Below are 72,089 nucleotides of genomic sequence, written 5' to 3' on the forward strand. Positions count from 1 at the left end.
AGCTACTAAGTTGATGTAATAGCCAGTTAGATGTAGTACAATTCAAGTGTTAGTTATCGATTATTGACTTTTTACCCGGCTTTTGTGCCTTGGACATGGGCTAGGACCTTAAGGTTTTGCATGAAAGGAGGACTAGCAGTCTCGTTGCAGGGGAGAATGTGAAAAGTGTTCATATGTAGTAAAAACCTGAGAAAACCGTCCGTTTTCGTCATTTGTTGTCGAAACGACTGAATGCCAGATCGTCACATTGGCCGCACTTGCCTCTGAAACGGTTACATTTATCGTCTGCAAAGCTATGTTGCGTGCTGCGGTATGCGGAGACACTAAATCGCCATAGTAGAACACTGAAGAAGCTTCTAAGTTGATGTAATAGCCAGTAAGAAGCAGTACAATTCAAATTTTAGTTATCGATTATTGACTTTTACCCTTCTTTGGTGCCTTGCACATGAGTTATGATCTTACGATTTTTCATAAAAGGAGGAATAGCAGCCGCGTTGCACGGGAGAATGTGAAAAGTTTACATATGAAGTAAAAACCTGAGAAATCCATCCGTTTTCTTCATTTTTAAACGAATCGACTTAAAGCCAGATCGTCATATTGGCCGCTCTTCTCTTTGAAATGGTTACATTTATCGGCTGCAAAGCTATGTCGCGTACTGCTCTATGCGTAGACACTAAAAGCACCATAGTAGAACACAGAAGAAGCTAATATGTTGATGTAATAGCCAGTAAGAATCAGTACAATTCAAGTTTTAGTTATCGATTATTGACTTTATACCCTTCTTTGGTGATTTGGACATGAGCTAGGACCTTACGATTTTGCATGAAAACAGGACTAGCAGCCACGTTGCACGGTAGAATGTGAAAAGTGATCATATGTAGTAAACACCTGAGAAATCCGTCCGTTTCCGTCATTTGTTGTCGAAACGACTGAAAGCCAGATCGTCACATTGGCCGCTCTTCTCCCTGAAACGGTTACATTTATCGTCTGCAAAGCTATATCGCGTGCTGCGGTATTCGGAGACACTAAAAGCACCATAGTAGAACACAGATGAATCTTCGAAGCTGATGTAATAGAAAGTATGAAGTAGAACAATTCAAGTGTTAGTTATCGATTATTGACTCTTACCCGGCTTTCGTGCCTTGGACTGGAGCTAGGGCCTTAAGATTTTGCATGAAACGAGGACTAACTGACGCGTTGCACGTGAGAATCTGAAAAGTGCTCATATGTAGTAAAAACATGAGAAATTCTTCCGTTTTATCCTTTTTTCCCGAATCGACTTAAAGCCAGATCCTCACGTAGGATGCTCTTCTCTCTGAAACGGTTACATTTAACGTCTGCAAAGCTATGTCGCGTGCTGCTGTATGCGGAGACACTAAAAGGACCATAGTAGAACACAGATGAAGCTTCCAAATTGATGTAATAGAAAGCAAGAAATGGTACAATTCAAGTTTGATAACGTAACGACTTAAGCTTGATCCTCACATTGGCCGCTCTTCTCGCTGAAACGATTACATTTATCGTCAGTAAATCTATGTTGCGTGCTGCGGAATGCGGTGACACTAAAAGCACCATAGTAGAACACAGAAGAAATATCTAACTTGATGTAATAGCCAAAAGAAGCAGTACAATTCAAGCTTTTGTACTCGATTATTGACTTTTTAGGCGGCTTGTGTACCTTGGGCATGACCTAGGACCTTAAGATTTTGCATTAAAGAAGGACTAGCAGCCGCGTTGCACGGGAGAATGTGAAAAGTGTTCATATGTAATAAAAACCTGAGAAATTCATCCGTTTTCGTCATTTTTTATCGAATTGACTTAAAGCCAGATCGTCACATTGGGGGCTCTTCTCTCTGAAACGGTTACATTTATCGTCTGCAAAGCTATGTCGCGTTCTGCGGTATGCGGAGACACTGAAAGCACCATAGTAGAACACAGAAGAAGCTTCTAAGTTGATGTAATAGCCAGTACGAAGCAGTTCAATTTAGATTTTAGTTATCGATTATTGACTTTTTACTCTTCTTTGGTGCCTTGGACATGAGCTTAGACCTTAAGATTTTGTATGAAAGGAGGACTAGGAACCGCGTTGTACGGGGGAATGTGAAAAGTGTTCATATGTAGTAAAAACCTGAGAAATCCGTCCGTTTCCGTCATTTCATAACGAATCGACTAAAACCTGGTCGTCACTTTAGCCGCTCTTCTCGATGAAACGGTTACATTTATCGTCTGCATATCTATGTCGCGTGCTGCAGTATGCGGAGAGACTAAAAGCACCATAGTAGAACACAGAAGAAGCTTCTAAGTTAATGTAATAGCCAGTAAGAAGCAGTAAAATTCAAGTTTCAGTTATCGATTATTGACTTTTTAGGCGGCTTGTGTGCCTTGGGCATGAGCTAGGACCTTAAGATTTTGCATGAAAGGAGGACTGGCAGCCGCGTTGCATGGGTGACTGTGAAAAGTGTTCATATGAAGCTTAAACCTGAGAAATCCGTCCGTATTCGTCATTTGTTTTCGAATCGACTGTAAGCCAGATCGTCACATTGGCCGCTCGTCTCTCTGAAACGGTTACATTTATCGTCTGTAGAGCTATGTCACGTGCTGCGGTATTCGGAGACACTAAAAGCAGCATAGCAAAACACATAATAGGCTACTAAGTTGATGTAATAGCCAGTAATAAGCAGCACAATTCAAGTTTTAGTTTTCGATTATTGACTTTTCACCCTTCTTTGCTGCCTTGGAAATGAGCTAGGATCTTAAGATTTAGCATGAAAGGAGGACTCGTAGCCGCGTTGCACGGGAGAATGTGAAAAGTGTTCATAAGTAGTAAAAACCTGAGAAATCCGTCCGTTTTCGTCATTTGTTATCGAATCGACTAAAAGCCAGATCGTCACATTTGCCGCTCTTCTATCTGAAACGGTTATATTTATCGTCTGCAAAGCTATGTCGCGTGCTGCGGTATGCATAGACACTAAAAGCACCATAGTAGAACACAGATGAAGGTCCTAAGTTGATGTAATAGCCAGTAACAAGTAGTACAATTCAAGTTTCACTTACCGATTATTGACTTTTTACCCTTCTTTGGTGCTTTGGACATGGGCTAGGACCTTAAGATTTTGCATGAAAGGAGGACTGGCAGCCGCGTTGCAAGGGATAGTGTGAAAAGTGTTCATATGTAGCATAAACCTGAGAAATCCGTCCGTTTTCGTCATTTGTTTTCGAATGGACTTAAAGCCAGATCGTCACATTGTCCGCTCTTCTCTCTGAAACGGTTACATTTATTGTCTGCAAAGCTATGTCACGCTCTGCGTTATGCGGAGACACTAAAAGCACCATGGTTGAACACAGATGAAGCTTCTAAGTTGATGTAATAGCCAGTAAGAGGTAGTAAATTCATGTTTTAGTTATCGATTATTGACTTTTTACCCTACTTTGGTGCATTGGACATGAGCTAGGACCTTAAGATTTAGCCTGAATGGAGGACTGGGAGCCACTTTGCATGGGTGAATGTGAAACGTGTTCGTATGTAGCATAAACCTGAGAAATCCGTCCGTTTTCGTCTTTTGTTATCTCATCGGCTTAAAGCTAGATCGTCACATTGGCCGCTCTTCTCTCTGAAACGTTTACTTTTATAGTCTGCAAAGCAATGTCGCGTGCTCCGGTATGCGGAGAGACTAAAAGCAGAATAGCAGAACACATAAGAGGCTTCTAAGTTGATCTAATAGCCAGTAAGGAGCAGTACAATTCATGTTTTAGTTATCGATTATTGCCTTTTTACCCTTCTTTGGTGCCTTGGACATGAGCTAGGACCTTAAGATTCTGCATGAAAGGAGAACTAGCAGCCGCGTTACATTGGAGAATGTGAAAAGCGTTCATATGTAGTAAAAACCTGAGAAATTCGTCCGTTTTCGACATTTGTTATCGAATCGACTTAAAGATAAATCGTCACATTGGCCGGTCTTCTCTCTGAAACGGTTACATTTATCGTCTGCAAATCTATGTCGCGTGCTTGCAGTATGCGGAGACACTAAAAGCAGCATAGCAGAACACATAAGAGGCTTCTAAGTAGATGTAATAGGCAGTAAGAAGCAGTACAATTCAAGTTTTAGTTATCGATTATTAACTTTTTAGATGGATTTGGTGCCTTAGACATTAGCTAGGACCGTAAGATTTAGCTTGAAAGGAGGACTGGCAGCCGCGTTGCAAGGGAGAATGTGAAGTGTGTTAATATGTAGCATAAACTTGAGAAATCCGTCCGTTTTCGTCATTTGTTTTCGAATCGACTTGAAGCCAGATCACCACATTGGCCGCTCTTCTCTCTGAAACGGTTACATTTATCGTCTGCAAAGCTATGTCGCGTGCTGCGGTATGCGGAAACACTAAAAGCACCATAGTAGAACACAGATGTAGCTTCCAAGTTGATGTAATAGCCAGTAAGAAGTAGTACAATTCAAGTTTTAGCTATGGATTATTGACTTTTCAGCCGGCTTTGGTGCCTTGGACATCAGCTATCACGTTAAGATTCTGCATTAAAGGAGGACTAGCAGTCGCTTTGCACGGGAGATTGTGAAAAGTGTTCATATGAAGTCAAAACCTGAGAAATCCGTCCATTTTCGTCATTTGTTATCGTTTCGACTTAAAGCCAGATCGTCACATTGGCCGCTCCTCTCTCTGAAACGGTTACATTTCTCTTCTGCAAAGCTATGTCGAGCGCTGCGGTATGCGGCGTCACTAAAAACACCATAGTAGAACACAGATGAAGCTTCTACGTTCATGTAATAGCCATTAAGAAGCAGTACAATTCGAGCATTAGTTTTCGATTATTGACTTTTTACCCTTCTTCGGTGCCTTGGACATGAACTAGGACCTTACGATTTTGCATGAAAGGAGTTCTAGCAGCCGCGTTGCACGAGAGAGGGTGTAAAGTGTTCATATGTTGTAAAAACCTGAGAAATCCGTCCGTTTCCGTCATTTCATAACGAATCGACTTAAAGCCAGATCGTCACATTGGCCGCTCTTCTCTCTGAAACGGTTACATTTATCGTCTGCAAAACTGTGTCGCATGCTGCGGTGTGCAGAGACACTAAAAGCACCACAGTATAACACAGATGAAGCTTCTACGTTGGTGTGATACACAGTAACAAGTAGTACAATTCATGTTTTAGTTATCGATTATTGAATATTCACCCCTCTTTCGTGCCTTGGACATGAGCTAGTACCTTAAGATTTTGCATGAACACAGGACTAGCAGCCGCGTTGCACGGGAGAATGTGAAAAGGTTTCATATGTAGTAAAAACCTGAGAAATCCGTTTATTTTCGTCATTTGTTATCGAATCGACTTAAAGCCAGATCGTCACTTGGCCGCTCTTCTCTCTGAAACGGTTACATTTATCGTCTGCAAAGCTATGTCGCGTGCTGTGGTATGCGGAGATACTAAAAGCACCATAGTAGAAAACAGAAGAAGCTTATAAGTTGATGTAATAGCCAGTAAGAAGCAGTACAATTCAAGTTTTAGTTATCGATTATTGACTTTTTACGCTTCTTTGGTGCCTTGGACATGAGCTAAGACCTTAAGATTTTGAATGAAAGGAGGACTAGCAGCCGCGTTGCACGGGAGAATGTGAAAAGGTTTCATATGTAGTAAAAACCTGAGAAATCCGTCTGTTTCCTGCATTTCATAACGAATCGACTAAAACCTGATCGTCACATTAGCCGCTCTTCTCGCTGAAACGGTTACATTTATCGTCTGCAAATCTATGTCGCGTGCTGCGGTATGCAGAGACACTAAAAGCACCATAGTAGAACACAGAAGAAGCTCCTAAGTTGATGTAATAGCCAGTAAGATGAGGTACAATTTAAGTTTTAGTTATCGATTATTGACGTTTTACCCTTCTTTGTGGCCTTGGACATGAGCTAGGACCTTAAGGTTTTGCATGAATGGAGGTCTAGCAGCCGCGTTGCACGAAAGAGTGTGAAAAGTGTTCATATGTTGTAAAAACCTGAGAAATTAGTCCGTTTTCGGCATTTGTTATCTCATCGGCTTAAAGCTAGATCGTCACATTGGCCGGTCTTCTCTCTGAAACTGTTACATTTATCGTCTGCAAAGCTATGTCGCGTGCTCCGGTATGCGGAGAGACTAAAAGTAGCATAGCAGAACACATATTAGGCTTCTAAGTTTATCTAATAGCCAGTAAGAAGCAGTACAATTCAAGATTTAGTTATCGATTTTTGATTCTTTGGTGACTTGGACATTAGCTAGGACCTTACGATTTTGCATGAAAGGAGGACTAGCAGCCACGTGTCACGGGTGAATGTGAAAAGTGTTCATATGTAGTAAAAACCTGAGAAATCCGACCGTTTTCATCATATGTTACTGAATCGACTTACAGCAAGAACGCCACATTTTCCGCTCTTCTCTCTGAAACGGATGCATTTATCGTCTGCAAAGCTATGTCGCGTGCTGCGGTATGCGGAGACGCTAAACGAACCATAGTAGAACACAGATGAAGCTTCTAAGTTGATGTATTACCCAGTAAGAAGTGGTACAAACCAAGTTTTAATTATCGATTATTGACTTTTTAGCCGGCTTTGGTGCTTTGGACATAAGCTAGGACCTTAAGATTTTGCATGAAAGGATCACTACCAGCCGCGTTCCACGGGAGAATATGATATGTGTTCATATGTAGCAAAAACCTTGGAAATTCGTCGGTTTTCGTCATTTGTTATCGAATAGACTTAAAGCCAGATCGTCACATTTGCCGCTCTTCTCGCTAAACGGTTACATTTATCGTCTGCAAAGCTATGTCGCGTGCTGCGGTATAAGGAGTCACTAAAAGCACTATAGTAGAACAGAGAAGAAGCTTCTAAGTTGATGTAACGGCCATAAGAAGCAGTAAAATTCAAGTTGTAGTTATGGATTATTTTATTTTTACCCTTCTTTGGTGCCTTGGACATGTGCTAGTACCTTAAGATTTAGCATGAACACAGGAGGACTAGCAGCCGCGTTGCACGGGAGAATGTGAAAAGGTTTCATATGTAGTAAAAACCTGAGAAATCCGTTTATTTTCGTCATTTGTTATCGAATCGACTTAAAGTAAGATCGTCAAATTGGCCGCTCTTCTCCCTGAAACGGTTACATTTATCGTCTGCAAAGCTATGTCGCGTGCTCCGGTAAGCGGAGAGACTAAAAGCAACATGGCAGAACACATAAGATGCTTCTAAGTTGATCTAATAGCCAGTAAGACGCAGTACAATTCAAGACTTAGTTATCGATTTTTGATTCTTTGGTGACTTGGACATTAGCTAGGACCTAACGATTTTGCATGAAAGGAGGTCTAGCAGCCGCGTTGCAAAGGAGAGAGTGAAAAGTGTTCATATGTAGTATAAACCTGAGAAATCCGTTCGTTTTCATCATTTGTTGTCGAATCGACTTAAAGTAAGATCGTCAAATTGGCCGCTCTTCTCTCTGAATTGGTTACATTTATCGTCTGCAAAGCTATGTCGCGTGCTCCGGTATGCGGAGAGACTAAAAGCAGCATGGCAGAACACATAAGATGCTTCTAAGTTGATCTAATACCCAGTAAGAAGCAGTACAATTCAAGTTTTAGTTATCAATTATTGACTTTTTACCCTTCTTAGATGCCTTTGACATGAGCTAGGACCTTAAGATGTTGCATGAAATGAGGACTAGCAGAAGCGTTGCACGGGATAATGTGAAAAGTCTTCTTATGTAGTAAAAACCTGAGATATCAGTCCGTTTTCGTCATTTGTTATCGAATCGACTTGAAGCCAGATCGTCACATTGGCCGCTCTTCTCTCTGAAACGGTTACATTTATCGTCTGCAACGCTATGTCCAGTGCTGCGGTATGCGGAGACACTAACAGCACCATAGTAGAACACTGATGAAACTTCTAAGTTGATGTAATAGCGAGTAAAAAGTAGTACAATAACGTTTTAGATATCGATTATTGATTTTTTAGCTGGCTTTAAGGGCCTTGGACATGAGCTAGGGTCTTAAGATTTTGCATCAAAGGAGGACTAGCAGCTGCGTTGCACGGGAGAATGTGAAAAAAGTTCATATGTAGTAAAAACCTGAGAAATCCGTTCGTTTTCGTCATTTCTTATCAAATCGACTTAAAGCCAGATCGTCACATTGGTCGCTCTTCACTCTGAAACGGTTACATTTATCGTCTGGAAAGCTATGTCGCGTGCTACGGTATGCGGAGACACTAACAGCACCATAGTAAAACACAGATGAAACTTCTAAGTTGATGTAATAGCCAGTAAGAAGTAGTACAATATAGTTTTAGATATCGATTATTGACTTTTTAGCTGGCTTTGGGGTCTTGGACATGAGCTAGGACCTTAAGACTTTGCATCAAAGGAGGACTAGCAGCTGCGTTGCACGGGAGAATGTGAAAAGTGTTCATATGTAGTAAAAACCTGAGAAATCCGTCCGTTTTTGTCATTTCTTATCAAATCGACTTAAAGCCAGAACGTCACATTGGCCGCTCTTCTCTCTGAAACGGTAACATTTATCGCCTACAAAGCTATGTCGCGTGCTGCGGTATGCCGAGACACTAACAGCACCATAGCAGAACACAGAAGAAGCTTCTAAGTTGTAGTAATTGCCAGTAAGAAGTAGTGCAATAACGTTTTAGATATCGATTATTGACTTTTTAGCTGGCTTTGGGGCCTTGGACATGAGCTAGGGCCTTAAGATTTTGCATCAAAGGAGGACTAGCAGCTGCGTTGCACGGGAGAATGTGAAAAGTGTTCATATGTAGTAAAAACCTGAGAAATCCGTCCGTTTTCGTAATTTCTTATCAAATCGACTTAAAGCCAGGACGTCACATTGGACGCTCTTCTCTCTGAAAAGGTTACATTTATCGTCTGCAAAGCTATGTCGCGTGCTGCAGTATGCGGAGACACTAACAGCACCATAGTAGCACACAGATGAAACTTCCAAGTTGATGTAATTGCCAGTAAGAAGTAGTGCAATAACGTTTTAGATATCGATTATTGACTTTTTAGCTGGCTTTGGGGAATTGGACATGAGGTAGGACCTTAAGATTTTGCATCAAAGAAGGACTAGCAGCTGCGTTGCCCGGGAGAATGTGAAAAGTGTTCATATGTAGTAAAATCCTGAGAAATCCGTCCGTTTTCATCATTTCTTATCAAATCGACTTAAAGCCAGGTCTTCATATTGGTCGCTCTTCTCTCTGAAACGGTCACATTTATCGTCTGCAAAGCTATGTCGCGGGCTGCGGTATGCAGAGACACTAACAGCACCATAGTAGAACACTGATGAAAGTTCTAACTTGATGTAATAGCCAGTATGTAGTAGTACAATAACGTTTTGGATATCGACTATTGACTTTTTAGCTGGCTTTTGGGTCTTGGACATGAGCTAGGAACTTAAGACTTTGCATCAAAGGAGGACCAGCAGCTGCGTTGCACGGGAGAATGTGATAAGTGTTCATATGTAGTAAAAACCCGAGAAATCCGTTCGTTTTCGTCATTTCTTATCAAATCGACTTGAAGCCAGATCATCATATTGTTTGCTATTCTCTCTGAAACGGTTACATTTATCGTCTGCAAAGCTATGTCGCGTGCTGCGTATGCGGAGACACTAACAGCACTATAGTAGAACACAGATGAAACTTCCAAGTTGATGTAATAGCCAGTACGAAGTAGTACAATAACGTTTTAGATATCGATTATTGACTTTTTAGCTGGCTTTGGGGCCTTGGACATGCGATAGGACCTTAAGATTTTGCATCAAAGGAGAACTAGCAACTGGGTTGCACGGGAGAGAGTGAAAAGTGTTCATATGTATTAAGAACCTGAGAAATCCGTCCGTTTTCGTCATTTCTTATCAAATCGACTTAAAGCCAGATCGTCACATTGGTCGCTCTTCTCTCTGAAACGGTTACATTTATCGTCTGCAAAGCTATGTCTTGTGCTGCGGTTTGCGGAGACACTAACAGCACCATAGCAGAACACTGATGAAACTTCTAAGTTGATGTAATAGAGAGTAAGAAGTAGTAGAATAACGTTTTAGATATCGATTATTGACTTTTTAGCTGGCTTTGGGGTCTTGGACATGAGCTAGGACCTTACGACATTGCATCAAAGGAGGACTAGCAGCTGCGTTGCATGGGAGAATGTGAAAAGTGTTCATATGTAGTAAAAACCTGAGAAATCCGTCAGTTTTCGTCATTCCTTATCAAATCGACTTAAAGGCAGAACGTCACATTCGCCGCTCATCTCTTTGAAACGGTTACATTTATCGTCTGCAAAGCTATGTCGCGTGCTCCGGTATGCGGAAACACTAACAGCGCCATAGTAGAACACAGATGAAACTTCTATGTTCATGTGATAGCCAGTAAAAAGTAGTAAAATAACGTTTTATATATCGATTATTGACTTTTTATTTGGCTTTGTGGCCTTGGACATGACCTAGGACCTTCAGATATTGCATCAAAAAAGGACTAGCAGCTGCGTTGCACGGGAGAATGTGAAGATTGTTCATATGTAGTAAAAACCTCAGAAATCCGTCCGTTTTCGTCATTTCTTATCAAATCGACTTAAACCCAGATCGTCACATTGGTCGCTCCTCTCTGAAACGGTTACATTTATCGTCTGCAAAGCTATGTCGCGTGCTGTGGTATGCGGAGACACTAACAGCACCATAGTAGAAAACAGATGAAACTTCTAAGTTGATGTAATAGCCAGTAAGAAGTAGTACAATAAAGTTTTAGATATCGATTATTGACTTTTTAGCTGGCTTTGGGGCCTTGGACATGAGCTCCGACCTTACGACTTTGCATCAAAGGTGGACTAGCAGCTGCGTTGCACGGGAGAATGTGAAAAGTGTTCATATGCAGTAAAAACCTGAGAAATCCGTCCGTTTTCGTAATTTCTTATCAAATCGACTTAAAGCCAGGACGTCACATTGGACGCTCTCCTCTCTGAAAAGGTTACATTTATCGTCTGCAAAGCTATGTCGCGTGCTGCGGTATGCGGAGACACTAACAGCACCATAGTAGAACACAGATGAAACTTCCAAGTTGATGTAATTGTCAGTAAGTAGTGGTACAATAACGTTTTAGATATCGATTATTGACTTTTTAGCTGGCATTGGGGTCTTGGACATGAGCTAGGACCTAAAGACTTTGCATCAAAGGAGGACTAGCAGCTGCGTTGCACGGGAGAATGTGAAAAGTGTTCATGTGTAGTATAAACCTGAGAAATCCATCCGTTTTCGTCATTTCTGATCAAATCGACTTAAAGCCAGATCGTAACATTGGTCGCTCTTCTCTCTGAAACGGTTACATTTATCGTCTGCAAAGCTATGTCGCGTGCTGCGGTATGCGGAGACACTAACAGCACCATAGTAGAATACTGATGAAACTTCTAAGTTAATGTAACAGCCAGTAAGAAGTAGTGCAATAACGTTTTAGATATCGATTATTGACTTTTTAGCTGGCTTTGTGGTCTTTGACATGAGCTGGGACCTTAAGACTTTGCATCAAAGGAAGACTAGCAGCTGCGTTGCACGGGAGAATGTGAAAAGTGTTCATATGTAGTAAAAACCTGAGAAATCCGTCCCCTTTCGTCATTTCTTATCAAATCGACTTAAAGCCAGATCGTCACATTGGTCGCTCTTCTCTCTGAAACGGTTACATTTATCGTCTGCAAAGCTATGTCGCGTGCTGCGGTTTGCGGAGACACTAACAGCACCATAGTAGAAAACAGATGAAACTTCTAAGTTGATGTGACAGCCAGTAAGAAGTAGTACAATAACGTTATAGATATCGATTATTGACTTTTTAGCTGGCTTTGGGGTATTGGACATGAGCTAGGACCTTAAGACTTTGCATCAAAGGAGGACTAGCAGCTGCGTTGCACGGGCGAATGTGAAAAGAGTTCATATGTATTAAAAACCTGAGAAATCTGTCCGGTTTCGCCAATTTTTATCGTATCGACTTAAAGCCAGATCGTCACATTGCCCTCTCTTCTCTCTGACACGGTTACATTTATCCTCTACAAAACTATGTCGCGTGGTGCGGTATCCGGAGAGACTAAAAGCATCATAGTAAAACACAGATGAACCTTCTTAGTTTATGTTATAGCCAATAAGAAGTAGTAAAACTCAAGTTTTAGTTATCGATTATTGACTTTTTTTGCCGGCTTTGGTGCCTTAGACATTAGATTGGACATTAGACTTTGCATGAAAGGAGGACTAGCGGCGGCGTTGCGCGGGATAATGTGAAAAGTGTTCATATGTAGTAAAAACCTGAGAATCCGTCCGTTTTCGTCAGTTGTTATCGAATCGACCTAAAGCCAGATCGTCACATTGGCCTCTCTTCTCTCTGACACGGTTACATTTATCCTCTGCAAAATTATGTCCCGTGATGCGCTATCCGGAGAGACTAAAAGCATCATAGTAAAACACAAATGAACCTTCTAAGTTGATGTAATAACCAAGAAGAAGTAGTAAAACTCAAGTTTTAGCTATCGATTATTGACTTTTTAGGCGGCTTTGGTGAGTTGGACATGAGATGGGACCTTACGATTTTGCATGAAAATGTGGACCAGCAGCCGCGTTGCGCGGGAGAATGTGAAAAGTGTTCAAATATAGTAAAAACCTGAGAAATCCGTTCGTTTTCGTCATTTGTTACAGAATCGACTTAAATCCAGATCGTCAGATTGGCAGCTCTTCTCTCTGATACGGTTACATTTTTCGTCTGCAAAGCTATGTCATGTTCTGCGGTATCCGGAGACACTAAAAGCACCATAGTAGAACACAGATGAATCTTCTAAGTTGATGCTATAGACAATAAGACGTAGTAAAACTCAAGTTTTAGTTATCGATTATTGACTTTTTTTGCCGGCTTTGGTGCCTTGGACATTAGATTGGACCTTACGATTTTGCATGAAAGGAGGACTAGCAGCGGCGTTGCGCGGGATAATGTGAAAAGTGTTGATAGGTAGTAAAAACCTGAGAATCCGTCCGTTTTCGTCATTTGTTATCGAATCGACCTAAAGCCAGATCGTCACACTGGCCTCTCTTCTCTCTGACACGGTTAAATTTATCCTCTGCAAAATTATGTCGCGTGGTGCGGTGTCAGGAGAGACTAAAAGCATCATAGTAAAACACAAATGAACCTTCTAAGTTGATGTAATAACCAAGAAGAAGTAGTAAAACTAAAGTTTTAGCTATCGATTATTGACTTTTTAGGTGGCTTTGGTGAGTTGGACATGAGATGGGACCTTAAGATTTTGCATGAAAGGAGGACTAGCAGCCGCGCTACACGGGTGAATGTGAAAAGTGTTCATATGTAGTAAAACCTGAGAAATCCGTCCGTTTTCGTCATTTGTTATCGAATCGACTTAAAGCCAGATCATCACATTATCCGATCTTCTCTCTGAAACGATTACATTTATCGTCTGCAAAGCTATGTCGCGTGCTACGTTATCCGGAGACACTAAAAGCATCATAGTAAAACACAGATGAACCTTCTAAGTTGATGTAATAGCCAGTAAGAAGTAGTACTATTCAAGTTTTTGTTATCGATTATTGACGTTTTACCATTCTTTGGTGCATGGACATGAGCTAGGACCTTAAGATTTTGCATGAAGGGACGTCTATTGGCCGCGTTGCAGGGGAGAAAGTGACAAGTTTGCATATGTAGTAAAAATCTGAGAAATTCGTCCGTTTCCGTCATTTGTTTTCGAATCGACTTAAATCCAGATCGACACATTGGCCGCTCTTCTCTCTGAAACGATTACATTTATCGTCTGCAAAGCTATGTCCGGTGCTGCGGTATACGGAGACACTAAAAGCACCATAATACAATACAGATGAACCTTCTAAGTTAATGTAATAGCCAGTAAGAAGTAGTACAATTCAAGTTTAAGTTATAGATTATTGAATTTTTAGCCGGCTTTGCTGCCTTTGACATGAAATAGGACCTTAAGATTTTGCATGAAAGGCAGGACTAGCAACCGCGTTGCACAGGGGAATATGAAAAGTTTTCATATGTAGTAAAAACCTGATAAATCGGTTCGTTTTCGTGATTTGTTATCGAATAGGCTTAAATCCAGATCTCCACATCGACCGCTCTTCTCTCTGAATCGGTTACGTTTTGTCATCTGCAAAGCTATGTCGCGTGCTGCAGTATCCGGAGACACTAAAAGCAGCATAGTAGAGCACAGATGAAGCCTCTAAGTTGATGTAATACCCAGTAGGAAGTAGTACAATTCAAGTATTAGTTATCGATTACTGACTTTTTACGCTTCTTTGGAGACTTGGACTTGAGGTAGGACCTTAAGATTTTGCATGAAGGGAAGTCTATCAGCCCCGTAGCACGGGAGAAAGTGAAAAGTGTTCATACATAGTAAAAACCTGATAAATATGTTCGTTTTCGTCATTTGTTATCGAATCGACTTAAATCCAGATCGCCACATTGGCCGCTCTTCTCTCGGAAACGCTTACATTTATCGTCTGCAAAGCTATGTCGCGTGCTGCGGTATGCGGAGATACTGAAAGCACCATAGTAGAACACAGAAGAAGCTTCTAAGTTGATGTAATAGCCAGTAAGAAGTAGTACAATTCAAGTTTTAGTTATTGATTATTGACTTTTTAGCCGTCTTTGGTGCCTTGGACATGAGCTAGGACCTTAAGATTTTGCATGAAAGAAGGACTAGCAGCCAAGTTGTAAGGGACAATGTGAAAAGTGTTCATATGTAGCAAAAACCCGAGAAATCCGTCCGTTTTCGTCATTTGTTATCGAATCGACTTAAAGCCAGATCGTCACATTATCCGCTCTTCTCTCTGAAACGATTACATTTATCGTCTGCAAAGCTATGTCGCGTGCTACGTTATCCGGAGACACTAAAGCATCATTGTAAAACACAGATGAACCTTCTAAGTTGATGTAATAGCCAGTAAAAAGTAGTACTATTCAAGCTTTTGTTATCGATTATTAACGTTTTACCATTCTTTGGTGCTTGGACATAAGCTAGGACCTTAACATTTTGCATGAAGGGAAGTCTAGTAGCCGCGTTGCAGGGGAGAAAGTGAAAAGTGTTCATATGTAGTAAAAATCTGAGAAATTCGTCCGTTTTCGTTATTTGTTATCGAATCGACTTAAATCCAGATCGACACATTGCCGCTCTTCTCTCTGAAACTATTACATTTATCGTCTGCAAAGCTATGTCCGGTGCTGCGGTATGCGGAGAGACTAAAAGCACCATAGTAGAACACAGATAAAGCTTCTAAGTTGATATAATTGCCATTAAGAAGTAGTACAATTCAAGATTTAGTTATCGATTATTGACTTTTTAGCTGGCTTTCGTGCCTTTGACATGAGGTAGGACTATACGATTTTGCATGAAAGGAGAACTAGCAACCGCGTTGCACGGGCGAATGTGAAAAGTGTTCATATGTAGTAAAAACCTGAGAAATCCGTCCGTTTTCGTCATTTGTTATCGAATCGACTTAAAGCCAGATCGATACATTGGGCGCTCTTCTCTCTGAAACGGTTACATTTATCGTCTGCAAAGCAATGTCTCGTGTTTCGGTATCCGGAGATACTAATAGCACCATAGTAGAACACAGATGAAACTTATAAGTTGATGTAATAGCCAGTAAGAAGTAGCAGAATTCAGGTTTTAGTTATCGATTATTGACTCTTTAGCAGGCTTTGGTGCCTTGGACATTTGCTAGGACCTTAGGATTTTGCATGAAAGGAGGACTAGCAGCCGCGGTCCTCGGGCGAATGTGAAAAATGTTCATGTGTAGTAAGAAACTGAGAAATCCGTCCGTTTTCGTCATTTGTTATCGAATCGACTTAACACCAGATCGTCTTATTGGCCGCACTTCTCTCTGATACGGCTACATTTAGAGTCTGCAAAGCTATGTCGCGTGCTCTGGTATGCGGCGACACTAAAAGCACCATGGAAGAATACAGATGAAATTTCTACGTTTATGTAATAGCCAGTAAGAAGCAGTAGAATTAAAGTTTTAGCTATCGATTATTGACTTTTTACCCTTCTTTGGCGCTTGGACATGAGTTAGTGCCTTAAGATATTTCATGAAGGGAAGGCTAGTGGCCACGATGCACGGGAGAATGTGAAAAGTGTTCAGATGTAGTAATAATCTGCGAAATTCGTCTGTTTTCGTCATTTGTTATCGAATCGACTTAAATTAAGATCGACACATTTGCCGCTCTTCTCTCTGGAACGATTACATTTATCGTCTGCAAAGCTATGTCGAGTGCTACGTTATCCGGAGACACTAAAAGCATCAGAGTAAAAAACAGATGAACCTTGTAAGTTGATGTAATAGCCAGTAAGAAGTAGTACTATTCAAGTTTTTGTAATCGATTATTGACTTTTTACCATTCATTGGTGCTTCGACATGACCTAGGAAATGAAGATTTTGCATGAAGGGAAGTCTAGTGGCCGCGTTGCAGGGGAGAATGTGAAAAGTGTTCATATGTAGTAAAAATCTGAGAAATTCGTCCGTTTTCGTCATTTGTTATCGAAACGACTTAAAGCCAGATCGTCACAGTGGCCGCTCTTCCCTCTGAAACGGTTACATTTACAAACTGCAAACCTATGTCGCTGGGTGCGGTATGCGGAGACACTAAAAGCACCATAGTAGAACACAGTAGAAGCTTCTAAGTTGATGTAATATGTAGTAAGAAGTAGTACAATTCAAGTTTTAGTTTTCGATTATTGACTTTTTAGCCGGCTTTGGTGCCTTGGGCATGAGCTACGACCTTAAAATTTTGCATGAAAGAACGACTAGCAGCCGCATTGCACGGGACAATGTGAAAAGTGTTCTTATGTAGTAAAAACCTCAGAAATCCGTCCGTGTTCGTCATTTGTTATCGAATCGACTTAAAGCCAGATAGTCACATTGGCCGTTCTTCCTTCTGAAACGGTTGCATTTACCGTCTGCAAAGCTTTGTCGCTGGGTGCGGTATGCGGAGACACTAAAAGCACCATAGTAGAACACAGACGAAGCTTCTAAGTTGATGTAATAGCCAGTAAGAAGTAGTACAATTCAAGTTTTAGGTATCGATTGTTGACATTTTACCCTTCTTTGGTGCCTTGGACATGAGCTAGGACCTTAAGATTTTGCTTGAAGGAGGACTAGCAGCCGCGTTGCACGGGAGAATGTGAAAAGTGTTCATATGTAGTAAACACCTGAGAAATCCATCCGTGTTCCTCATTTGTTATCGAATCGACTTAAAGACACATCGTCACATTTAACGCTCTTCTCTCTGAAACGGTTACATTTATCGTCTGCAAAGCTATGTCACGTATTGCGGTATGCGGTGAGGCTAAAAGCAAACATAATAGAACACAGAAGAAGCTTCTAAGTTGAAGTAATAGCAAGTAAGAAGCAGTACAATTCAAGTATTGGTTATCAATTATTGATTTTTAGCCGGCTTTGGTTCCTTAGACATTAGGTGGAACCATAAGATTTTGCATGAAAGGAGGACAAGCAGCCGCGTTGCACGGGAAAATGTGAAAAGGGTTCATATGTAGTGAAAACCTGAGAAATCCGTATGTTTTCTTCAATTGTTATCGAATCGACTTAATGCCAGATCGTTACATTGGCCGCTCTTCCCTCAGATACCGTTATATTTATCGTCTCCAAAGATAAGTCGCGAGCTACGTAATGCGGAGACACTAAAAGCAATATACTAGAACACTGATGAAGCTTCTAAGTTGATGTCATAGAAAGTAAGAAATAGTACAATTCAAGATTTAGTTATCGATTATGGACTTTTTAGCCGGCTTTGGTGCCTTTCACATGAGGTAGCACTATACGATTTTGCATGAAAGGAGGACTAGCAGCCGCGTTGCACGAGCGAATGTGAAAAGTGTTCATATGTAGAATAAAACCTGAGAAATCCGTCCGTTTTCGTCATTTGTTATCGAATCGACTTAAATCCAGATCGTCACATTGGCCGCTTTTCTCTCGGAAACGCTTACATTTATCGTCTGCAAAGATATGTCGCGTGCTGCGGTATGCGGAGATACTGAAAGCACCATAGTAGAACACAGAAGAAGCTTCTAAGTTGATGTAATAGCCAGTAAGAAGTAGTACAATTCAAGTTTTAGTTATTGATTATTGACTTTTTAGCCAGCTTTGGTGCCTTGGACATTAGCTAGGACCTTAAGATTTTTCATGAAAAGAAGACTAGCAACCACGTTGCAAGGGACAATGTGAAAAGTGTTCATATGTAGTAAAAACCTGAGAAATCCGTCCGTTTTCGTCATTTGTTATCGAATCGACTTAAATCCAGATCGACACATTGGCCGCTCTTCTCTCTGAAACGGTTACATTTGTCTTCTGCAAAGCTATGTTGCGTCCTGGGGTATGCGGCGACACTACAAGCACCATAGTAGAACACAGATGAAGCTCTTAAGTTGATGTAATAGACAGTAAGAAGTCATACAATGCAAGTTTTAGTTATCGATTTTTGACTTTTAGCCGCCTTTGGGGCCTGGGTATGGGCTACGTCTATACGATTTTGCATGAAAGGAGGACTAGAAGCCGCGTTGCACGGGCGAATGTGAAAAGTGTTCATATGTAGTAAAAACCTGAGAAATCCGTCCGGTTTCGTTATTTGTTATCGAATCGACTTAAAGCCAGATCGATACGTTGGCCGCTCTTCTCTCTGAAACGGCTACATTTATCGTCTGCAAAGATATGTCGCGTGCTGTGGTATGCGGCGACACTAAAAGCACCATAGAAGAATACAGATGAATCTTCTAAGTTTATGGAATAGCCAGTAAGAAGTAGTAGAATTCAAGTTTTAGCTATCGATTATTGACTTTTTACCCTTCTTTGGCGCTTCGACATGAGTTAGGGCCTTAAGATATTTCATGAAGGGAAGGCTAGTGGCCACGATGCACGGAGAATGTGAAAAGTGTTCATATGTAGTAAAAATCTGAGAAATTCGTCCGTTTTCGTCATTCGTTATCGAATCGACTTAAATCCAGATCGACACATTTGCCGCTCTTCTCTCTGGAACGATTACATTTATCGTCTGCAAAGCTATGTCGCGTGCTGCGGTATGCGGAGACACTAAAACTATAATAGTAGTACACAGATGAAGCCTCAAAGTTGATGTAATAGCCAGTAAGAAGTAGTACAATTCAAATTTTCGTTATCGATTATACTTTTTAGCCGGCTTTGGTGCAATTGCGTGAGCTAGGACCTTAAGATTTTGTATGAAAGGAGGACTAGCAGCCGCGTTGCACGAGCGAATGTGAAAAGTGTTCATATGTAGTACAAACCTGAGAAATCCGTCCGGTTTCGTTATTTGTTATCGAATCGACTTAAAGCCAGATCGATACATTGGGCGCTCTTCTCTCTGAAACGGTTCCATTTATCGTCTGCAAAGCAATGTCTCGTGTTTCGGTATCCGGAGATACTAATAGCACCATAGTAGAACACAGATGAAACTTATAAGTTGATGTAATAGCCAGTAAGAAGTAGTACAATTCAATTTTAGTTATTGATTATTGACTTTTTAGCCGGCTTTGGTGCCTTGGACATGAGCTAGGACCTTAAGATTTTGCATGAAAGTAAGATTAGCAGTCACGTTGCATGGGAGAATGTGAAAAGTGTTCATATGTAATAAAAACCTGAAAAAGTCGGATCGACTTAATTCCAGATCGACACATTGGCCGCTCTTTTCTCTGAAACGGTTACGTTTTGTCGTCTGCAAAGCTATGTCGCGTGCTGCGGTATGCGGAGACACTAAAAGCAGCATAGTAGAGCACAGATGAAGCCACTAAGTTGATGTAATAGCCAGTAAGAAGTAGTACAATTCAAGTTTTAGTTATCGATTACTGCCTTTTTACCCTTCTTTGGAGCATTGCATTTGAGGTAGGACCTTAAGATTTTACATGAACGGAAGTCTATCAGCCCCGTAGCACGGGAGAAAGTGAAAAGTGTTCATATATGGTAAAAACCTGATAAATCCGTTCGTTTTCGTCATTTGTTATCGAATCGACTTAAATCCAGTTCGCCACATTGGCCGCTCTTCTCTCGGAAACGGTTACATTTATAGTCTGCAAAGCTATGTCGCATGCTGTGGTATCCGGAGACACTAAAAGCACCATAGTAGAACACAGGTAAAGCTTCAAATTTGATGTAATACCCAGTACGAAGAAGTACATTTCAAGTTTTAGTTACCGATTATTGAGTTTTTATCCAGCGTTGGTGTCCTGGACATGAGCTAAGACTTTACGATTTTGCATGAAAGGAGGACTAGCAACCGCGTTGTACGGGCGAGTGTGATAAGTGTTCTTATGTAGTAAAAACCTGAGAAATCCGTCCGTTTTCGTCATTTGTTATTAATTCGACTTAAATCCCGATCGACACATTGGCCGCTCTTCTCTCTGTAACGGTTACATTTATCGTCTGCAAAGCTACGTCGAGTGCTGCGGTATGCGGAGATACTGAAAGCACCATAGTAGAACACAGATGAATCTTTTAAGTTGATGTAATGCCAGTAAGAAGTAGTACAATTCAAGTTCATTTATCGATTATTGACTTTTTAGCCGGCTTTGGTGCACTGGACATGAGCTAGGACTTTAAGATTTTGCATGAAAGGAGGACTAGCAGCCGCGCTGCACGGGCGAATATGAAAAGTGTCATATGTAGAAAAAACCTGAGAAATCCGTCCGTTTTCGTCATTTGTTATCGAATCGACTTAAATCCAGATCGTCACATTGGCCGCTTTTCTCTCGGAAACGCTTACATTTATCGTCTGCAAAGCTATGTCGCGTGCTGCGGTATGCGGAGATACTGAAAGCACCATAGTAGAACACAGAAGAAGCTTCTAAGTTGATGTAATAGCCAGTAAGAAGTAGTACAATTCAAGTCTTAGTTATTGATTATTGACTTTTTAGCCGGGTTTGGTGCCTTGGACATGAGTTAGGACCTTAAGATTTTCCATGAAAGGAAGACTAGCAGCCACGTTGCAAGGGACAATGTGAAAAGTTTTCATATGTAGTAAAAACCTGAGAAATCCGTCCGTTTTCGTCATTTGTTATCGAATCGACTTAAATCCAGATCGTCATATTCACCGCTCTTCTCTCTGAAACGGTTACATTTATCGTCGGCAAAGCTCTGTCGACTGCTGCGGTATGCGGAGACACTAAAAGCACCATAGTAGAACACAGAAGAAGCTTCTAAGTTGATGTAATAGCCAGTAAGATGTAGTACTATTCAATTTTTTGTTATCGATTATTGACTTTTTACCATCCATTGGTGCTTCGACATGAGCTAGGAAATTAAGATTTTGCATGAAGGGAAAACTAGTGGCCGCGTTGCAGGGGAGAATGTGGAAAGTGTTCATATGTAGTAAAAATCTGAGAAATTCGTCGGTTTTCGTCATTTGTTATCAAATCGACTTAAAGCCACATCTTCACATTGGCCGCTCTTCTCTCTGAAACGATTACATTTATCGTCTGCAAAGCTATGTCGCGTGCTACGTTATCCGGAGACACTAAAAGTACCATAGTAGAACACAGATGAAGCTTATAAGTTGATGTAATAGCCAGTAAGAAGTAGTACAATTCAAGTTTTGTTACCGATTATTGACTTTTTACACATCTTTGGTGCTTGGACATGAGTTAGGACCTCAAGATTTTGCATGAAGGGAAGTCTAGTGGCCGCGTTGCAGGGGAGAATCTGAAAAGTGTTCATGTGTAGCAAAAACCTGAGAAATCCGTCCGTTTTCGTCATTTGTTATCCAATCGACTTAAAGCCAGGTCGTCACATTGGCCGCTCTTCCCTCTGAAAGGGTTACATTTATCGGCTGCTAAGCTATGTCGCTGGATGCGGTATGCGGAGTCACTAAAATCACCGTAGTAGAAAAGAGAAGTAGCTTCTAAGTTGATGTAATACCCAGTAAGAAGTAGTACAATTCATGTTTTAGGTATCGATTATTGACTTTTTAGCCGGCTTTGGTGCCTTGGACATGAGGTGGAACCTTAAGATTTTGCATGAAAGGAGGACTAGGAGCCGCATTCCACCTGACAATGTGAAAAGTGTTCATATGTAGTAAAAACCTCTGAAATCCGTCCGTGTTCGTCATTTGTTATCGAATCGACTTAAAGCCACATCGTCACATTGGCCGCTCTTTTTTATGAAACGGTTGCATTTACCGTCTGCAAAGCTATGTCGCTGGGTGCGGTATGCGGAGACACTAAAAGCACCATAGTAGAACAAGGATGAAGCTTCTAAGTTGATGTAATAGCCAGTAAGAAGTAGTACAATTCAAGTTTTAGTTCTCGATTATTGACTTTTTAACCGGCTTTGGTTCCTTGGACATGAGCTAGGTCCTTAAGATTTTGCTTGAAGGAGGACTAGCAGCCGCGTTGCACGGGAGAATGTGAAAAGTGTTCATATGTAGTAAACACCTGATAAATCCGTCCATGTTCCTCATTTGTTATCGAATCGACTTAAAGACACATCGTCACATTTAACGCTCTTCTCTCTGAAACGGTTACATTTATCGTCTGCAAAGCTATGTCACGTATTGCGGTATGCAGTGACGTTAAAAGCAAACATAATAGAACACAGAAAAAGCTTCTAAGTTGAAGTAATAGCCAGTAAGAAGCAGTGCTATTCAAATATTGGTTATCGATTAATGATTTTTAGCCGGCTTTAGTTCCTTGGATATGAGGTGGAACCATAAGATTTTGCATGAAAGGAGGACTAGCAGCTGCGTTCCACGGGAAAATGTGAAAAGGGTTCATATGTAGTGAAATCCTGAGAAATCCGTATGTTTTCGTCAATTGTTATCGAATCGACTTAAAGCTAGATCGTTACATTGGCCGCTCTTCCCTCTGAAACCGTTACATTTATAGTCTCCAAAGATATGTCGTGAGCTACGTAATGCGGAGACACTAAAAGCACTATACTAGAACACAGACGAAGCTTCTAAGTTGATGTTATAGCCAGTAAGAAGAAGTGCAATTCAAGTATTCGTTATCGATTATTCAATTTTCACCCGGCTTTGGTGCCTTGTACAGCAGCTGGGACATTAAGATTTTGCATGAAAGGAGGACTATTAGCCGCATTGCACGGGAGAATGTGAAAAGTGTTCATATGTTGTAAAAACCTGAGAAATCCGTCCGTTTTCGTAATTTGTTAATTTGTACATTGGCCGCTCTTCTCTCTGAAACGGTTATATTTACCGTCTGCAAAGCTATGTCGCGTGCTGTAGTATGCGAAAACACTAAAAGCGCCATAGTAGAATACAGAAGAAGCTTCTAAGTTGATGTAAGAGCCAGTAAGAAACAGAACAATCAAGTTTTAGTTATCGATTATTGACCTTTTACACTTCTTTGGTGCTTTGGACATGAGCTAGGACCTTAAGATTTTGCATGAAAGGAAGACTAGCAGCCGCGTTGCACGGGAGAAAGTGAAAAGTGTTCATATGTATCAAAAACCTGAGAAATCCGTCCGTTTTCGTCATTTGTAATCGAATCGACTTAAAGCAAGGTTGTTACATTGGCCGCTCTTCTCTCTGAAACGGTTACATTCATCTTCTGCAAAGGTATGTCGCGTTTTGCGGTATTCGGAGACACTAAAAGCACCGTAGTAGAACACAGAAGAAACTACTAAATTGATGTAATAGCCAGTAAGAAGTAGTACAATTCACGTTTCAGTTATCGATTATTGACTTTTTAGCTGGCTTTGGTGCCTTGGACATGAGCTGGGACCTTACGATTTTGCATGAAAGGAGGACTAGCAGCTGCGTTGAACGGGAGAATGTGAAAAGTGTCCATATGTAGTTATAAAGTGAGAAATTCGCCCGTTTTCGTCATTTGTCATCAAATCCACTTTAAGCCAGATCGTCATATTGGCCGCTCTTCTCTCTGAAACGGTTACATTCAGCTTCTGCTAAGCACTGTCGCTGGGTGCGGTATGCGGAGACACTAAAAGCACCATTGTAGAACACAAAAGAAGCTTCTAAGTTGATTTAATAGCCAGTAAGAAGTAGTACAATTCAAGTTTAAGTTATCGATTATTGACTTTTTAGCCGGCTTTGGTGCCTTGGACATTTGCTAGGACCTTAGATTTTGCATTATGGAAGGTGTAGCAGCCGCGTTGCACGGAAGAATTTGAAAAGTGTTCATATGTAGTAAAACCTGAAAAGCCCGTCCGTTTTCGTTATTTTTTATGGAATCGACTTAAAGCCAGATCGTCACATTGGCCGCTCTTCTCTCTGAAACGGTTACATTTATAGTCTGCAAAGAGATGTCGCATGCTGCAGTATGCGGAGACACTGAAAGCACCATAGTAGAACACAGAAGAAGCTTCTAAGTTGATGTAATAGCCAGTAAGATAAAGTACAATTCAAGTTTTAGGTATTGATTATTCACATTTTAGCCGGCTTTCCTGCCTTATACATGATCTAGGACCTTAAGATTTTCATTAAAGGAGGACTAGCAGCCGCGTTGCTCGGCAGAATAGGAAAAATGATCATATGTAGTATCAACCTGAGAAATCCGTCCGTTTTCGTTATTTGTTATCGAATCGACTTAAAGCCACATCGTCACATCGGCCGCTCTTCTCTCTGAAACGATACATTTGTCGTCTGCAAAACTAGGACGCGTGCTGCAGTAAGCGGAGACACTAAAAGCACCGTAGTAGAACACAGAAGAAGCTTCTAGGTTGATGTAATAGACAGTAAGAAGTAGTACAATACACGTTTTAACTATCGGTTATTGCCTTTTGAGCCGGCTTTGGTGCCTTGGACATGAGCTAGGACCTTATGATTTTGCATGAAAGGAGGACTAGCAGCCGCGTTGCACGGGAAAATGTGAAAAGTGTTCATATGTAGAAAAAACCTGAGAAATCCGTCCGTTTTCGTCATTTGTATTCGAATCGACTTAAAGCAAGGTTGTTACATTGGGCGCTCTTCTCTCTGAAACGGTTACATTCATCTTCTGCAAAGGTATGTCGCGTGCTGCGGTATGCGGAGACACGAAAAGCACCATAGTAGAACACAGAAGAAACATCTAAGTTGATGTAATAGCCAGTAAGAAGTAGTACAATTCACGTTTTCGTTATCGATTATTGACTTTGTAGCTGGCTTTGGTGCCTTGGACATGAGCTAGGACCTTAAGATTTTGCATGAAATGAGGACTAGCAGCTGCGTTGAACGGGAAAATGTGAAAAGTGTCCATTTGTAGTTATAAAGTGAGAAATTCGCCCGTTTTCGTCATTTGTTATCAAATCCACTTTAAGCCAAATCGTCATATAGGCCGCTCTTCTCTCTGAAACGGTTACATTCAGCGTCTGTAAAGCACTGTCGCTGGGTGCGGTAAGCGGAGACACTAAAAGCACCATTGTAGATCACAAAAGAAGCTTCTAAGTTGATTTAATAGCCAGTAAGAAGTAGTACAATTCAAGTTTTAGTTATCGATTATTGACTTTTTAGCCGGCTTTGGTGCCTTGGACATTTGCTAGGACTTTACGATTTTGCATTATGGAAGGTGTAGCTGCCGCGTTGCACGGAAGAATTTGAAAAGTGTTCATATGTAGTAAAAACCTGAGAAGCCCGTCCGTTTTCGTTATTTGTTATTGAATCGACTTAAAGCCTGATCGTCACATTGGCCGCTCTTCTCTCTGAAACGGTTGTACTTATCGTCTGCAAAGCTATGTCGCGTGCTGCGGTATGCGGAGACACTAAAAGCACCATAGTAGAACACAGAAGTAACTTCTAAGTTGATGTAATAACCAGTAAGAATTAGTACAATTCACGGTTTAGTTATCGATTATTGACTTTTTAGCCGGCTTTGTTGCCTTGGACATGAGCTAGGACCTTAAAATTTTGCGTGAAATGCGGACTAGCAGCTGCGTTGCACGGTAAAATGTGAATAGTGTCCATATGTGGTTATAACATGAGAAATCAGTCCGTTTTCGTCATTTGTTATCGAATCGACTTAATGTCAGATCGTCTCATTGGCCGCTCATCACTCTTAAACGGTGACATATATCGTCTGCAAAGCAATGTCGCGTTAGGCGGTATGCGGAGACACTAAAACCACCATAGTAGAACACAGACGAAGCTTCCAAGTTGATGTAATAGCCAGTAAGAAGCAGTACAAATCAAGTTTTAGTGATTCTTATTGACTTTTTAGCCGGCTTTGGTACCTGGAACATGAGCTAGAACCTTAAGATTTTGCATGAAAGGAGAACTAGCAGCTGCGTTGCACGAGAAAATGTGAAAAGTGTTCATATGTAAATAAAACATGAGAAATTCGCTAGTTTTCGTCATTTGTTATCAAATCGACTTTAAGCCAGATAATCACTTTGGTCGCGCTTCTCTCAGAAACGGTTACATTTATCGTCTGCAAAGCTATGTCGCGTGCTGTGGTTTGCGGATACACTAAAAGCACCATAGTAGAACATAGAAGAAGCTTCTAAGTTGATGTAATAGTCAGTAAGAAACAGTACAATTCAAGTTTTGTTATCGATTATTGAACTTTTACCCTACTTTGGTGCCTTGGACATGAGCTAGGACCTTTAGATTTTGCTTGAAAGGAAGACTAGCAGCCGCGTTGCACGGGAGAATGTGAAAACTGTTCATATATAGCAAAAACCTGAGAAATCCGTCCGTTTTCTTTATTTGTTATCGATTCGACTTAAAGCAAGGTTGTTACATTGGCCGCTCTTCTCTCTAAAAAGGTTACATTTATCTTCTGCAAAGCTATGTCGCGTTCTGCCATATGCGGAGACACTAAAAGCACCATAGTGGAACACAGAAGAAGCATCTAAGTTGATATAATAGCCATTAAGAAACAGTACACTTCAAGTTTTGTTATCGATTATTGAACTTTTACCCTACTTTGGTGCCTTGGACATGAGCTAGGACCTTAAGATTTTGCTTGAAAGGAAGACTAGCAGCCGCGTTGCACGGGAGAATGTGAAAAGTGTTCATATGTAGCAAAAACATGAGAAATCAGTCCGTTTTCGTCATTTGTTATCCAATCGACTTAAAGTCAGATCGTCTCATTGGCCGCTCATCACTCTTAAACGGTGACATATAACGTCTGCAAAGCTATGTCGCGTGCTGCGGTATGCGGAGACACTAAAAGCACCATAGTAGAACATAGAAGAAGCTTCTAAGTTGATGTAATAGCCAGTAAGAAACAGTACAATTCAAGTTTTGTTATCGATTATTGAACTTTTACCCTACTTTGGTGCCTTGGACATGACCTAGGACCTTTAGATTTTGCTTGAAAGGAAGACTAGCAGCCGCGTTGCACGGGAGAATGTGAAAACTGTTCATATATAGCAAAAACCTGAGAAATCCGTCCGTTTTCTTTATTTGTTATCGATTCTACTTAAAGCAAGGTTGTTACATTGGCCGCTCTTCTCTCTGAAACGGTTACATTTATCTTCTGCAAAGCTATGTCGCGTTCTGCCATATGCGGAGACACTAAAAGCACCATAGTGGAACACAGAAGAAGCATCTAAGTTGATATAATAGCCATTAAGAAACAGTACACTTCAAGTTTTGTTATCGATTATTAAACTTTTACCCTACTTTGGTGCCTTGGACATGAGCTAGGACCTTACGATTTTGCTTGAAAGGAAGACTAGCAGCCGCGTTGCACGTGAGAATTTGAAAAGTGTTCATATGTAGCAAAAACATGAGAAATCAGTCCGTTTTCGTCATTTGTTATCCAATCGACTTAATGTCAGATCGTCTCATTGCCCGCTAATCACTCTTAAACGGTGACGTATATCGTCTGCAAAGCTATGTCGCGTTCTGCGGTATGCGGAGACACTAAAAGCACCATAGTAGAACACAGACGAAGCTTCCAAGTTGATGTAATAGCCAGTAAGAAGCAGTACCAATCAAGTTTCTGTTATCAATTATTGCCTTTATAGCCGGCTTAGGTGACTTGGACATGAGCTAGTACCTTAAGATTTTGCATAAAAGTAGGACCAGCAGCCGCGTTGTTCGGGACAATGTGAAACGTATTCATACGTAGTAAAAACCTGAGAAATCCGTCCGTTTTCGTCATTTGTTATCGAATCGACTTAAAGCCAGATCGTCACATTGGCCGCTCTTCTCTCTGAAACGGTTGTACTTATCGTCTGCAAAGCTATGTCGCGTGCTGCGGTATGCGGAGACACAAAAAGCACCACAGTAGAACACAGATGAAGCTTCTAAGTTGATGTAATAGCCCGTAAGAAGTAGTACAATTCAAGTTTTAGTTATCGATTATTGACTTTTTAACTGGCATTGGTGCCTTGGACATGAGCTAGGAACTTAACATTTTGCATGAAAGGAGGACTAGCAGCCGAGTTGCACGGGAGAATGTGAAAAGTGTTCATATGTATTAAAAACCTAAGAAATCCGTCCGTTTTCGTCATTTCTTATCGAATCGACTTAAAGCCAGATCGTCACATTGGCCGCTCTTCTCTCTGAAACGGTTGTACTTATCGTCTGCAAAGCTATGTCGCGTGCTGCGGTATGCGGAGACACAAAAAGCACCACAGTAGAAGACAGATGAAGCTTCTAACTTGATGTAATAGCCAGTAAGAAGTAGTACAATTCATGTTTTAGTTATCGATTATTGACTTTTTAACTGCCATTGGTGCCTTGGACATGAGCTAGGAACTTAACATTTTGCATGAAAGGAGGACTAGCAGCCGAGTAGCACGGGAGAATGTGAAAAGTGTTCATATATAGCAAAAACCTGAGAAATCCGTCCGTTTTCTTTATTTGTTATCGAATCGACTTAAAGCAAGGTGGTTACATTGGCCGCTCATCTATCTGAAAGGGTTACATTTATCTTCTGCAAAGCTATGTCGCGTTCTGCGGTATGCGGAGACACTAAAAGCACCATAGTGGAACACAGAAGAAGCATCTAAGTTGATATAACAGCCATTAAGAAACAGTACAATTCAAGTTTTAGTTATCGATTATTGAACTTTTACCCTTCTTTGGTGCCTTGGACATGAGCTAGGACCTTAAGATTCTGCATGAAAGGAAGACTAGAAGCCGAGTTGCACGGGAGAATGTGAAAAGTGTTCATACGTATTAAAAACCGGAGAAATCCGTCCGTTTTCGTCATTTGTTATCAAATAGACTAAAAGCCAGATCGTCACATTGGACGCAGTTATGTCTTAAACGGTTACATTTATCGTCTGCTAAGCTATGTCGCGTGCTGCGGTATGCAGAGACACTAAAAGCACCATAGTAGAACACAGATGAAGCTCCTAAGTTGATGTAATAGCTTGTAAGTAGTAGTGCAATTCAAGTTTTAGGTATCGATTATTGACTTTTTACCCTTCTTTGGTGCCTTAGACATGAGCTAGGAACTTAAGATTTTTCATGAAAGGAGGCCTAGCAGCCGCGTTGCTCGGGAGAATGTGAAAAGTGTTCGTATGTAGTAAAACCTGAGAAATCTGTCCGTATTAGTCATTTGTTATCGAATCGACTTAAAGCCACATCGTCACATAGGCCGCTCTTCTCTCTGAAACGGTTGTACTTATCGTCTGCAAAGCTATGTCGCGTGCTGCGGTATGTGGAGACACTAAAAGCACCATAGTAGAACACAGATGAAGCTTCTAAGTTGATGTAATAGCTAGTATAAAGTAGTACAATTCAAGTTTTTGTTATCGATTATTGACTTTTTACCCTTCTTTGGTACCTTGGACATGAGCTAGGAACTTAAGATTTTGCATGAAAGGATGACTAGCAGCCGCGTTGCACGGGAGAATGTGAAAAGTGTTCATATGTGGTATAAAGCTGAGGAATAAGTCCGTAATCGTCATTTGTTATCGAATCAACTTAAAGCCAGATCGTCACATTGGCCGCTCTTCTCTCTGAAACGGTTGTACTTATCGTATGCAAAGCTATGTCGCGTTCTGCGGTATGCAGAGACAATAAAAGCACCATAGTAGAACACAGATGAAGCTTCGAAGTTGATGTAATAGCTAGTATGAAGTAGTACAATTCAAGTTTTTGTTATCAATTATTAACTTTTTACCATTCTTTGGTACCTTGGATATCAACTAGGAACTTAAGATTTGCATGAAAGGATGACTAGCAGCCGCGTTGCACGGGAGAATGTGAAAAGTGTTCATATGTGGGATAAAGCTGAGAAATCCGTCCGTATTCGTCATTTGTTATCGAATCGACTTAAAGCCAGATCGTCACATTGGCCGCTCTTCTCTCTGAAACGGTTGTACTTATCGTCTGCAAAGCTATGTCGCGTGCTGCGGTATGTGGAGACACTAAAACACAATAGTAGAACACAGATGAAGCTTCTAAGTTGATGTAATAGCCAGTAAGAAGTATTACAATTCACGTTTTTGGTATCGATTATTGACTTTTTACCCTTCTTTGGTGCCTTGGACATGACCTAGGAACTTAAGATTTTGCATGAAAGGAGCACTAGCAGCCGCGATGCGCGGGAGAATGTGAAAAGTGTTCATATGTAGTAAAAGCCAGAGAAATCCGACCGTTTTCGTCATTTGTTATCGAATCGACTTAAAGCCAGATCGTCACATTGGCCGTTCTTCTCTCTGAAACGGTTACATTTATCGTCTGCATGGCTGTGTCGCGTGCTGCGGTATGTGGAGACACTAAAAGCACCATAGTGGAACACAGATGAGCTTCTAAGTTGATGTAATAGCCAGTAAGAAATAGTACAATTCAAGTTTTAGTTATCGATTATTGACTTCTTAGCTGGTTCTGGTGCCTTGGACATGAGCTAGGACCATAACATTTTGCATGAAAGGATGACTAGCAGCCGCGTTGCACGGGAGAATGTGAAAAGTGTTCATATGTGGTATAAAGCTGAGAAATCCGTCCGTAATTGTCATTTGATATCGAATCGACTTAAAGCCAGATCGTCACATTGGCCGCTCTTCTCTCTGAAACGGTTGTACTTATCGTCTGCAAAGCTATGTCGCGTGCTGCGGTATGCAGAGACACTAAAAGCACCATAGTAGAACACAGATGAAGCTCCTAAGTTGATGTAATAGCTTGTAAGTACTAGTACAATTCAAGTCTTAGGTATCGATTATTGACTTTTTACCCTTCTTTGGTGCCTTGGACATGAGCTAGGAACTTAAGATTTTGCATGGAAGGAGGCCTAGCAGACGCGTTGCACGGGAGAATGGGAAAAGTGTTCGTATGTAGTAAAACCTGAGAAATCCGTCCGTATTCGTCATTTGTTATCGAATCGACTTAAAGCCAGATCGTCACATAGGCCGCTCTTCTCTCTGAAACGGTTGTACTTATCGTCTGCAAAGCTATGTCGCGTGCTGCGGTATGCGGAGACACTAAAAGCACCATAGTAGAACACAGATGAAGCTTCTAAGTTGATGTAATAGCCAGTAAGAAGTAGTACAATTCATGTTTCAGTTATCGATTATTGACTTTTTAACTGCCTTTGGTGTCTTGGACAAAAGCTAGGACCGTAACATTTTGCATGAAAGGAGGACTATCAGCCGAGTAGCACGGGAGAATGTGAAAAGTGTTCATCTGTAGTAAAAACCTGGGAAATCCGTCCGTTTTCGTCATTTGTTATCGAATCGACTTAAAGCCAGATCGTCACATTAGCCGCAGTTCTGTCTGAAACGGTTACATTTATCGTCTGCAAAGCTATGTCGCGTGCTGCGGTATGCAGTGACACTAAAAGCACCATAGTAGAACACAGATGAAGCTTCTAAGTTGATGTAATAGCTAGTATGAAGTAGTACAATTCAAGTTTTTGTTATCGATTATTGACTTTTTACCCTTCTTTGGTACCTTGGACATGAGCTAGAAACTTAAGATTTTGCATGAAAGGATGACTAGCAGCCGCGTTGCACAGGAGAATGTGAAAAGTGTTCATATTTGGTATAAAGCTGAGAAATAAGTCCGTATTCGTCATTTGTTATCGAATCGACTTAAAGCCAGATCGTCACATTGGCCGCTCTTCTCTCTGAAACGGTTACATTTATCGTCTGCAAAGCTATGTCATGTGCTGCGGTATGTGGAGACACTAAAAAAACCATAGTAGAACACAGATGAAGCTTCTATGTTGATATAATAGCCAGTAAGAAGTAGTACAATTCAAGTTTTAGTTATCGATTATTGACTTTTTAACTGCCTTTGGTGCCTTGGACATGTGCTAGGACCGTAACATTTTGCATGAAAGGAGGACTAGCAGCCGAGTAGCACGGGAGAATGTGAAAAGTGTACATCTGTAGTAAAAACCTGAGAAATCCGTCCGTTTTCGTCACTTGTTATCGAATCGACTTAAAGCCAGATCGTCACATAGGCCGCTCTTCCCTCTGAAACGGTTGTACTTATCGTCTGCAAAGCTATGTCGCGTGCTGCGGTATGCGGAGACACTAAAAGCACCATAGTAGAACACAGATGAAGCTTCTAAGCTGATGTAAATGCCAGTAAGGAGTAGTACAATTCTAGTTTTAGGTATCGATTATTAACTTTTTACCCTTTTTGGTGCTTTGAACAGGAGATAGGAACTTAAGATTTTGTATGAAAGGAGGACTAGCAGTAGCGTTGCACTGGAGACTGTGAAAAGTGTTCATATGTAGTATAAACCTGAGAAATCCGTTCGTTTTCGTCATTTGTTATCGAATCGACTTAAAGCCAGATCGTCACATTGGCCGCTCTTCTGTCTGAAACGGTTGTACTTATCGTCTGCAAAACTATGAGGCGTTCTGCGGTATGCAGAGACACTAAAAGCACCATAGTAGAACACAGATGAAGCTTCTAAGTAAATGTAATAGCTAGTATGAAGTAGTACAATTCAAGTTTTTGTAATCGATTATTGACTTTTTAGCTGGATTTGGTGCCTTGGACATTAGCTAGGAACTTAAGATTCTGCAAGAAAGGACGACTAGCAGCCGAGTTGCACGGGAGAAAGTGAATAGTGTTCATACGTAGTAAAAACCTGAGAAATCCGTCCGTTTTCGTCATTTGTTATCGAATCGACTTAAAGCCAGATCGTCACATTGGCCGCAGTTCTGTTTTAAACGGTTACATTTATCGTCTGCAAAGCTATGTCGCGTGCTGCGGTATGCGGAGACACTAAAAGCACCATAGTAGAACACAGATGAAGCTTCTAAGTTTATGTAATAGCCAGTATGAAGTAGTAAAATTCAAGTTTTTGTTATCGATTATTGACTTTTTACCCATCTTTGGTGCCTTGGACATGACCTATGAACATATGATATTGCATGAAAGGAGGACTACCAGTCGCGATGCACGGGATGATGTGAAAAGTGTTCATATGTAGTAATAGCTGAGAAATCCGTCCGTATTCGTCATTTGTTATCAAATCGATTAAAGCCAGATCGTCACATTGGCCGCTCTTCTCTCTGAAACGATTGTACTTATCGTGTACAAAGCTATGTCACGTGCTGCGGTATGCGGAGACACTAAAAGCACCATAGTAGAACACAGATGAAGCTCCTAAGTTGATGTAATAGCTTGTAAGTAGTAGTACAATTCAAGTTTTAGGTATCGATTATTGACTTTTTACCCTTCTTTGGTGCCTTGGACATGAGCTAGGAACTTAAGATTTTGCATGAAAGGAGGACTAGCAGCCGCGTTGCACGGGAGAATGTGAAAAGTGTTCGTATGTAGTAAAACCTGAGAAATCTGTCCTTATTCGTCATTTGTTATCGAATCGACTTAAAGCCAGATCGTCACATAGGCCGCTCTTCTCTCTGAAACGGTTGTACTTATCGTCTGTAAAGCTATGTCGCGTGCTGCGGCATGCGGAGACACAAAAAGCACCACAGTAGAACACAGATGAAGCTTCTAAGTTGATGTAATAGCGAGTAATAAGTACTACAATTCAAGTTTTAGTTATCGGTTATTGACTTTTTAACTGGCTTTGGTGCCTTGGACATGAGCTAGGAACTTAACATTTTGCATGAAAGGAGGATTAGCAGCCGAGTTGCACGGGAGAAAGTGAATAGTGTTCATACGTAGTAAAAACCTGAGAAATCCGTCCGTTTTCGTCATTTGTTATCGAATCGACTTACAGCCACATCGTCACATTGGCCGCTCTTCTGTCTGAAACGGTTACATTTTTCGCCTGCAAAGCTATGTCGCGTGCTGCGGTATGCGGAGACACTAAAAGCACCATAGTAGAACACAGATGAAGCTTCTAAGTTGATGTAATAGCTAGTATGAAGTAGTACAATTCAAGTTTTTGTTATCGATTATTGACTTTTTACCGTTCTTTGGTACCTTGGACATGAGCTAGGACCTTAAGATTCTGCATGAAAGGAGGACTAGCAGCCGAGTTGCACGGGAGAAAGTGAAAAGTGTTCATTTTTAATAAAAAACTGAGAAATCCGTCCGTTTTCGTCATTTGTTATCAAATCGACTTAAAGCCAGATCGTCACATTGGCCGCTCTTCTCTCTGAAACGGTTGTACTTATCGTGTGCAAAGCTATGTCGCGTGCTGCGTAAACACTAAAAGCACCATAGTAGAATACAGATGAAGCATCAAAGTTGATGTAATAGCCAGTAAGAAGTAGTAGATTTCAAGTTTTAGGTATCGATTATTGACGTTTTAGCTGGCATTGGTGCCTTGGACATGAGCTAGGACCTTAAGATTCTGCATGAAAGGAGGACTAGCAACCGAGTTGCACGGGAGAATGTGAAAAGTGTTCATATGTAGTAAAAACCTGACAAAATCCGAACGTTTTCGTCATTTGTTATCGAATCGACCTAATGCCAGGTCGTCACATTGGCCGCAGTTCTGTCTGGAACGGTTACATTTATCGTCTGCAGAGCTATGTCGCGTGCTGCGGTATGCAGAGACACTAAAATCACCATAGTAGAACACAGATGTAGCTTCTAAGTTGATGTAATAGCCAGTAAGAAGTAGTACAATTCAAATTTTAGGAATCGATTATTGACTTTTTATCCTTCTTTGGTGCCTTGGACATGAGCTAGGACCTTAAGATTTTGGATTAAACTAGGACTAGCAGCCGCGATGCGCGGGAGAATGTGAAAAGTGTTCGTATGTAGTAAAACCTGAGAAATCCGTTCGTATTCGTCATTTGTTATTGAATCGACTTAAAGCCAGATCGTCACATCGGCCGCTCTTCTCTCTGAAACGGACGTACTTATTGTCTGCAAAGCTATGTCGCGTGCTGCGGTATGCGGAGACACTAAAAGCACCATAGTAGAACACAGATAAAGCTTCTAAGTTGGTGTAATAGCCAGTAAGAAGTAGTACAATTCAAGTTTTAGTTATCGATTATTGACTTTTTAACTGGCTTTGGTGCCTTGGACATGAGCTAGGACCTTAACATTTTGCACGAAAGGAGGACTAGCAGCCGAGTTGAAAGGGAGAATGTGAAAAGTGTTCATATGTAGTAAAAGCCTGAGAAATCCGTTACTTTTCGTCATTTCTTATCGAATCGACTTAAAGCCAGATCGTCACATTGGCCGCCCTTCTGTCTGAAACGGTTACATTTATCGTCTGCAAAGCTATGTCGCGTGCTGCGGTATGTGGAGACACTAAAAGCACAATAGTAGAACACAGATGAAGCTTCTAAGTTGATGTAATAGCCAGAGAGAAGTATTACAATTCAAGTTTTAGGTTTCGATTATTGACTTTTTACCCTTCTTTGGTGCTTTGGACATGAGCTAGGAACTTAAGATTTTGCATGAAAGGAGGACTTGCAGCCGCGATGCGATGGAGACTGTGAAAAGTGATCATATGTAGTAAAAACCTGAGAAATACGTCCGTTTTCGTCATTTGTTATCGAATCGACTTAAAGTCAGATCGTTACATTGGCCGCTCATCTGTCTGAAACGGTTACATTTATCGTCTGCAAAGCTATGTCGCATTCTGCGGTATGCGGAGACACTAAAAGCACCATAGTGGATCACAGATAAAGCATCTACGTTGATGTAATAGCCAGTAAGAAGTAGTACAATTCAAGTTTTAGGTATCGATTATTGACTTTTTACCCTTCTTTGGTGCCTTGGACGTGAGCTAGGTACTTAAGATTTTGCATGAAAGGAGGACTAGTAGCCGCGATGCGCGGGAGAATGTGAAAAGTGTTCATACGTAGTAAAAACCTGAGAAATCCGTCCGTTTTCGTCATTTGTTATCGAATCGACTTAAAGCCAGATCGTCACATTGGCCGCTCTTCTCTCTGAAACGGTTACATTTATCGTCTGCAAAGCTATGTCGCATGCTGCAGTATGCGGAGACACTAAAAGCACCATAGTGGATCACAGATGAAGCATCTACGTTGATGTAATAGCCAGTAAGAAGTAGTACAATTCAAGTTTTAGGTATCGATTATTGACTTTTTAGCTGGCTTTGGTGCCTTGGACATGAGCTAGGACCTTAAGATTCTGCATGAAAGGAGGACTAGCAGCCGAGTTGCACGGGAGAATGTGAAAAGTGTTCACACGTAGTAAAAACCTGAGGAACCCGTCCATTTTCGTCATTTGTTATCGAATCGACTTAAAGCCAGATCGTCACATTGGCCGATCTTCTCTCTGAAACGGTTGTACTTATCGTCTGCAAAGCTATGTCGCGTGCTGCGGTATACGGAGACACTAAAAGCACCATAGTAGAACACAGATGAAGCTTCCTAATTGATGTAATAGCCAGTAAGAAGTAGTACAATTCAAGTTTTAGTTAACGATTATTGACTTTTTAGCTGGGTTTGGTGCCTTGGACATGAGGTAGAACCTTAAGATTCTGCATGAAAGGAGGACAAGCAGCCGAGTTGCATGGGAGAATGTGAAAATTGTTCATATGTAGTAAATACCTGAGAAATTCGTCCGTTTTCGTCATTTGTTATCGAATCGACTTAAAGCCAGATCGTCACATTGGCCGCTCTTCTCTCTGAAACGGTTGTACTTATCGTTTGCAAAGCTATGTCGCGTGCTGCGGTATGCGGAAACACAAAAGGCACCATAGTGGACACACAGATGAAGCTTCTAAGTTGATGTAATAGCCAGAGAGAAGTATTACAATTCAAGTTTTAGGTTTCGATTATTGACTTTTTACCCTTCTTTGGTGCTTTGGACATGAGCTAGGAACTTAAGATTTTGCATGAAAGGAGGACTAGCAGCCGCGATGCGATGGAGACTGTGAAAAGTGTTCATATGTAGTAAAAACCTGAGAAATACGTCCGTTTTCGTCATTTGTTATCGAATCGACTTAAAGTCAGATCGTCACATTGGCCGCTCATCTGTCTGAAACGGTTACATTTATCGTCTGCAAAGCTATGTCGCATTCTGCGGTATGCGGAGACACTAAAAGCATCTACGTTGATGTAATAGCCATTAAGAAGTAGTACAATTCAAGTTTTAGGTATCGATTATTGACTTTCTACCCTTCTTTGGTGCCTTGGACGTGAGCTAGGTACTTAAGATTTTGCATGAAAGGAGGTCTAGTAGCCGCGATGCGCCGGAGAATGTGAAAAGTGTTCATACGTAGTAAAAACCTGAGAAATCCGTCCGTTTTCGTCATTTGTTATCGAATCGACTTAAAGCCAGATCGTCACATTGGTCGCTCTTCTCTGTGAAACGGTTACATTTATCGTCTGCAAAGCTATGTCGCATGCTGCAGTATGCGGAGACACTAAAAGCACCATAGTGGATCACAGATGAAGCATCTACGTTGATGTCATAGCCAGTAAGAAGTAGTACAATTCAAGTTTTAGGTATCGATTATTGACTTTTTAGCTGGCTTTGGTGCCTTGGACATGAGCTAGGACCTTAAGATTCTGCATGAAAGGAGGACTAGCAGCCGAGTTGCACGGGGGAATGTGAAAAGTGTTCACACGTAGTAAAAACCTGAGGAACCCGTCCATTTTCGTCATTTGTTATCGAATCGACTTAAAGCCTGATCGTCACATTGGCCGATCTTCTCTCTGAAACGATTGTACTTATCGTCTGCAAAGCTATGTCGCGTGCTGCGGTATACGGAGACACTAAAAGCACCATAGTAGAACACAGATGAAGCTTCCTAATTGATGTAATAGCCAGTAAGAAGTAGTACAATTCAAGTTTTAGTTAACGATTATTGACTTTTTAGCTGGCTTTGGTGCCTTGGACATGAGGTAGAACCTTAAGATTCGGCATGAAAGGAGGACTAGCAGCCGAGTTGCACGGGAGAATGTGAAAAGTGTTCATATGTAGTAAACACGTGAGAAATCAGTTACTTTTCGTCATTTGTTATCGAATCGACTTAAAGCCAGATCGTCACATTGGCCGCCCTTCTGTCTGAAACGGTTACATTTATCGTCTGCAAAGCTATGCCGCATGGTGCGGTATGCGGAGACACTAAAAGCACCATAGTGGATCACAGATGAAGCATCTAAGTTGATGTAATAGCCAGTAAGAAGTAGTACAATTCAAGTTTTAGGTATCGATTATTGACTTTTTACCCTTCTTTGGTGCCTTGGACATGAGTTAGGTACATAAGATTTTGCATGAACGGAGGACTAGTAGCCGCGATGCGCGGGAGAATGTGAAAACTGTTCATACGTAGTAAAAACCTGAGAAATCCGTCCGTTTTCGTCATTTGTTATCGAATCGACTTAAAGCCAGATCGTCACATTGGCCGATCTTCTCTCTGAAACGGTTGTACTTATCGTCTGCAAAGCTATGTCGCGTGCTGCGGTATACGGAGACACTAAAAGCACCATAGTAGAACACAGATGAAGCTTCCTAGTTGATGTAATAGCCAGTAAGAAGTAGTACAATTCAAGTTTTAGGAATCGATTATTGACTTTTTAGCTAGCTTTGGTGCCTTGGACATGAGCTAGGACCTTAAGATTCTGCATGAAAGGAGGACTAGCAGCCGCGTTGCACGGGAGTATGTGAAAAGTGTTCATATGTAGTAAAAACCTGAGATATCCGTCCATTTTCGTCATTTGTTATCGAATCGACTTATAGCCTGATCGTCACATTGGCCCCTCTTCTCTCTGAAACGGTTGTACTTATCGTCTGCAAAGCTATGTCGCGTGCTGCGGTATGCGAAGACACTAAAATCACCTTAGTGGAACACAGATGAAGCTTCTAAGTTGATGTAATAGCCAGTAAGAAGTAGTACAATTCAAGTTCTAGCTATCGATTATTGACTTTTTAGCTGGCTTTGGTGCCTTGGACATGAGCTATGTCCTTAAGACTCTGCACGAAAGGAGGACTAGCAGCCGAGTTGAATGGGAGAATGTGAAAAGTGTTCATATGTAGTAAAAACCTCAGAAATCCGTCCGTTTTCGTCATTTGTTATCGAATCAACTTGAAGCCAGATCGTCACATTGGCCGCTCTTCTCTCTGAAAAGGTTGTACTTATCGTCTGTAAAGCTATGTCGCGTGCTGCAGTATGCGGAGACACTAAAAGCACCATAGTAGAACACAGATGAAGCTTCTAAGTTGATGTGATAGCCAGTGAGAAGTAGTACAGTTCAAGTTTTAGGTATCGATTATTGACTTCCTAGCTGGCTTTTGTGCCTTGGACATGAGCTAGGACCTTAAGATTCTGCATGAAAGGAGGACTAGCAGCCGCGTTGCACGGGAGTTTGTGAAAAGTGTTCATATGTAGTAAAAACCTGAGAAATCCGTCCATTTTCGTCATTTGTTATAGAATCGACTTAAAGCCAGATCGTCACATTGGCAGCTCTTCTCTCTGAAACGGTTGTACTTATCGTTTGCAAAGCTATGTCGCATGCTGCGGTATGCGGATATACTAAAATCACCATAGTGGAACACAGATGAAGCTTCTAAGTTGACGTAATAGCCAGTAAGAAGTAGTACAATTCAAGGTATAGGTATCGATTATTGACTTTTTAGCTGGCTTTGGTGCCTTGGACATGAGATAGGTCCTTAAGATTCTGCATGAAAGGAGGACTAGCAGCCGAGTTGCATGGGAGAATGTGAAAAGTGTTCATCTGTAGTAAATACCTGAGAAATTCGTTCGTTTTCGTCATTTGTTACCGAATCGACTTAAAGCTAGATCGTCACATTGGCCGCACTTCTCTATGAAACGGTTGTACTTATCGTTTGCAAAGCTATGTCGCGTGCTGCGGTATTCCGAGACACAAAAAGCACCATAGTGGACACACAGATGAAGCTTCTAAGTTGATGTAATAGCCAGTAAGGAGTATTACAATTCAAGTTTTAGGTATCGAATATTGACTTTTTAGCAGGCTTTGGTGCCTTGGACATGGGCTAGGACCTTAAGATTCTGCATGAAAGGAGGACTAGCAGCCGAGTTGCACGGGAGGATGCGAAAAGTGTTCATATGTAGCAAAAACCTGAGAAATCCGTCCGTTTTCGTAATTTATTATCGAATCGACTTAAAGCAGTGCGTCACATTGGCCGCTCTTCTCTCTGAAACGGTTGTACTTATCGTCTGCAAAGCTATGTCGCGTGCTGCGGTATGCGGAGACACAAAAAGCACCATAGTGGACACACAGATGAAGCTTCTAAGTTGATGTAATAGCCAGTAAGGAGTAGTACAATTCAAGTTTTAGGTATCGATTATTTACTTTTTAGCTGGCTTTTGTGCCTTGGACATGAGCTAGGACCTTATGATTCTGCATGAAAAGAGGACTAGCAGCCGAGATGCATGGGAGAATGTGAATAGTGGTCATATGTAGTAAAAAAATGAGAAATCCGTCCGTTTTCGTCATTTGTTATCGAATCGCCTTAAAGCCAGATCGTCACATTGGCCGCTCTTCTCTCTGAAACGGTTGTACTTATCGTCTGCAAAGCTATGTCGCGTGCTGCGGTATGCGGAGACACTAAAAGCACCATAGTAGAACAGAGATGAAGCTTCTAAGTTGATGTGATAGCCAGTGAGAAGTAGTACAATTCAAGTTTAAGGTATCGATTATTGACATTTTAGCTGGCTTTGGTTCTTTGGACATGAGCTAGGACCTTAAGTTTCTGCATGAAAGGAGGACTAGCAGCCGAGTAGCATGGGAGAATGTGAAAAGTGTTCATATGTTGTAAAAACCTGAGAAATCCGTCCGTTTCCGTCATTTGTTATCGAATCGTCTTAAAGCCAGATCGTCACATTGGCCGCTCTTCTCTCTGAAACGGTTGTACTTATCGCCTGAAAGCTATGTCGCGTGCTGCGGTATGCGGAGACACTAAAATCACCATAGTAGAACACAGATGAAGCTTCTAATTTGATGTAATAGCCAGTAAGGAGTAGTACTATTCAAGTTTTAGGTATCGAATATTGACTTTTTAGCTGGCTTTGATGCCTTGGACATGAGCTAGGACCTTAAGATTCTGCATGAAACGAGGACTAGCAGCCGAGTTGAATGGGAGAATGTGAAAAGTGTTGATATGTAGTAAAAACCTGAGAAATACGCCCGTTTTCGCCATTGTTATCGAATGGACTTAAAGCCAGATCGTCACATTGGCCGCTCTTCTCTCTGAAACGGTTGTACTTATCGTCTGCAAAGCTATGTCGCGTGCTGCGGTATGCGGAGACACTAAAAGCACCATAGTAGAACACAGATGAAGCTTCAAAGTTGATGTAATAGCCAGTAAGAAGTAGTACAATTCAAGACTTAGGTATCGATTATTGGCTTTTTTGCTGGCTTTGGTGCCTTGGACATGAGCTAGGACCTTACGATTGTGCATGAAAGGAGGACTAGCAGCCGAGTTGCATGGGAGAATGTGAAAAGTGTTCATATGTAGTAAAAACCTGAGAAATCCGTCCGTTTTCGTCATTTGTTATCGAATCGACTTAAAGCCAGATCGTCACATTGGCCGCTGTTCTCTCTGAAACGGTTGTACTTATCGTGTGCAAAGCTATGTCGCGTGCTGCGGTATGAGGAGACACTAAAAGCACCATTGTAGAACACAGATGAAGCTTCTAAGTTGATGTAATAGCAAGTAATAAGTAGTACAATTCAAGTTTTAGGTATGGATTATTGACTTTTTAGCTATCTTTGGTGCCTTGGAAATGAGATAGGACATTAAGATTCTGCATGAAAGGAGGACTAGGAGCCGCGTTTCATGGTAGTATGTGACAAGTGTTCATATGTAGTAAAAACCTGAGAAATCCGTCCGTTTTCGTCATTTGTTATCGAATAGACTTAAAGCCAGATCGTCACATTGGCCGCTCTTCTCTCTGAAACGGTTGTACTTAACGTCTGCAAAGCTATGTCGCGTGCTGCGGTATGCAGAGACACTAAAAGCACCATACTAGAACACAGACGAAGCTTCTAAGTTGATGTAATAGCCAGTAAGAGGTAGTACAATTCAAGTTTTAGGTTCCGATTATTGACTTTTTAGCTGGCTTTGGTGACTTGGACATGAGCTAGTATCTTAAGATTCTGCATGAAAGGAGGACTACCAGCCGAGTTGCATGGGAGGATGTGAAAAGTGTTCATATGTAGTAAAAACCTGAGAAATCCGTCCGTTTTCGTAATTTGTTATGGAATCGACTTTACGCCAGATCGTCACATTGGCCGCTCTTCTCTCTGAAACGGTTGTACTTATCGTCTGCAAAGCTATGTCGCGTGCTGCGGTATGCGTAGACACTAAAAGCACCATAGTAGAACACAGATGAAGCTTCTAAGTTGATGTAATAGCCAGTAAGAAGTAGTACAATTCAAGATTTACGTATCGATTATTGACTTTTTTGCTGGCTTTGGTGCCTTGGACATGAGCTAGGACCTTATGATTCTGCATGAGAGGAGGACTAGCAGCCGAGTTGTATGGGACAATGTGAAAAGTGTTCATATGTAGTAAAAACCTGAGAAATCCGTCCGCTTTCGTCATTTGTTATCGAATCGACTTGAAGCCAGATCGTCACATTGGCCGCTCTTCTCTCTGAAACAGTTGTACTTATCGTCTGCAAAGCTATGTCGCGTGCTGCGGTATGCGGAGACACTAAAAGCACCATAGTAGAACACAGATGAAGCTTCTAAGTTGATGTAATAGCCAGTAAGAAGTAGGACAATTCAAGTTTTAGGTATCGATAATTGACGTTTTAGCTGGCTTTGGTGCATTGGCCATGAGCAAGGACCTTAAAATTCTGCATGAAAGGAGGAATAGCAGCCGAGTTGCATGGGAGAATGTGAAAAGAGTTCATATGTAGTAAAAACCTGAGAAATCCGTCCGTTTTCGTCATTTGTTATCGAATCGACTTAAAGCCAGATCGTCACATTGGCCGCTCTTCTCTCAGAAACGGTTGTACTTATCGTCTGCAAAGCTATGTCGTGTGCTGCGGTATGCGGACCCACTAAAAGCACCATAGTAGAACACAGATGAAACTTCAAAGTTGATGTAATAGCCAGTAAGAAGTAGTACAATTCAAGTTTTAGGTATCGATTATTGACTTTTTAGCTGGCTTTGGTGCCTTGGACATGAGCTAGGACCTTAAGATTCTGCATGAAAGGAAGACTAGCAGCCGCGTTGCATGGGAGTATGTGAAAAGTGTTCTTATGTAGTAAATACCTGAGAAATCCGTCCATTTTCGTCATTTGTTATCGAATCGACTTATAGCCAGATCGTCACATTGGCTCCTCTTCTCTCTGAAACGGTTGTACTTATCGACTGCAAAGCTATGTCGCGTGCTGCGGTATGCGGAGACACTAAAATCACCATAGTGGAACACAGATGAAGCTTCTAAGTTGATGTAATAGCCAGTAAGAAGTAGTACAATTCAAGTCTTAGGTTTCGATTATTGACTTTTTAGCTGGCTTTGGTGCCTTGGACATGAGCTATGTCCTTAAGATTCTGCATGAAAGGAGGACTAGCAGCCGAGTTGAACGGGAGAATGTGAAAAGTGTTCATATGTAGTAAAAACCTGAGAAATCCGTCCGTTTTCGTCATTTGTTTTCGAATCAACTTGAAGCCAGATCGTCACATTGCCCGCTCTTCTCTCTGAAACGGTTGTACTTATCGTCTGCAAAGCTATGTCGCCTTCTGCGGTATGCGGAGACACTAAACGCACCATAGTAGAACACAGATGAAGCTTCTAAGTTGATGTAATAGCCAGTAAGGAGTAGTACAATTCAAGTTTTATGTATCGAATATTGACTTTTTAGCTGGCTTTGGTGCCTTGGACATGAGCAAGGACCTTAAGATTCTGCATGAAAGGAGGACTAGCAGCCGAGTTGCACGGGAGTATGTGAAAAGTGTTCATATGTAGTAAAAACCTGAGAAATCCGTCCATTTTCGTCATTTGTTATCGAATCGACTTAAAGCCAGATCGTCACATTGCCCGCTCTTCTCTCTGAAACGGTTGTACTTATCGTCTGCACAGCTATGTCGCGTGCTGCGGTATGCGGAGACACTAAAAGCACCATAGTAGAACACAGATGAAGCTTCTAAGTTTATGTAATAGCCAGTAAGGAGTAGTACAATTCAAGTTTTAGGTATCGAATATTGAATTTTTAGCTGGCTTTGGTGCCTTGGACATGAGCTAGGACCTTAAGATTCTGCATGAAAGGAGGACTAGCAGCCGAGTTGCATGGGAGAATGTGAAAAGTGTACATATGTAGTAAAAACCTGAAAAATCCGTCCGTTTTCGTCATTTGTTATCGAATGGACTTGAAGCCAGATCGTCACATTGGCCGCTTCTCTCTCTGAAACGGTTGTACTTATCGTTTGCAAAGCTATGTCGCGTGCTGCGGTATGCGGAGACACGAAAAGCACCATAGTGGACACACAGATGAAGCTTCTGAGTTGATGTTATAGCAAGTAAGAAGTAGTACAATTCAAGTTTTAGGTATGGATTATAGACTTTTTAGCTATCTTTGGTGCCTTGGAAATGAGATAGGACATTAAGATTCTGCATGAAAGGAGGACTAGGAGCCGCGTTTCATGGGAGTATGTGACAAATGTTCATATGTAGTAAAAACCTGAGAAATCCGTCCGTTTTCGACATTTGTTATCGAATAGACTTAAAGCCAGATCGTCACATTGGCCGCTCTTCTCTCTGAAACGGTTGTACTTAACGTCTGCAAAGCTATGTCGCGTGCTGCGGTATGCAGAGACACTATAAGCACCATACTAGAACACAGACGAAGCTTCTAAGTTGATGTAATAGCCAGTAAGAAGTAGTACAATTCAAGTTTTAGGTATCGATAATTGACGTTTTAGCTGGCTTTGGTGCCTTGGCCATGAGCTAGGACCTTAAGATTCTGCATGAAAGGAGGACTAGCAGCCGAGTTGCATGGGAGAATGTGAAAAGTGTTCATATGTAGTAAAAACCTGAGAAATCCGTCCGTTTTCGTCATTTGTTATCGAATCGACTTAAAGCCAGATCGTCACATTGGCCGCTCTTCTCTCTGAAACGGTTGTACTTATCGTCTGCAAAGCTATGTCGTGTGCTGCGGTATGCGGAGACACTAAAAGCACCATAGTGGAACACAGATGAAACTTCAAAGTTGATGTAATAGCCAGTAAGAAGTAGTACAATTCAAGTATTAGGTATCGATTATTGACTTTTTAGCTAGCTTTGGTGCCTTGGACATGAGCTAGGACCTTAAGATTCTGCATGAAAGGAGGACTGGCAGCCGAGTTGAAAGGGAGAATGTGAAAAGTGTTCATATGTAGTAAAAACCTGAGAAATCCGTCCGTTTTCGTCATTTGTTATCGAATCAACTTGAAGCCAGATCGTCACATTGCCCGCTCTTCTCTCTGAAACGATTGTACTTATCGTCTGCAAAGCTATGTCGCCTTCTGCGGTATGCGGAGACACTAAACGCACCATAGTAGAACACAGATGAAGCTTCTAAGTTGATGTAATAGCCAGTAAGGAGTAGTACAATTCAAGTTTTAGGTATCGAATATTGACTTTTTAGCTGGCTTTGGTGCCTTGGACATGATCAAGGACCTTAAGATTCTGCATGAAAGGAGGACTAGCAGCCGAGTTGCACGGGAGGATACGAAAAGTGTTCATATGTAGTAAAAACCTGAGAAATCCGTCCATTTTCGTAATTTATTATCGAATCGACTTAAAGCAGTGCGTCACATTGGCCGCTCTTCTCTCTGAAACGGTTGTACTTATCGTCTGCAAAGCTATGTCGCGTGCTGCAGTATGCGGAGACACTAATTGCACCATAGTAGAACACAGATTAAGCTTCTATGTTGATGTAATAGCCAGTAAGAAGTAGTACAATTCAAGTTTTAGGTATCGATTATTGACTTTTTAGCTGGCTTTTGTGCCTTGGACATGAGCTAGGACCTTATGATTCTGCATGAAAGGAGGACTAGCAGCCGAGATGCATGGGAGAATGTCAATAGTGTTCATATGCAGTAAGAAAATGAGAAATCCGTCCGTTTTCGTCATTTGTTATCGAATCGACTTAAAGCCAGATCGTCACATTGGCCGCTCTTCTCTCTGAAACGGTTGTACTTATCGTCTGCAAGGCTATGTCGCGTGCTGCAGTATGCGGAGACACTAAAAGTACCATAGTAGAACAGAGATGAAGCTTCTAAGTTGATGTGATAGCCAGTGAGAAGTAGTACAATTCAAGTTTTAGGTATCGATTATTGACTTTTTAGCTGGCTTTGGCGCCTTGGAGATGAGCTAGGACCTTACGATTCTGCATGAATTGAGGACTAGCAGTCGCGTTGCACGGGAGTATGTGAAAAGTGTTCATATGTAATAAAAACCTGAGAAATCCGTCCATTTTCGTCATTTGTTATCGAATCGACTTAAAGCCAGTTCGTCACATTGGCCCCTCTTCTCTCTGAAACGGTTGTACTTATCGTCTGCAAAGCTATGTCGCGTGCTGCGGTATGCGGGGACACTAAAAGCACCATAGTAGAACACAGATGAAGCTTCTAAGTTGATGTAATAGCCAGTAATGAGTAGTACAATTCAAGTTTTAGGTATCGATTATTGACTTTTTTGCTGGCTTGGTGCCTTGAACATGAGCTAGGAAGCTACGATTCTGCATGAAAGGAGGACTAGCAGCCGAGTTGCACGGGGGAATGTAAAAAGTGTTCATATGTAGTAAAAACCTGAGAAATCCGTCCGTTTTCGTCATTTGTTATTGAATCGACTTAAAGCCAGATCGTCACATTGGCCGCTCTTCTCTCTGAAACGGTTGTACTTATCGTCTGCAAAGCTATGTCGCGTGCTGTGGTATGCGGAGACACTAAAAGCACCATAGTAGAACACAGATGAAGTTTCTAAGTTGATGTAATAGCCAGTCAGAAGTAGTACAATTCAAGTTTTAGGTATCGATTATTTACTTTTTATCTGGCTTTTGTGCCTTGGACATGAGTTAGGACCTTAACATTCTGCATGAAAGGAGGACTAGCAGCCGCGTTGCACGGGAGTATGTGAAAAGTGTTCATATGTAGTAAAAACCTGAGAAATCCGTCCATTTTCGTCATTTTTTATCCAATCGGCTTATAGCCAGATCGGCACATTAGCCCCTCTTCTCTCTGAAACGGTTGTACTTATGGTCTGCAAAGCTATGTCTCGTGCTGCGGTATGCGGAGACACTAAAAGCACAATTGTAGAACACAGATGAAGCTTCTAAGTTGATGTAATAGCCAGTAAGGAGTAGTACAATTCAAGTTTTAGGTATCGAATATTGACTTTTTAGCTGGCTTTGGTGCCTTGGACATGAGCTATTACCTTAAGATTGTGCATGAAAGGAGGACTAGCAGCCGCGTTGCACGGGAGTATGTAAAGAGTGTTCATATGTAGTAAAAACCTGAGAAATCCATCCGTTTTCGTCATTTGTTATCGAATCGACTTAAAGCCAGATCGTCACATTGGCCGCTCTTCTCTCTGAAACGGTTGTACTTATCGTCTGCAAAGCTATGTCGCGTGCTGCGGTATGCGGAGACACTAAAAGCACCATAGTAGAACACAGATGAAGGTTCTAAGTTGATGTGATAGCCAGTGAGAAATACTAAAATTCAAGTTTTAGGTATCGATTATTGATTTTTTAGCTGGCTTAGGTGCCTTAGACATGAGCTAGGACCTTAAGATTCTGCATGAAAGGAGGACTAGCAGCCGCGTTGCACGGGAGTATGTGAAATGTGTTCATATGTATTAAAAACCTGAGAAATCCGTCCATTTTCTTCATTTGTTATCGAATCGACTTAAAGCCAGATCGTCACATTGGCCCCTCTTCTCTCTGAAACGGTTGTACTTATCGTCTGCAAAGCTATGTCGCGTGCTGCGGTATGCGGAGACACTAAAAGCACCATAGTAGAACACAGATGAAGCTTCTAAGTTGATGTAATAGCCAGTAAGGAGTAGTACAATTCAAGTTTTAGGTATCGATTATTGACTTTTTATCTGGCTTTTGTGCCTTGGACATGAGTTAGGACCTTAACATTCTGCATGAAAGGAGGACTAGCAGCCGCGTTGCACGGGAGTATGTGAAAAGTGTTCATATGTAGTAAAAACCTGAGAAATCCGTCCATTTTCGTCATTTTTTATCCAATCGGCTTAAAGCCAGATCGGCACATTAGCCCCTCTTCTCTCTGAAACGGTTGTACTTATGGTCTGCAAAGCTATGTCTCGTGCTGCGGTATGCGGAGACACTAAAAGCACAATTGTAGAACACAGATGAAGCTTCTAAGTTGATGTAATAGCCAGTAAGGAGTAGTACAATTCAAGTTTTAGGTATCGAATATTGACTTTTTAGCTGGCTTTGGTGCCTTGGACATGAGCTAGGACCTTAAGATTGTGCATGAAAGGAGGACTAGCAGCCGCGTTGCACGGGAGTATGTAAAGAGTGTTCATATGTAGTAAAAACCTGAGAAATCCATCCGTTTTCGTCATTTGTTATCGAATCGACTTAAAGCCAGATCGTCACATTGGCCGCTCTTCTCTCTGAAACGGTTGTACTTATCGTTTGCAAAGCTATGTCGCGTGCTGCGGTATGCGGAGACACTAAAAGCACCATAGTAGAACACAGATGAAGCTTCAAAGTTGATGTAATAGCCAGTAAGAAGTAGTACAATACAAGATTTAGGTATCGATTATTGACTTTTTTGCTGGCTTTGGTGCCTTGGACATGAGCTAGGACCTTAAGATTCTGCATGAAGGAGGACTAGCAACCGAGTTGCACGGGAGAATGTAAAAAGTGTTCATATGTAGTAAAAACCTGAGAAATCCGTCCGTTTTCGTCATTTGTTATCGAATCGACTTAAAGCCAGATCGTCACATGGGCCCCTCTTCTCTCTGAAACGGTTGTACTTATCGTCTGCAAAGCTATGTCGCGTGCTGCAGTATCCGGAGACACTAAAAGCACCATAGTAGAACACAGATGAAGCTTCTACGTTGATGTGATAGCCAGTGAGAAGTAGTACAATTCAAGTTTTAGGTATCGATTATTGACTTTTTAGCTGGCTTTGGTGCCTTGGACATGAGCTAGGACCTAAAGATTCTGCATGAAAGGAGGACTAGCAGCCGCGTTGCACGGGAGGATGTAAAAAGTGTTCATATGTAGTAAAAACCTGAGAAATCCGTCCGTTTTCGTCATTTGTTATCGAATCGACTTAAAGCCAGATCGTCACATTGGCCGCTCTTCTCTCTGAAACGGTTGTACTTATCGTCTGCAAAGCTATGTCGCGTGCTGCGGTATCCGGAGACACTAAAAGCACCATAGTAGAACACAGATGAAGCTTCTACGTTGATGTGATAGCCAGTGAGAAGTAGTACAATTCAAGTTTTAGGTATCGATTATTGACTTTTTAGCTGGCTTTGGTGCCTTGGACATGAGCTAGGACCTAAAGATTCTGCATGAAAGGAGGACTAGCAGCCGCGTTGCACGGGAGGATGTAAAAAGTGTTCATATGTAGTAAAAACCTGAGAAATCCGTCCGTTTTCGTCATTTGTTATCGAATCGACTTAAAGCCAGATCGTCACATTGGCCGCTCTTCTCTCTGAAACGGTTGTACTTATCGTCTGCAAAGCTATGTCGCGTGCTGCGGTATGCGGAGACACTAAAAGCACCATAGTAGAACACAGATGAAGGTTCTAAGTTGATGTGATAGCCAGTGAGAAATACTAAAATTCAAGTTTTAGGTATCGATTATTGATTTTTTAGCTGGCTTAGGTGCCTTAGACATGAGCTAGGACCTTAAGATTCTGCATGAAAGGAGGACTAGCAGCCGCGTTGCACGGGAGTATGTGAAATGTGTTCATATGTATTAAAAACCTGAGAAATCCGTCCATTTTCTTCATTTGTTATCGAATCGACTTAAAGCCAGATCGTCACATTGGCCCCTCTTCTCTCTGAAACGGTTGTACTTATCGTCTGCAAAGCTATGTCGCGTGCTGCGGTATGCGGAGACACTAAAAGCACCATAGTAGAACACAGATGAAGCTTCTAAGTTGATGTAATAGCCAGTAAGGAGTAGTACAATTCAAGTTTTAGGTATCGATTATTGACTTTTTATCTGGCTTTTGTGCCTTGGACATGAGTTAGGACCTTAACATTCTGCATGAAAGGAGGACTAGCAGCCGCGTTGCACGGGAGTATGTGAAAAGTGTTCATATGTAGTAAAAACCTGAGAAATCCGTCCATTTTCGTCATTTTTTATCCAATCGGCTTAAAGCCAGATCGGCACATTAGCCCCTCTTCTCTCTGAAACGGTTGTACTTATGGTCTGCAAAGCTATGTCTCGTGCTGCGGTATGCGGAGACACTAAAAGCACAATTGTAGAACACAGATGAAGCTTCTAAGTTGATGTAATAGCCAGTAAGGAGTAGTACAATTCAAGTTTTAGGTATCGAATATTGACTTTTTAGCTGGCTTTGGTGCCTTGGACATGAGCTAGGACCTTAAGATTGTGCATGAAAGGAGGACTAGCAGCCGCGTTGCACGGGAGTATGTAAAGAGTGTTCATATGTAGTAAAAACCTGAGAAATCCATCCGTTTTCGTCATTTGTTATCGAATCGACTTAAAGCCAGATCGTCACATTGGCCGCTCTTCTCTCTGAAACGGTTGTACTTATCGTTTGCAAAGCTATGTCGCGTGCTGCGGTATGCGGAGACACTAAAAGCACCATAGTAGAACACAGATGAAGCTTCAAAGTTGATGTAATAGCCAGTAAGAAGTAGTACAATACAAGATTTAGGTATCGATTATTGACTTTTTTGCTGGCTTTGGTGCCTTGGACATGACCTAGGACCTTAAGATTCTGCATGAAGGAGGACTAGCAACCGAGTTGCACGGGAGAATGTAAAAAGTGTTCATATGTAGTAAAAACCTGAGAAATCCGTCCGTTTTCGTCATTTGTTATCGAATCGACTTAAAGCCAGATCGTCACATGGGCCCCTCTTCTCTCTGAAACGGTTGTACTTATCGTCTGCAAAGCTATGTCGCGTGCTGCAGTATCCGGAGACACTAAAAGCACCATAGTAGAACACAGATGAAGCTTCTACGTTGATGTGATAGCCAGTGAGAAGTAGTACAATTCAAGTTTTAGGTATCGATTATTGACTTTTTAGCTGGCTTTGGTGCCTTGGACATGAGCTAGGACCTAAAGATTCTGCATGAAAGGAGGACTAGCAGCCGCGTTGCACGGGAGGATGTAAAAAGTGTTCATATGTAGTAAAAACCTGAGAAATCCGTCCGTTTTCGTCATTTGTTATCGAATCGACTTAAAGCCAGATCGTCACATTGGCCGCTCTTCTCTCTGAAACGGTTGTACTTATCGTCTGCAAAGCTATGTCGCGTGCTGCGGTATCCGGAGACACTAAAAGCACAATTGTAGAACACAGATGAAGCTTCTAAGTTGATGTAATAGCCAGTAAGGAGTAGTACAATTCAAGTTTTAGGTATCGAATATTGACTTTTTAGCTGGCTTTGGTGCCTTGGACATGAGCTAGGACCTTAAGATTGTGCATGAAAGGAGGACTAGCAGCCGCGTTGCACGGGAGTATGTAAAGAGTGTTCATATGTAGTAAAAACCTGAGAAATCCATCCGTTTTCGTCATTTGTTATCGAATCGACTTAAAGCCAGATCGTCACATTGGCCGCTCTTCTCTCTGAAACGGTTGTACTTATCGTTTGCAAAGCTATGTCGCGTGCTGCGGTATGCGGAGACACTAAAAGCACCATAGTAGAACACAGATGAAGCTTCAAAGTTGATGTAATAGCCAGTAAGAAGTAGTACAATACAAGATTTAGGTATCGATTATTGACTTTTTTGCTGGCTTTGGTGCCTTGGACATGACCTAGGACCTTAAGATTCTGCATGAAGGAGGACTAGCAACCGAGTTGCACGGGAGAATGTAAAAAGTGTTCATATGTAGTAAAAACCTGAGAAATCCGTCCGTTTTCGTCATTTGTTATCGAATCGACTTAAAGCCAGATCGTCACATGGGCCCCTCTTCTCTCTGAAACGGTTGTACTTATCGTCTGCAAAGCTATGTCGCGTGCTGCAGTATCCGGAGACACTAAAAGCACCATAGTAGAACACAGATGAAGCTTCTACGTTGATGTGATAGCCAGTGAGAAGTAGTACAATTCAAGTTTTAGGTATCGATTATTGACTTTTTAGCTGGCTTTGGTGCCTTGGACATGAGCTAGGACCTAAAGATTCTGCATGAAAGGAGGACTAGCAGCCGCGTTGCACGGGAGGATGTAAAAAGTGTTCATATGTAGTAAAAACCTGAGAAATCCGTCCGTTTTCGTCATTTGTTATCGAATCGACTTAAAGCCAGATCGTCACATTGGCCGCTCTTCTCTCTGAAACGGTTGTACTTATCGTCTGCAAAGCTATGTCGCGTGCTGCGGTATCCGGAGACACTAAAAGCACCATAGTAGAACACAGATGAAGCTTCTACGTTGATGTGATAGCCAGTGAGAAGTAGTACAATTCAAGTTTTAGGTATCGATTATTGACTTTTTAGCTGGCTTTGGTGCCTTGGACATGAGCTAGGACCTAAAGATTCTGCATGAAAGGAGGACTAGCAGCCGCGTTGCACGGGAGGATGTAAAAAGTGTTCATATGTAGTAAAAACCTGAGAAATCCGTCCGTTTTCGTCATTTGTTATCGAATCGACTTAAAGCCAGATCGTCACATTGGCCGCTCTTGTCTCTAAAACGGTTGTACTTATCGTCTGCAAAGCTATGTCGCGTGCTGCGGTATGCGGAGACACTAAAAGCACCATAGTAGAACACAGATGAAGGTTCTAAGTTGATGTGATAGCCAGTGAGAAATACTAAAATTCAAGTTTTAGGTATCGATTATTGATTTTTTAGCTGGCTTAGGTGCCTTAGACATGAGCTAGGACCTTAAGATTCTGCATGAAAGGAGGACTAGCAGCCGCGTTGCACGAGAGTATGTGAAATGTGTTCATATGTATTAAAAACCTGAGAAATCCGTCCATTTTCTTCATTTGTTATCGAATCGACGTAAAGCCAGTTCGTCACATTGGCCCCTCTTCTCTCTGAAACGGTTGTACTTATCGTCTGCAAAGCTATGTTGCGTGCTGCGGTATGCGGAGACACTAAAAGCACCATAGTAGAACACAGATGAAGCTTCTAAGTTGATGTAATAGCCAGTAAGGAGTAGTACAATTCAAGTTTTAGGTATCGATTATTGACTTTTTATCTGGCTTTTGTGCCTTGGACATGAGCTATGTCCTTAACATTCTGCATGAAAGGAGGACTAGCAGCCGCGTTGCACGGGAGTATGTGAAAAGTGTTCATATGTAGTAAAAACCTGAGAAATCCGTCCATTTTCGTCATTTTTTATCCAATCGGCTTATAGCCAGATCGGCACATTAGCCCCTCTTCTCTCTGAAACGGTTGTACTTATGGTCTGCAAAGCTATGTCTCGTGCTGCGGTATGCGGAGACACTAAAAGCACAATTGTAGAACACAGATGAAGCTTCTAAGTTGATGTAATAGCCAGTAAGGAGTAGTACAATTCAAGTTTTAGGTATCGAATATTGACTTTTTAGCTGGCTTTGGTGCCTTGGACATGAGCTAGGACCTTAAGATTGTGCATGAAAGGAGGACTAGCAGCCGCGTTGCACGGGAGTATGTAAAGAGTGTTCATATGTAGTAAAAACCTGAGAAATCCATCCGTTTTCGTCATTTGTTATCGAATCGACTTAAAGCCAGATCGTCACATTGGCCGCTCTTCTCCCTGAAACGGTTGTACTTATCGTCTGCAAAGCTATGTCGCGTGCTGCGGTATGCGGAGACACTAAAAGCACCATAGTAGAACACAGATGAAGCTTCAAAGTTGATGTAATAGCCAGTAAGAAGTAGTACAATACAAGATTTAGGTATCGATTATTGACTTTTTTGCTGGCTTTGGTGCCTTGGACATGACCTAGGACCTTAAGATTCTGCATGAAAGGAGGACTAGCAACCGAGTTGCACGGGAGAATGTAAAAAGTGTTCATATGTAGTAAAAACCTGAGAAATCCGTCCGTTTTCGTCATTTGTTATCGAATCGACTTAAAGCCAGATCGTCACATGGGCCCCTCTTCTCTCTGAAACGGTTGTACTTATCGTCTGCAAAGCTATGTCGCGTGCTGCAGTATCCGGAGACACTAAAAGCACCATAGTAGAACACAGATGAAGCTTCTACGTTGATGTGATAGCCAGTGAGAAGTAGTACAATTCAAGTTTTAGGTATCGATTATTGACTTTTTAGCTGGCTTTGGTGCCTTGGACATGAGCTAGGACCTAAAGATTCTGCATGAAAGGAGGACTAGCAGCCGCGTTGCACGGGAGGATGTAAAAAGTGTTCATATGTAGTAAAAACCTGAGAAATCCGTCCGTTTTCGTCATTTGTTATCGAATCGACTTAAAGCCAGATCGTCACATTGGCCGCTCTTCTCTCTGAAACGGTTGTACTTATCGTCTGCAAAGCTATGTCGCGTGTTGCGGTATGCGGAGACACTAAAAGCACCATAGTAGAACACAGATGAAGGTTCTAAGTTGATGTGATAGCCAGTGAGAAATACTAAAATTCAAGTTTTAGGTATCGATTATTGATTTTTTAGCTGGCTTAGGTGCCTTAGACATGAGCTAGGACCTTAAGATTCTGCATGAAAGGAGGACTAGCAGCCGCGTTGCACGGGAGTATGTGAAATGTGTTCATATGTATTAAAAACCTGAGAAATCCGTCCATTTTCTTCATTTGTTATCGAATCGACTTAAAGCCAGTTCGTCACATTGGCCCCTCTTCTCTCTGAAACGGTTGTACTTATCGTCTGCAAAGCTATGTCGCGTGCTGCGGTATGCGGAGACACTAAAAGCACCATAGTAGAACACAGATGAAGCTTCTAAGTTGATGTAATAGCCAGTAAGGAGTAGTACAATTCAAGTTTTAGGTATCGAATATTGACTTTTTAGCTGGCTTTGGTGCCTTGGACATGAGCTAGGACCTTAAGATTCTGCATGAAAGGAGGACTAGCAGCCGAGTTGCATTGGAGAATGTGGAAAGTGTTCATATGTAGTAAAAACCTGAGAAATCCGTCCGTTTTAGTCATTTGTTATCGAATCAACTTGAAGCCAGATCGTCAAATTGCCCGCTTTTCTCTCTGAAACGATTGTACTTATCGTCTGCAAAGCTATGTCGCGTGCTGCAGTATGCGGAGACACTAAAAGCACAATAGTAGAACGCAGATGAAGCTTCTAAGTTGATGTGATAGAAAGTGAGAAATAGTACAATTAAAGTTTTAGGTATCGATTATTGACTTTTTAGCTGGCTTTTGTGCCTTGGACATGAGCTAGGACCTTATGATTCTGCATGAAAGGAGGACTAGCAGCCGAGTTACATGGGAGTATGTGAAAAGTGATCATATGTAGTAAAAACCTGAGAAATCAGTCCGTTTTCGTCATTTGTTATCGAATCGACTTAAAGCCAGATCGTCACATTGGCCGCTCTTCTCTCTGAAACGGTTGTACTTATCGTCTGCAAAGCTATGTCGCGTGCTGTGGTATGCGGAGACACTAAAAGCACCATAGTAGAACACAGATGAAGCTTCAAAGTTGATGTAATAGCCAGTAAGAAGTAGTACAATTCAAGATTTAGGTATCGATTATTGACTTTTTTGCTGGCTTTGGTGCCTTGGACATGACCTAGGACCTTAAGATTCTGCATGAAAGGAGGACTAGCAGCCGAGTTGCACGGGAGAATGTAAAAAGTGTTCATATGTAGTAAAAACCTGAGAAATCCGTCCGTTTTCGTCATTTGTTATCGAATCGACTCAAAGCCAGATCGTCACATGGGCCCCTCTTCTCTCTGAAACGGTTGTACTTATCGTTTGCAAAGCTATGTCGCGTGTTGCAGTATGCGGAGACACTAAAAGCACCATAGTAGAACACAGATGAAGCTTCTAAGTTGATGTGATAGCCAGTGAGACGTAGTACAATTCAAGTTTTAGGTATCGATTATTGCTTTTTAGCTGGCTTTGGTGCCTTGGACATGAGCTAGGACCTTATGATTCCGCACGGAAAGAGGACTAGCAGCCGAGTTGCTTGGGAGAATGTGAAAAGTGTTCATATGTAGTAAAAACCTGAAAAATGCGTCCGTTTTCGTCATGTGTTATCGAATCGACTTTAAGCCAGATTGTCACTTTGACCGCTCTTCTATCTGAAACGGTTGTACTTATCGTCTGCAAAGCTATGTCGCGTGCTGCGGTATGCGGAGACACTAAAAGGTCCATAGTAGAATACAGATGAAGCTTCAAAGTTGATGTAATAGCCAGTAAGAAGTAGTACAATTGAAGATTTAGGTATCGATTATTGACTTTTTTGCTGGCTTTGGTGCCTTGGACATGAGCTAGGACCTTACGATTCTGCATGAAAGGAGGACTAGCAGCCGAGTTGCACGGGAGAATGTAAAAAGTGTTCATATGTAGTATAAACCTGAGAAATCCGTCCGTTTTCGTCACTTGTTATCGAATCGACTTAAAGCCAGATCGTCACATTGGCCCCTCTTCTCTCTGAAACGGTTGTACTTATCGTCTGCAAAGCTATGTCGCGTGCTGCGGTATGCGGAGACACTAAAAGCACTATAGTAGAACACAGATGAAGGTTCTAAGTTGATGTGATAGCCAGTGAGAAGTAGTACAATTCAATTTTTAGGTATCGATTATTGACTTTTTAGCTGGCTTAGGTGCCTTGGACATGAGCTAGGACCTTAAGATTCAGCATGAAAGGAGGACTAGCAGCCTCGTTGCACGGGAGTATGCGAAAAGTGTTCATATGTAGTAAAAACCTGAGAAATCCGTCCATTTTCGTCATTTGTTATCGAATCGACTTAAAGCCAGTTCGTCACATTGGCCCCTCTTCTCTTTGAAACGGTTGTACTTATCGTCTGCAAAGCTATGTCGCGTGCTGCGGTATGCGGAGACACTAAAAGCACCATAGTAGAACACAGATGAAGCTTCTAAGTTGATGTAATAGAGAGTAAGGAGTAGTACAATTCAAGTTTTAGGTATCGAATATTGACTTTTTAGCTGGCTTTGGTGCCTTGGACATGAGCTAGGAACTTAAGATTCTGCATGAAAGGAGGACTATCAGCCGCGTTGCACGGGAGTATGTGAAAAGTGTTCATATGTAGTAAAAACCTGAGAAATCCGTCCATTTTCGTCATTTGTTATCTAATCGACTTGAGGCCAGTTCGTCACATTGGCCCCTCTTCTCTCTGAAACGGTTGTACTTATCGTCTGCAAAGCTATGTCGCGTGCTGCGGTATGCGGAGACACTAAAAGCACCATATTAGAACACAGATGAAGCTTGTAAGTTGATGTAATAGCCAGTAAGGAGTAGTACAATTCAAGTTTTAGGTATCGAATATTGACTTTTTAGCTGGCTTTGGCGCCTTGGACATGAGCTAGGACCTTAAGATTCTGCATGAAGGAGGACTAGCAGCCGAGTTGCACGGGAGGATGCGAAAAGTGTTCATATGTAGTAAAAACCTGAGAAATCTGTCCATTTTCGTCATTTGTTATCGAATCGACTTAAAGCCAGATCGTCACATTGGCCTCTCTTCTCTCTGAAACGGTTGTACTTATCGTCTGCAAAGCTATGTCGCGTGCTGCGGTTTGCGGAGACACTAAAATCACCATAGTGGAACACAGATCAAGCTTCTAAGTTGATGTAATAGCTAGTAAGATGTAGTCAATTTAGGTATCGATAATTGACTTTTTAGCTGGCTTTGGTGCCTTGGACATGAGCTATGTCCTTAAGATTCTGCATGAAAGGAGGACTAGCAGCCGAGTTGCATTGGAGAATGTGGAAAGTGTTCATATGTAGTAAAAACCTGAGAAATCCGTCCGTTTTAGTCATTTGTTATCGAATCAACTTGAAGCCAGATCGTCACATTGCCCGCTTTTCTCTCTGAAACGGTTGTACTTATCGTCTGCAAACCTATGCCGCGTGCTGCGGTATGCGGAGACACTAAAAGCACCATAGTAGAACTCAGATGAAGCTTCAAAGTTGATGTAATAGCCAGTAAGAAGTAGTACAATTCAAGTTTTAGGTATCGATTATTGACTTTTTAGCTGGCTTTGGTGCCTTGGACATGAGCTATGTCCTTAAGATTCTGCATGAAAGGAGGACTAGCAGCCGAGATGCATGGGAGAATGTGACTAGTGTTCATCTGTAGTAAAAAAATGAGAAATCCGTCCGTTTTCGTCAGTTGTTATCGAATCAACTTGAAGCCAGATCGTCATATTGCCCGCTCTTCTCTCTGAAACGGTTGTACTTATCGTCTGCAAAGTATGTCGCGTGCTGCGGTATGCGGAGTCACTAAAAGCACCATAGTAGAACACAGATGAAGCTTTTAAGTTGATGTAATAGCCAGTAAGGAGTAGTACAATTCAAGTTTTAGGTATCGAAAATTGACTTTTTAGCTGGCTTTGGTGCCTTGGCCATTAGGTAGGACCTTATGATTGTGCATGAAAGGATTACTAGCAGCCGAGTGGCACGGGAGGATGCGAAAAGTGTTCATATGTAGTAAAAACCTGAGAAATCCGTCCGTTTTCGGAATATATTATCGAATCGACTTAAAGCAGTGCGTCACATTGGCCGCTCTTCTCTCTGAAACGGTTGTACTTATCGTCTGCAAAGCTATGTCGCGTGCTGCAGTATGCGGAGACACTGAAAGCACCATAGTAGAACGCAGATGAAGCTTCTAAGTTGATGTGATAGCCAGTGAGAAGTAGTACAATTAAAGTTTTAGGTATCGATTATTGACTTTTTAGCTGGCTTTTGTGCCTTGGACATGAGCTAGGACCTTATGATTCTGCATGAAAGGAGGACTAGCAGCCGAGTTACATGGGAGAATGTGAAAAATGTTCATATGTAGTAAAAACCTGAGAAATCCGTCCGTTTTCGTCATTTGTTATCGAATCGACTTAAAGCCAGATCGTCACATGGGCCCCTCTTCTCTCTGAAACGGTTGTACTTATCGTCTGCAAAGCTATGTCGCGTGCTGCAGTATGCGGAGACACTAAAAGCACCATAGTAGAACACAGATGAAGCTTCTAAGTTGATGTGATAGCCAGTGAGACGTAGTACAATTCAAGTTTTAGGTATCGATTATTGTCTTTTTAGCTGGCTTTGGTGCCTTGGACATGAGCTAGGACCTAAAGATTCTGCATGAAAGGAGGACTAGCAGCCGCGTTGCACGGGAGGATGTAAAAAGTGTTCATATGTAGTAAAAACCTGAGAAATCCGTCCGTTTTCGTCATTTGTTATCGAATCGACTTGAAGCCAGATCGTCACATTGCCCTCTTTTCTCCCTGAAACCGTTGTACTTATCGTCTGCAAAGCTATGCCGCGTGCTGCGGTATGCGGAGACACTAAAAGCACCATAGTGGAACTCAGATGAAGCTTCAAAGTTGATGTAATAGCCAGTAAGAAGTAGTACAATTCAAGTTTTAGGTATCGATTATTGACTTTTTAGCTGGCTTTGGTGCCTTGGACATGAGCTATGTCCTTAAGAGTCTGCATGAAAGGAGGACTAGCAGCCGAGATGCATGGGAGAATGTGAATAGTGTTCATCTGTAGTAAAAAAATTAGAAATCCGTCCGTTTTCGTCAGTTGTTATCGAATCAACTTGAAGCCAGATCGTCATATTGCCCGCTCTTCTCTCTGAAACGGTTGTACTTACCGTCTGCAAAGCTATGTCGCGTGCTGCGGTATGCGGAGTCACTAAAAGCACCATAGTAGAACACAGATGAAGCTTCTAAGTTGATGTAATAGTTAGTAAGATGTAGTCAATTTAGGTATCGATAATTGACTTTTTAGCTGGCTTTGGTGCCTTGGACATGAGCTATGTCCTTAAGATTCTGCATGAAAGGAGGACTAGCAGCCGAGTTGCATTGGAGAATGTGGAAAGTGTTCATATGTAGTAAAAACCTGAGAAATCCGTCCGTTTTAGTCATTTGTTATCGAATCGACTTAAAGCCAGATTGTCACATTGGCCGCTCTTCTATCTGAAACGGTTGTACTTATCGTCTGCAAAGCTATGTCGCGTGCTGGAGTATGCGGTGACACTGAAAGCACCATAGTAGAACGCAGATGAAGCTTCTAAGTTGATGTGATAGCCAGTGAGAAGTAGTACAATTAAAGTTTTAGGTATCGATTATTGACTTTTTAGCTGGCTTTTGTGCCTTGGACATGAGCTAGGACCTTATGATTCCGCACGGAAGGAGGACTAGCAGCCGAGTTGCTTGGGAGAATGTGAAAAGTGTTCATATGTAGTAAAAACCTGAAAAATGCGTCCGTTTTCGTCATGTGTTATCGAATCGACTTAAAGCCAGATTGTCACATTGGCCGCTCTTCTATCTGAAACGGTTGTACTTATCGTCTGCAAAGCTATGTCGCGTGCTGCGGTATGCGGAGACACTAAAAGCACCATAGAAGAATACAGATGAAGCTTCAAAGTTGATGTAATAGCCAGTAAGAAGTAGTACAATTGAAGATTTAGGTATCGATTATTGACTTTTTTGCTGGCTTTGGTGCCTTGGACATGAGCTAGGACCTTACGATTCTGCATGAAAGGAGTACTAGCAGCCGAGTTGCACGGGAGAATGTAAAAAGTGTTCATATGTAGTATAAACCTGAGAAATCCGTCCGTTTTCGTCACTTGTTATCGAATCGACTTAAAGCCAGATCGTCACATTGGCCCCTCTTCTCTCTGAAACGGTTGTACTTATCGTCTGCAAAGCTATGTCGCGTGCTGCGGTATGCGGAGACACTAAAACCACCATAGTAGAACACAGATGAAGGTTCTAAGTTGATGTGATAGCCAGTGAGAAGTAGTACAATTCAAGTTTTAGGTATCGATTATTGACTTTTTAGCTGGCTTAGGTGCCTTGGACATGAGCTAGGACCTTAAGATTCTGCATGAAAGGAGGACTAGCAGCCGCGTTGCACGGGAGTATGTGAAAAGTGTTCATATGTAGTAAAAACCAGAGAAATCCGTCCATTTTCGTCATTTGTTATCGAATCGACTTAAAGCCAGTTCGTCACATTGGCCCCTCTTCTCTCTGAAACGGTTGTACTTATCGTCTGCAAAGCTATGTCGCGTGCTGCGGTATGCGGAGACACTAAAAGCACCATAGTAGAACACAGATGAAGCTTCTAAGTTGATGTAATAGCCAGTAAGGAGTAGTACAATTCAAGTTTTAGGTATCGAATATTGACTTTTTAGCTGGCTTTGGTGCCTTGGACATGAGCTAGGAACTTAAGATTCTGCATGAAAGGAGGACTATCAGCCGCGTTGAACGGGAGTATGTGAAAAGTGTTCATATGTAGTAAAAACCTGAGAAATCCGTCCATTTTCGTCATTTGTTATCTAATCGACTTGAGGCCAGTTCGTCACATTGGCCCCTCTTCTCTCTGAAACGGTTCTACTTATCGTCTGCAAAGCTATGTCGCGTGCTGCGGTATGCGGAGACACTAAAAGCACCATAGTAGAACACAGATGAAGCTTCTAAGTTGATGTAATAGCCAGTAAGGAGTAGTACAATTCAAGTTTTAGGTATCGAATATTGACTTTTTAGCTGGCTTTGGCGCCTTGGACATGAGCTAGGACCTTAAGATTCTGCATGAAAGGAGGACTAGCAGCCGCGTTGCACGGGACTATGTGACAAGTGTTCATATGTAGTAAAAACCTGAGAAATCCGTCCATTTTCGTCATTTGTTATCGAATCGACTTAAAGCCAGATCGTCAGATTGGCCTCTCTTCTCTCTGAAACGGTTGTACTTATCGTCTGCAAAGGTATGTCGCGTGCTGCAGTATGCGGAGACACTAAAAGCACAATAGTAGAACGCAGATGAAGCTTCTAAGTTGATGTGATAGCCAGTGAGAAGTAGTACAATTCAAGTTTTAGGTATCGATTATTGACTTTTTAGCTGGCTTTTGTGCCTTGGACATGAGCTAGGACCTTATGATTCTGCATGAAAGGAGGACTAGCAGCCGAGTTACATTTGAGAATGTGAAAAGTGTTCATATGTAGTAAAAACCTGAGAAATCCGTCCGTTTTCGTCATTTGTTATCGAATCGACTTAAAGCCAGATCGTCACATTGGCCGCTCTTCTCTCTGAAACGGTTGTACTTATCGTCTGCAAAGCTATGTCGCGTGCTGCGGTATGCGGAGACACTAAAAGCACCATAGTAGAACACAGATGAAGCTTCAAAGTTGATGTAATAGCCAGTAAGAAGTAGTACAATTCAAGATTTAGGTATCGATTATTGACTTTTTTGCTGGCTTTGGTGCCTTGGACATGACCTAGGACCTTAAGATTCTGCATGAAAGGAGGACTAGCAGCCGAGTTGCACAGGAGAATGTAAAAAGTGTTCATATGTAGTAAAAACCTGAGAAATCCGTCCGTTTTCGTCATTTGTTATCGAATCGACTTAAAGCCAGATCGTCACATGGGCCCCTCTTCTCTCTGAAACGGTTGTACTTATCGTCTGCAAAGCTATGTCGCGTGCTGCAGTATGCGGAGACACTAAAAGCACCATAGTAGAACACAGATGAAGCTTCTAAGTTGATGTAATAGCCAGTGAGACGTAGTACAATTCAAGTTTTAGGTATCGATTATTGTCTTTTTAGCTGGCTTTGGTGCCTTGGACATGAGCTAGGACCTAAAGATTCTGCATGAAAGGAGGACTAGCAGCCGCGTTGCACGGGAGGATGTAAAAAGTGTTCATATGTAGTAAAAACCTGAGAAATCCGTCCGTTTTCGTCATTTGTTATCGAATCGACTTAAAGCCAGATCGTCACATGGGCCCCTCTTCTCTCTGAAACGGTTGTACTTATGGTCTGCAAAGCTATGTCGCGTGCTGCGGTATGCGGAGACACTAAAAGCACCATAGCAGAACACAGATTAAGCTTCTAAGTTGATGTAATAGCAAGTAAGAAGTAGTACAATTCAAGTTTTAGGTATCGATTATTGACCTTTTAGCTGGCTTTTGTGCCTTGGACATGAGCTAGGACCTTATGATTCCGCACGGAAGGAGGACTAGCAGCCGCGTTGCACGGGAGTATGTGAAAAGTGTTCATATGTAGTAAAAACCTGAAAAATGCGTCCGTTTTCGTCATGTTTTATCGAATCGACTTAAAGCCAGATTGTCACATTGGCCGCTCTTCTATCTGAAACGGTTGTACTTATCGTCTGCAAAGCTATGTCGCGTGCTGCGGTATGCGGAGACACTAAAAGGACCATAGTAGAATACAGATGAAGCTTCAAAGTTGATGTAATAGCCAGTAAGAAGTAGTACAATTGAAGATTTAGGTATCGATTATTGACTTTTTTGCTGGCTTTGGTGCCTTGGACATGAGCTATGTCCTTAAGATTCTGCATGAAAGGAGGACTAGCAGCCGAGATGCATGGGAGAATGTGAATAGTGTTCATCTGTAGTAAAAAAATGAGAAATCCGTCCGTTTCCGTCAGTTGTTATCGAATCAACTTGAAGCCAGATCGTCATATTGCCCGCTCTTCTCTCTGAAACGGTTGTACTTATCGTCTGCAAAGTATGTCGCGTGCTGCGGTATGCGGAGTCACTAAAAGCACCATAGTAGAACACAGATGAAGCTTCTAAGTTGATGTAATAGCCAGTAAGGAGTAGTACAATTCAAGTTTTAGGTATCGAAAATTGACTTTTTAGCTGGCTTTGGTGCCTTGGCCATTAGGTAGGACCTTATGATTGTGCATGAAAGGATTACTAGCAGCCGAGTGGCACGGGAGGATGCGAAAAGTGTTCATATGTAGTAAAAACCTGAGAAATCCGTCCGTTTTCGGAATATATTATCGAATCGACTTAAAGCAGTGCGTCACATTGGCCGCTCTTCTCTCTGAAACGGTTGTACTTATCGTCTGCAAAGCTATGTCGCGTGCTGCAGTATGCGGAGACACTGAAAGCACCATAGTAGAACGCAGATGAAGCTTCTAAGTTGATGTGATAGCCAGTGAGAAGTAGTACAATTAAAGTTTTAGGTATCGATTATTGACTTTTTAGCTGGCTTTGGTGCCTTGGACATGAGCTAGGACCTTATGATTCTGCATGAAAGGAGGACTAGCAGCCGAGTTACATGGGAGAATGTGAAAAGTGTTCATATGTAGTAAAAACCTGAGAAATCCGTCCGTTTTCGTCATTTGTTATCGAATCGACTTAAAGCCAGATCGTCACATGGGCCCCTCTTCTCTCTGAAACGGTTGTACTTATCGTCTGCAAAGCTATGTCGCGTGCTGCAGTATGCGGAGACACTAAAAGCACCATAGTAGAACACAGATGAAGCTTCTAAGTTGATGTGATAGCCAGTGAGACGTAGTACAATTCAAGTTTTAGGTATCGATTATTGTCTTTTTAGCTGGCTTTGGTGCCTTGGACATGAGCTAGGACCTAAAGATTCTGCATGAAAGGAGGACTAGCAGCCGCGTTGCACGGGAGGATGTAAAAAGTGTTCATATGTAGTAAAAACCTGAGAAATCCGTCCGTTTTCGTCATTTGTTATCGAATCGACTTGAAGCCAGATCGTCACATTGCCCTCTTTTCTCCCTGAAACCGTTGTACTTATCGTCTGCAAAGCTATGCCGCGTGCTGCGGTATGCGGAGACACTAAAAGCACCATAGTGGAACTCAGATGAAGCTTCAAAGTTGATGTAATAGCCAGTAAGAAGTAGTACAATTCAAGTTTTAGGTATCGATTATTGACTTTTTAGCTGGCTTTGGTGCCTTGGACATGAGCTATGTCCTTAAGAGTCTGCATGAAAGGAGGACTAGCAGCCGAGATGCATGGGAGAATGTGAATAGTGTTCATCTGTAGTAAAAAAATTAGAAATCCGTCCGTTTTCGTCAGTTGTTATCGAATCAACTTGAAGCCAGATCGTCATATTGCCCGCTCTTCTCTCTGAAACGGTTGTACTTACCGTCTGCAAAGCTATGTCGCGTGCTGCGGTATGCGGAGTCACTAAAAGCACCATAGTAGAACACAGATGAAGCTTCTAAGTTGATGTAATAGTTAGTAAGATGTAGTCAATTTAGGTATCGATAATTGACTTTTTAGCTGGCTTTGGTGCCTTGGACATGAGCTATGTCCTTAAGATTCTGCATGAAAGGAGGACTAGCAGCCGAGTTGCATTGGAGAATGTGGAAAGTGTTCATATGTAGTAAAAACCTGAGAAATCCGTCCGTTTTAGTCATTTGTTATCGAATCGACTTAAAGCCAGATTGTCACATTGGCCGCTCTTCTATCTGAAACGGTTGTACTTATCGTCTGCAAAGCTATGTCGCGTGCTGGAGTATGCGGTGACACTGAAAGCACCATAGTAGAACGCAGATGAAGCTTCTAAGTTGATGTGATAGCCAGTGAGAAGTAGTACAATTAAAGTTTTAGGTATCGATTATTGACTTTTTAGCTGGCTTTTGTGCCTTGGACATGAGCTAGGACCTTATGATTCCGCACGGAAGGAGGACTAGCAGCCGAGTTGCTTGGGAGAATGTGAAAAGTGTTCATATGTAGTAAAAACCTGAAAAATGCGTCCGTTTTCGTCATGTGTTATCGAATCGACTTAAAGCCAGATTGTCACATTGGCCGCTCTTCTATCTGAAACGGTTGTACTTATCGTCTGCAAAGCTATGTCGCGTGCTGCGGTATGCGGAGACACTAAAAGCACCATAGAAGAATACAGATGAAGCTTCAAAGTTGATGTAATAGCCAGTAAGAAGTAGTACAATTGAAGATTTAGGTATCGATTATTGACTTTTTTGCTGGCTTTGGTGCCTTGGACATGAGCTAGGACCTTACGATTCTGCATGAAAGGAGTACTAGCAGCCGAGTTGCACGGGAGAATGTAAAAAGTGTTCATATGTAGTATAAACCTGAGAAATCCGTCCGTTTTCGTCACTTGTTATCGAATCGACTTAAAGCCAGATCGTCACATTGGCCCCTCTTCTCTCTGAAACGGTTGTACTTATCGTCTGCAAAGCTATGTCGCGTGCTGCGGTATGCGGAGACACTAAAACCACCATAGTAGAACACAGATGAAGGTTCTAAGTTGATGTGATAGCCAGTGAGAAGTAGTACAATTCAAGTTTTAGGTATCGATTATTGACTTTTTAGCTGGCTTAGGTGCCTTGGACATGAGCTAGGACCTTAAGATTCTGCATGAAAGGAGGACTAGCAGCCGCGTTGCACGGGAGTATGTGAAAAGTGTTCATATGTAGTAAAAACCAGAGAAATCCGTCCATTTTCGTCATTTGTTATCGAATCGACTTAAAGCCAGTTCGTCACATTGGCCCCTCTTCTCTCTGAAACGGTTGTACTTATCGTCTGCAAAGCTATGTCGCGTGCTGCGGTATGCGGAGACACTAAAAGCACCATAGTAGAACACAGATGAAGCTTCTAAGTTGATGTAATAGCCAGTAAGGAGTAGTACAATTCAAGTTTTAGGTATCGAATATTGACTTTTTAGCTGGCTTTGGTGCCTTGGACATGAGCTAGGAACTTAAGATTCTGCATGAAAGGAGGACTATCAGCCGCGTTGAACGGGAGTATGTGAAAAGTGTTCATATGTAGTAAAAACCTGAGAAATCCGTCCATTTTCGTCATTTGTTATCTAATCGACTTGAGGCCAGTTCGTCACATTGGCCCCTCTTCTCTCTGAAACGGTTCTACTTATCGTCTGCAAAGCTATGTCGCGTGCTGCGGTATGCGGAGACACTAAAAGCACCATAGTAGAACACAGATGAAGCTTCTAAGTTGATGTAATAGCCAGTAAGGAGTAGTACAATTCAAGTTTTAGGTATCGAATATTGACTTTTTAGCTGGCTTTGGCGCCTTGGACATGAGCTAGGACCTTAAGATTCTGCATGAAAGGAGGACTAGCAGCCGCGTTGCACGGGACTATGTGACAAGTGTTCATATGTAGTAAAAACCTGAGAAATCCGTCCATTTTCGTCATTTGTTATCGAATCGACTTAAAGCCAGATCGTCAGATTGGCCTCTCTTCTCTCTGAAACGGTTGTACTTATCGTCTGCAAAGGTATGTCGCGTGCTGCAGTATGCGGAGACACTAAAAGCACAATAGTAGAACGCAGATGAAGCTTCTAAGTTGATGTGATAGCCAGTGAGAAGTAGTACAATTCAAGTTTTAGGTATCGATTATTGACTTTTTAGCTGGCTTTTGTGCCTTGGACATGAGCTAGGACCTTATGATTCTGCATGAAAGGAGGACTAGCAGCCGAGTTACATTTGAGAATGTGAAAAGTGTTCATATGTAGTAAAAACCTGAGAAATCCGTCCGTTTTCGTCATTTGTTATCGAATCGACTTAAAGCCAGATCGTCACATTGGCCGCTCTTCTCTCTGAAACGGTTGTACTTATCGTCTGCAAAGCTATGTCGCGTGCTGCGGTATGCGGAGACACTAAAAGCACCATAGTAGAACACAGATGAAGCTTCAAAGTTGATGTAATAGCCAGTAAGAAGTAGTACAATTCAAGATTTAGGTATCGATTATTGACTTTTTTGCTGGCTTTGGTGCCTTGGACATGACCTAGGACCTTAAGATTCTGCATGAAAGGAGGACTAGCAGCCGAGTTGCACAGGAGAATGTAAAAAGTGTTCATATGTAGTAAAAACCTGAGAAATCCGTCCGTTTTCGTCATTTGTTATCGAATCGACTTAAAGCCAGATCGTCACATGGGCCCCTCTTCTCTCTGAAACGGTTGTACTTATCGTCTGCAAAGCTATGTCGCGTGCTGCAGTATGCGGAGACACTAAAAGCACCATAGTAGAACACAGATGAAGCTTCTAAGTTGATGTAATAGCCAGTGAGACGTAGTACAATTCAAGTTTTAGGTATCGATTATTGTCTTTTTAGCTGGCTTTGGTGCCTTGGACATGAGCTAGGACCTAAAGATTCTGCATGAAAGGAGGACTAGCAGCCGCGTTGCACGGGAGGATGTAAAAAGTGTTCATATGTAGTAAAAACCTGAGAAATCCGTCCGTTTTCGTCATTTGTTATCGAATCGACTTAAAGCCAGATCGTCACATGGGCCCCTCTTCTCTCTGAAACGGTTGTACTTATGGTCTGCAAAGCTATGTCGCGTGCTGCGGTATGCGGAGACACTAAAAGCACCATAGCAGAACACAGATTAAGCTTCTAAGTTGATGTAATAGCAAGTAAGAAGTAGTACAATTCAAGTTATAGGTATCGATTATTGACCTTTTAGCTGGCTTTTGTGCCTTGGACATGAGCTAGGACCTTATGATTCCGCACGGAAGGAGGACTAGCAGCCGCGTTGCACGGGAGTATGTGAAAAGTGTTCATATGTAGTAAAAACCTGAAAAATGCGTCCGTTTTCGTCATGTTTTATCGAATCGACTTAAAGCCAGATTGTCACATTGGCCGCTCTTCTATCTGAAACGGTTGTACTTATCGTCTGCAAAGCTATGTCGCGTGCTGCGGTATGCGGAGACACTAAAAGGACCATAGTAGAATACAGATGAAGCTTCAAAGTTGATGTAATAGCCAGTAAGAAGTAGTACAATTGAAGATTTAGGTATCGATTATTGACTTTTTTGCTGGCTTTGGTGCCTTGGACATGAGCTATGTCCTTAAGATTCTGCATGAAAGGAGGACTAGCAGCCGAGATGCATGGGAGAATGTGAATAGTGTTCATCTGTAGTAAAAAAATGAGAAATCCGTCCGTTTCCGTCAGTTGTTATCGAATCAACTTGAAGCCAGATCGTCATATTGCCCGCTCTTCTCTCTGAAACGGTTGTACTTATCGTCTGCAAAGTATGTCGCGTGCTGCGGTATGCGGAGTCACTAAAAGCACCATAGTAGAACACAGATGAAGCTTCTAAGTTGATGTAATAGCCAGTAAGGAGTAGTACAATTCAAGTTTTAGGTATCGAAAATTGACTTTTTAGCTGGCTTTGGTGCCTTGGCCATTAGGTAGGACCTTATGATTGTGCATGAAAGGATTACTAGCAGCCGAGTGGCACGGGAGGATGCGAAAAGTGTTCATATGTAGTAAAAACCTGAGAAATCCGTCCGTTTTCGGAATATATTATCGAATCGACTTAAAGCAGTGCGTCACATTGGCCGCTCTTCTCTCTGAAACGGTTGTACTTATCGTCTGCAAAGCTATGTCGCGTGCTGCAGTATGCGGAGACACTGAAAGCACCATAGTAGAACGCAGATGAAGCTTCTAAGTTGATGTGATAGCCAGTGAGAAGTAGTACAATTAAAGTTTTAGGTATCGATTATTGACTTTTTAGCTGGCTTTGGTGCCTTGGACATGAGCTAGGACCTTATGATTCTGCATGAAAGGAGGACTAGCAGCCGAGTTACATGGGAGAATGTGAAAAGTGTTCATATGTAGTAAAAACCTGAGAAATCCGTCCGTTTTCGTCATTTGTTATCGAATCGACTTAAAGCCAGATCGTCACATGGGCCCCTCTTCTCTCTGAAACGGTTGTACTTATCGTCTGCAAAGCTATGTCGCGTGCTGCAGTATGCGGAGACACTAAAAGCACCATAGTAGAACACAGATGAAGCTTCTAAGTTGATGTGATAGCCAGTGAGACGTAGTACAATTCAAGTTTTAGGTATCGATTATTGTCTTTTTAGCTGGCTTTGGTGCCTTGGACATGAGCTAGGACCTAAAGATTCTGCATGAAAGGAGGACTAGCAGCCGCGTTGCACGGGAGGATGTAAAAAGTGTTCATATGTAGTAAAAACCTGAGAAATCCGTCCGTTTTCGTCATTTGTTATCGAATCGACTTGAAGCCAGATCGTCACATTGCCCGCTTTTCTCTCTGAAACCGTTGTACTTATCGTCTGCAAAGCTATGCCGCGTGCTGCGGTATGCGGAGACACTAAAAGCGCCATAGTAGAACTCAGATGAAGCTTCAAAGTTGATGTAATAGCCAGTAAGAAGTAGTACAATTCAAGTTTTAGGTATCGATTATTGACTTTTTAGCTGGCTTTTGTGCCTTGGACATGAGCTAGGACCTTATGATTCCGCACGGAAGGAGGACTAGCAGCCGAGTTGCTTGGGAGAATGTGAAAAGTGTTCATATGTAGTAAAAACCAGAGAAATCCGTCCATTTTCGTCATTTGTTATCGAATCGACTTAAAGCCAGTTCGTCACATTGGCCCCTCTTCTCTCTGAAACGGTTGTACTTATCGTCTGCAAAGCTATGTCGCGTGCTGCGGTATGCGGAGACACTAAAAGCACCATAGTAGAACACAGATGAAGCTTCTAAGTTGATGTAATAGCCAGTAAGGAGTAGTACAATTCAAGTTTTAGGTATCGAATATTGACTTTTTAGCTGGCTTTGGTGCCTTGGACATGAGCTAGGAACTTAAGATTCTGCATGAAAGGAGGACTATCAGCCGCGTTGAACGGGAGTATGTGAAAAGTGTTCATATGTAGTAAAAACCTGAGAAATCCGTCCATTTTCGTCATTTGTTATCTAATCGACTTGAGGCCAGTTCGTCACATTGGCCCCTCTTCTCTCTGAAACGGTTCTACTTATCGTCTGCAAAGCTATGTCGCGTGCTGCGGTATGCGGAGACACTAAAAGCACCATAGTAGAACACAGATGAAGCTTCTAAGTTGATGTAATAGCCAGTAAGGAGTAGTACAATTCAAGTTTTAGGTATCGAATATTGACTTTTTAGCTGGCTTTGGCGCCTTGGACATGAGCTAGGACCTTAAGATTCTGCATGAAAGGAGGACTAGCAGCCGCGTTGCACGGGACTATGTGACAAGTGTTCATATGTAGTAAAAACCTGAGAAATCCGTCCATTTTCGTCATTTGTTATCGAATCGACTTAAAGCCAGATCGTCAGATTGGCCTCTCTTCTCTCTGAAACGGTTGTACTTATCGTCTGCAAAGGTATGTCGCGTGCTGCAGTATGCGGAGACACTAAAAGCACAATAGTAGAACGCAGATGAAGCTTCTAAGTTGATGTGATAGCCAGTGAGAAGTAGTACAATTCAAGTTTTAGGTATCGATTATTGACTTTTTAGCTGGCTTTTGTGCCTTGGACATGAGCTAGGACCTTATGATTCTGCATGAAAGGAGGACTAGCAGCCGAGTTACATTTGAGAATGTGAAAAGTGTTCATATGTAGTAAAAACCTGAGAAATCCGTCCGTTTTCGTCATTTGTTATCGAATCGACTTAAAGCCAGATCGTCACATTGGCCGCTCTTCTCTCTGAAACGGTTGTACTTATCGTCTGCAAAGCTATGTCGCGTGCTGCGGTATGCGGAGACACTAAAAGCACCATAGTAGAACACAGATGAAGCTTCAAAGTTGATGTAATAGCCAGTAAGAAGTAGTACAATTCAAGATTTAGGTATCGATTATTGACTTTTTTGCTGGCTTTGGTGCCTTGGACATGACCTAGGACCTTAAGATTCTGCATGAAAGGAGGACTAGCAGCCGAGTTGCACAGGAGAATGTAAAAAGTGTTCATATGTAGTAAAAACCTGAGAAATCCGTCCGTTTTCGTCATTTGTTATCGAATCGACTTAAAGCCAGATCGTCACATGGGCCCCTCTTCTCTCTGAAACGGTTGTACTTATC

The sequence above is a fragment of the Schistocerca gregaria genome, chromosome 9, assembly GCF_023897955.1.
Source record: "Schistocerca gregaria isolate iqSchGreg1 chromosome 9, iqSchGreg1.2, whole genome shotgun sequence".
Lineage (NCBI taxonomy): Eukaryota > Metazoa > Arthropoda > Insecta > Orthoptera > Acrididae > Schistocerca > Schistocerca gregaria.